General features: G+C 50.4%; 1 protein-coding gene across 4 annotated transcripts; it reads right to left on the minus strand.

Moving 5' to 3' along the window:
- Window positions 1–243: 243 nt before the first annotated feature.
- LOC115637558 (protein argonaute-1) lies at window positions 244–47,509 on the minus strand. Of its 4 annotated transcripts, XM_030538900.1 has the most exons (20): window positions 47,390–47,509; window positions 34,749–34,823; window positions 26,120–26,303; window positions 24,669–24,789; window positions 23,714–23,895; window positions 22,608–22,744; window positions 21,595–21,729; window positions 21,049–21,136; window positions 18,934–19,081; window positions 18,007–18,126; window positions 16,957–17,079; window positions 15,831–15,964; window positions 14,124–14,308; window positions 13,020–13,179; window positions 11,459–11,549; window positions 6,795–6,989; window positions 5,454–5,588; window positions 4,149–4,250; window positions 2,487–2,686; window positions 244–1,597 (listed from the first exon to the last, which is right to left on the minus strand). In XM_030538900.1, exons 1-20 carry the CDS (start codon window positions 47,412–47,414, stop codon window positions 1,489–1,491), a joined length of 2,649 nt encoding a protein of 882 aa, XP_030394760.1. In that variant the 5' UTR covers window positions 47,415–47,509; the 3' UTR covers window positions 244–1,488. The 4 variants fall into 4 exon arrangements, with proteins under 4 accessions (XP_030394760.1, XP_030394761.1, XP_030394763.1 ...); XM_030538901.1 differs by lacking the exon at window positions 34,749–34,823; XM_030538903.1 differs by lacking the exons at window positions 34,749–34,823; window positions 47,390–47,509 and adding an exon at window positions 33,067–33,083.
- Window positions 47,510–50,986: the final 3,477 nt, after the last annotated feature.

Genomic DNA, 50,986 nt, shown 5'->3' on the forward strand with positions numbered 1-50,986 from the left:
AGGGGTCGGCAACCTTTCAGAGGTGGTGTGCCGAGTCTTCATTTATTCACTCTAATTTAAGGTTTCGCGTGCCAGTAATACATTTTAATGTTTTTAGAAGGTCTCTTTCTATAAGTCTATAATACATAACTAAACTATTGTTGTATGTAAAAGTAAATAAGGTATTAAAAATGTTTAAGAAGCTTAATTTAAAATTAAATTAAAATGCAGAGCCCCCCCGACTAGTGGCCAGGGCCCGGGCAGTGTGAGTGCTGCTGAAAATCAGCTCGCGTGCCGCCTTCGGCACGTGTGCCCTAGGTTGCCGACCCCTGCACTAGAACATAACAAAGGAATACCCCACAGCTCCATGGACTGCAGTTAGTAATACACTCATTGGACAGGAAATACTATCAATCTCTGGCATGAACATACAAAGTCTCAGGAAGTGCAGTGATGTAAACTCTGACAATGTTAATGACTTGTGAATTTTGGCAACAGACTTCATATCGTATAAAAATAATGCTTAGTAAAAAAAATCCCGATGTGTCCATCATTATAGAAATTCAGGAAAAAAAAATACTAATCTGAGGATTTCTGTCCTCATGGGATGAATGCCCCCATTTGTCAGAAATGCAGTTTTAAATAACAAAGTAGTACACTGGAAACAAAAACGGGTCAGCAGCTATTCAACTTGTCCTATATGAAAGTGCACGTCTTTCAATGGAATTTAACCATTGTGAGGTTGTGATCTAATACCAACTGTAACTTTATGAATATAAAATCAACTCCTTTGGATGGAAATATGGACCACCACCAAGACAAGAGTCCTATATTTTTTCCTTACAAGATAAAAACGTTGAAATTTTGCAGCATCGTAGTAAGGCACTCACCCAAGGAAAAGTCTGTGACTGTTGCTTCAAATGGAAGCAGCTAACTAGCTTTTAACATAAGGAAGACAGATTTCATCAGTTCGGAGCTAAGTGCTAGGGTGCCTTACGTTACGTGGGGGGCAAATGTTAGTGTTAGAATTTTTCTATAAACTAGTTTTCCTTAACCCATTAAACATCTTGTATCCTAAAATATTAGTTTATAAATCTAGTCTTCTGTTTAAGGCTCTAAAAATCCCCCCACCCCACCCCCAAAATACCAACCAGCATCTGTTTGGCAATGGAGGACCAATTCCTTTGTTTTGCAGTCAGAAGTCTATAGTGTATTGCATTTTAAAATGAAAACCTGCTTCTGTTTCCGTTTTATCCCTTCTTTAAACACCTTCACTTGTTTAGTCAGGTGAAGATTTGCAAAACCAGAAAAATAATCAGTCTCTTCCCATACTACGAAGGGGTCTGGTCTCTCTCCTTCCGCATGTGGTGTTGGTCTCCTGCCTCAAGTGACGCTGCGTGCCCTGCAGTGATTCTCATTGGAACAAACAAGGTGTCTCAATGCTTCCTTTTTTGTATGGCTCCTACAAATCTGAAAGCTTTCTTGAATGAGGTAAGAAAAGTTAGGCTTTCAAGCAAAGTACATGGTACGCAAAGTGTCCTGATGAACTTGCACAGCCTTTGCCAGGGCCTGCGGGTCTCTGCCGTTGCTCTGTCCAGATATATGGCTGCCCTCTCCGCTGAAAGTGCAAAACACACAATTGGATCATTAAGCGTCAAGAGCCCGTCAAGGATCAGGGCCCAGTGCACTAGGTGCTATAGAGGGCTCAGAGTGTCAGTAAGTGACAAGAGTCAGCAGCTGTAGCGAGCGGTGGGCTGGGGAGCCCAAGGTAACTCAGGTGGCTAAGATCAGCGTCAAGCAGTGGTCACAGCTCACCAGCTGTGTGTCAATAGTTATAGAGTCCCAGATCCCCAGTCGTGCATCACCATGCAGAACTCAAGATTTCCTATCCCACAGTGGAAAGGGCTGGACTCTGTCCCTGGGGTCATGACCCAGGAACGTGCTCTTCAGCCCATTCACACTGGGTAGACAGGCCAAAGCGGCAAAGGAGCTAAAAGTTCTGGCTCCAGCTCGGGGAGGGATTCCCCTAGCACAGGCACCTGCCTTCTGAGAACCCCTCAACAAGCCCCTGTCTGTCAAGGGGTGGCCCCACCGCATGCAGGACGGAGGCCCCCAGGGCAAAGCAGGAAGGCTGACGTAACTCAAACAGGCCCCCAGGGCTGTCTAGATTCAGCTGGCAGCCACTCCATCCCTCACAGCAGCTCAGGATCAGCATGGCACAAAGGAAGACAAAGCCATTTTAGCATCCCCTGTCCCGAGGCTGAGAGCTCTGTGCCCCCTAGGTCTGCTGCAGAGCAAAACCAGTACTGCCCCAGCATACACGTGCTGAGACCCAAAAACCAGCTGGCTTCTTGTCCTAGCGCAGACCTGAACGAATGACTGACGGACTCTTCTCCGGCCTCGCGCCACACTGCCTACCCTGGAGGGCTCCTCTAGAGGCCATCTGGCAGACGGCTAAGGTGGTGCCATACAGCCTGTGAGTGTCTCTGTGCAGTGGCACCACTCACCTGTCATGCTCTTTGTCCACTAGGTGGTACCGTGCCCTGAATGCCACCAATCTGGCATAATATGCTGGTGCTGGGATGGAGACTGAGCGGGTGCAGCGCACGTAGGTGTGGCAGAGCTGGTACGTAAGGATCTGCAGCTCATCTGCTGTAAACCGGTTGTCGTCCCAGAGGACGTAGTAATGGGAAGGTCTGCTCGTACCCTGGGAAGGAGGAGAGGGGGAGGAGTTGGCGTTGCCGTCTGAGCGCGTCTTGTGATCAGAACCAGAGGTGGGCGGCTGAAAGGAAGTACACGTGCCCTCCCACCCACCTGATCTAACTGGGAACCTGGCCAAAAGTCCGAGCAGGAGAGACAGATCCAAAGGCTGCACTGAAAGATGCTTTTTGCATGGGAACAAGCTGCAGAGCTGACAAAACAGCTGGGGAAACAGATGCCCCAGTGTCAGCTCTCTCTGTACAGGCCTGGCAGAGCTCCTTTCGCAAGAAGAGAACGCGACGCAGCCTAGGTGTTAGATCAGCCAAGGGGAGTTGGGCCCCTGTGTTCTATCCCTGAGACTGCCAGTGTCTGGAACAAGGCAGCTTGGCGATCGGTGGGTGAATGACTATAATGCGAAGCACTAACTGCAGCTGGCCAGCCCACCCCCTCTCCCTACCCCAGAGCCAGTGCATCTGGGGCAAGTCGTTGCGGTGGTGCCCAGGCTGGAATAAACTCCTGACCCTTCGCATTGGAAGCTGTATCCTAGTGTATTTGGCCAGTGACTCCCTCCAGCTCCTCAGAAGCCAGAAGCCTCCTGTCCTTGGAGTGCGAGAAAGGAAGCCAAAAAGCCTCCCGCGTGGAAGCAGCTGTAAGCACCAGCGGAGTTACTGCAGCCTGCAGTGCTCTCAGCTGCCAATGCAACATCAGAATATTCATGGCCCCTTAAAACCAGCTGCAGAGCAGACTCCCTCTGCTTCAGCGGCTGCTGGGATGGCACTTTCCCTGCCCAGACTCCATGCAAGGACGGGTTTCCAGGTCCTTCCTGACAATCAGCAGCATCAGCGGGAAGTCAGAGCCAGAAAACCCAAGTGAGCCTGGGAAGCACAGAAACCCAGCTGAGGCGTTTTCAGCGGGGCTGGCACTTTGGGCTGACTGTTTCCCAGGACATCCTAGGAAGAGGAGAACTAGAAGCTGCAGGTTGCTGCAAACCAGCCTCTACACAGTATTCTGCTCCCTGGGATAAACTGAAATCCTAAAGGCCAAGAACGACAGAGCTGAGTAGTTAAGGAGAGTACCCTTTGCTGACCCGGACAGAAATATTAAGCAAGTCTCCCCTGAGATGGGCAAGGGCCTCCTCCCCTCTGCAGAAATATCCCACAGCAACTCTGCTCAGCAACTAGGGAGAGAACAGAACACCCTCACCCCATCCCTCACCCAGACACTGTATCCAGTTGAAGCCACAGGGGCAGAGACCAACAGATTTCTCCCCACTGGAATCTGGCCAGGGCCCTAGTGTTACTGGCCATTGCTGGGGAAAGGGAGGTTGGGATCTTTAATGAGGAGGATTGGACAAGGCAGGGAAACTGTAGCTGATCTGCTAAGGGTGCTGGGCAGTCAGCAAACCTCTCAGGCCCTGAGAGAAGGAAGCCCTAGATGGTGTTGCCTCGCTCAGGCTTGGGACGCGGTACCTGAATGCCTGCATGACTGCACAGGTAGAAGTCAAACTCGAACGGGTGGGTGATGTTCGTATCCACAGTTGTTCCAGCCGGGATGTTCCCGCTCTTGCCAATCTGCAGAGATTGAACCGAGACCCAAGCACTGTATCCTCTGGTTACCTGCAGCGGCACAGCCCCGGGTCTGTCCCATACACCCCGCCCCTTCCGGATCTCTCAGATTTATACTCCCCTGAGCCCCATTCACAAAGTTAAACAGCTTCATGCCTGGCAGGTTCCCAGTGTGACCACTCGTCTCAGCGAGAGCCAGGGACCATTGCTCTCCATGAGTCCACAATGGCAGGTTTCTTCCATAGCAGCTCCACCCTGTAGGGGCCCTTGGCACACTCCCATTGCCCAGTTACAAAAAAGGGCTCTGCAGTGCCCCTGACAGGTGCTTCCTGAGTCTCCCCAGGTGGGAAATGGCAGGAAATCAGGCCCTCTGCACAGAGCAGTGAGTGGTGGCTTGCTAGGGCTCTATGCACACGTGACACCAAAGGACAGTGCAAGGGGTGACGAGATGGAAGCAGAGGGGGAAAGAAGTGCCCCAGTGTTTGCAGTTTCCTACTGCAGAAATGGACTTCCAGTGGCCAAAAATTCTAGGGGCTCCGCAGAGAGCTTCAATCACCCCATCCCCAGGCGCCTCTGTCATGCACCCACACTCCTTCCTATGCCAAGGTCAACAAAAGCCTTTCCCACATCTTCCTTCAGATGGGCCACTGCCAGCTTAGGCTTGGCTCCAAATGTGGGTTTGACTTCGGAACCCTACTAGCAATTGGATTTACTCTTCCCTCTGTACCCCCCTCTCCCCTCATCGTTCAGAACCCCATCACTGCAGCCAGCACCAGGGAGCGAGAGCCAGGAAGAGAAACGGAGAAGTCCAGCTTTCTGCATCTTGCTACTTGCACACTGAGAACAGCAGGGATCAAACATGTTTTCACAGTCCCTCCATCTTAACCCTGAGCGATTTTAACCCCTCAAGTGATGAAATGCTGAAAAATATTTTCAACCGGACACTTGCTCTTTAAATATCATCCCTAGAGACTCACCTCCTAGGAACATGGAATGCAAGCGAACTGTGCCCAGCCTCTCAAGCCAGCACAAGAGGCTTTGCTACTGCAGCCAGTGTTAGGGTTGCAGGATCTCCTGTCAGGACTGCGCCACTGGTTCATGCTACACTTTCCACACAGGGTTAGGCTAGTTCTTTTCAAGAGGGCTGGTGACCAATCAATCATCCCCACCCCCAAGACGACCTCCCACCTCCAGCCTCGACAGCCTCACCCTTTCGTTCTTATCCGCACAGAAGAGGCGGGTGTGGTGCCGTTTCTGGACAACTATGTATGTGATGCCGGGCTGATAATCCTTCTCCAGTTTGATGCAGGCGTCTCGGATTGCCAGCAGCTCATAGTGAAGAATCTAGAATGAGTGAGAGAACACGGTTCTTCCCCCTCCACTGTTTGGACAGAGCCAACACAGGGACCCCCACACCTTTACGTGGCAGTGCCGGCAAGACAGCAGCTAGTTTGCCAGGGGGAAGCTCCTTTACTGTATATTATCAGCCCAGCTTCCCTGGCACTAGCCTTCTGCAACCCAAGCAGGGAGAGGGAGCTTGGCACCGTGCTGCCCTTACAGCCAACACCATTGAAATGAGTAAGGCGCTCAGCGCGTATATCCCATGCACGAGGACAGATGTTAAAAAGTCCCAGCACATATGTTGGGATCATTTCCCCTCCTCGTCAGCAAACCTGTAACTAGGACTGTTGGCAACTAGACAACTGCACGTCTCATTTTTTCAAACTACTTCTCTAGACCATAGCAGGGAAACCAGAGCTCCCTGGGTCCCCCTTCAGCAGACACAGGAGGCTGCCTCAGATCCCCAGTGCACCCAGTGATAGTTGCTGCCTTTAGACCAGTGTTTCTCAATGGCTAGTCTTTGGGCCAGCACCAGCCCCTGAGCTCTCCCTGACACAGGTTAGGGACGCAGCAAGCTGTATCAAGAAGGGGGAGAAATGCTGCTTTAGACAATAATTTGGGGGTGGGGAGAGGCGAGAGGCACACTGATCCCTGCCCTTCTGGCAGCTGTGACTCTTCAAGGAGGAGCGTGCGCTGCGGACACTGAAAAACAAGGAGGCACCATCAGTCTCTGGGCACTTCTCTATGGAGAGTAGGTGACAGCAGCCACGCACTCGAGCTCTTCACTTCTAGAGGCCCAAGTTCAAATCCAGCCTCGGGTGACAGGCCAAAGCCTATTAATACAATGACTTCATCTCAGCCTGTCTATTCTGCTCTGCAAAACCATCCCTCTGCTCTCTGTCTGAGCAGAGAGTGACAGATGTCCAGCATGCCAAGTGTCAGAGACTACTCCAGTTACGATTGTGGAGAGCTGGCAGAGGTGTCCATGCAGACCGTGCCCAGTTCTAGCCAGCGCATTCATTCTGCCCTTCCACACAGACAAAAAGAATGTTGCGCACGTAACAAAAAACTAACCCTGGGCTGTGAAATCTGAATGAGGCACGTATGGAGCTCCTCCTCCGGGTGAGCACCAGCAAATCCACAGGGGAGTGTGTGCAAGGCACCTCAGTTTAACTGCAGCGCAAGCAGCCCCGCCAACGGGTTCCTTACCTGCGGGAGCTGCCCCTCTGGAACCCCGTCCCGGTAGAAGATGATCCTGGTGGGTTTGAAGCGGGTGGACTTGTAGAACTGAATGAGCAGCTCCCTCACCATGTAGGACAGGTCCTCAATGATCTCCTGCCGAGGGCGCTGGACTCGTACCGTGGCACAGTAACGGCTTGGGTGGGCATCCATGCTGCCCACAACCTGCAGTGACAAAGCAGATGGGCCACGGCAAGCCATTACAAAGAAAAGGGAGAGGGGGAAAGACATGCCTGGCTTGTCATGCTGCCTTAATGGGAACGCCCATGACCAAGTCCCCTTGGTCAGAGCACCATCCCCCACTCCTGGAACTCAGAGATAGGAGTGTACAGAGAACCTATATCCAAAAGGAACCACTTCCAACAACCAACAGCCATGAATCCACGATGCTGGTCCACATGTCAGTACTGGGATCTTAGATCACTGCTGCTTCCCTCCTTCCCACCATGAAGCCAAGGCTGCAAAGTGTTCTTCAGAGACACATCAAGGCCGGCTGGACTGAACATGGGACTGGGAGACAAGATAGCAAGCCACATAGCAAGTAGAACATGCCACTCCCAGGAAAAGAAGTTCACAGATCCTTGCTAGGCACGTGCACCTGACAGCTCTGTGGAGGGTTTGCTCGTTGCATTAATATAAATAAGGGAGAGAAGCAGCATGGACTGTGTGTTCCACATTGCCCTCCACAAGTGAATTTACTGTATTCACCCTCTTATTCCCTGTTTAAATCAACGCAACAAAAAAACCTTCCGCAGAACCACAAGACCTGCAGATGCCTAGTCTGAGAAACTCGGGATCTTCCCGCAGTAACCATCATCTCTCCCCTGGGTAGCCTTCCTCACCCTCCCTTACTGGGCCAAGCGTAAAGGGACATGTGCTGAGTTGGGTAGAGTTGCCCATTTCCATGCCTTTAAGTGCTGTAACAAAACTGTCCCCCTCTGAACGGAGGTAAGGACATTTACCCATTTTTGCAAAGTGCTTTGAAACCCCGAGAGAAGCAGCTGCACAATGCTACATATCATATTGTCGGGCCAGGGGACAATGATTTCCAGAGAGACAGACCCAGGCTCTCTATTGAAATGCTGCTGCTGCAGCAACAGGTTACATTCAGATCCGTTTAATGACCATCTGAGAGCTAGTTTCTTATCCCATGCCCATCATCATGGTATCTGAGCATCCTGGCAGCATTCTGAGCTGTCCAGGAATGATCAAAGGAAGCATTTCTGCCCAATACCCAACTCTTAGCTGGATAAACATTTTTAAAAGGCATCTGCAGGCCCTTGGACTCTGCTAACCCTCGGTGGACGGTCCTTGAATGCACCCACTCAAGCTCGGAACTACAGAGCATCTCAGAGAGCCAGCAAAATCTGCCTCCGCTGCTTGCTGCTCTTCTGGTTCCTAAGGAAGTGACGTGGGTCTGAGTCACCCATCACTTCTCCCAGTTGCTAGGCAGCAGTCCTGGCCTGGGTTCCTGCGGGACTGGCAGGGGATTCAGCAAGAACATGCTCTGAAAAGGAGACCTTGAAAATGTCAGGGGCAGGAAGGCCAAGAGCAGCCACACTCGACTGTGACACAGCCCTGAGGACGGCGTGAGTCACTGGAGAGGCGTTTGTAACTAGAGAACAAAGCTGCCCTGGAGTCCAGGAAAGGGACGAGGCGGAGGCTGCCACACCACGGATGCTGGAACGATTCTCTCCCCCTATCACGAGGGAGCAACTTCCAAGTCAAGACTTCTCGCCCGAAGAGCTACTGACCCTCTTTCCAAAGGCTCTGAGGCTGCAGCACTTGGGCAGGGTTCAGCAGCATCAATCAGCTGGAGCTGGAGGTGCAATGTCCTGCTGGAGAAGACGCACCCACGCTAGCTCTGATCAACCTAGTGGACTACAAGATGCGCGGCCATGGAAGCATGAAGAACCGCCCGAGTACGTACCGATGCTTGCAGACAGGATCCTACTCAGAGTGACTAGCCCCCATCCTGGCACTTCCCCCTTCGTGGCTCTGCTGCTCTTTTTGACGTTAGCCCCATCAGAGCAAACGTGGGTATGTCGACCTGACCTGGAAATTACACTTCCAGCCTCCAGCTCAGATAGACCCTAAGGTAGCCAGTGCCAAGAGGCCACTACTGGAGATAGATGTTCATTGCTATACTATAGCGTGTTTTGGGATTCATGCCCCCAACCCACCGTATCCAGCTGAAACAGACTGAATCCAATTCAGGAGTCATATCGCCTGCTGTCCCCTAGGCTGGGAGGGAACTGCACGCGCCGGAGGAGGGAATTATTTGATGGGAAAGGAGCTTGGAGGCAGGATGTGTTTTTCAGTTAAGTCAAGGGTGTCTACACCATATGGATTGGCACCATTCTATACACTGAATATATCCAGTGCCTCCTCTAGCAGTCAGGAACAGGAGCCGAGGAGTGTCAGGACTTGGGGAATCTACTCTCAGCTCTCCTATCATCTCTTTGGTGGCATCAGACAAATTTCAACCTCTCTGGACCACATGTACTTCCTCTGGAAACCTGGATACCAAGACACTCAGGTACCCTACACATGGAACACACCTGATTCTATCCAAGAGAAATCTTTAAAATGGGCATAATAATCTACCGTGCCAGGGTATCTGAAGCAAGATGCTAGGGAGGCATAAACTACTATTACTATAAACCTAGCAAAAGTGACTAGATACCATGGGCTTGTAGGATAAGGTAAGACAGTTAGAAACAACTGGACTGACTGCCATGCCCTACATCCAGAGTGATTTCTTATATTTCTTTTCTACTCTTCCAGGTCCTGCCTACAAGTGCGAAGAAAGGCCAAAAGCACTTGTTGTCCTGCCTCCTCCTAATTAAGAAGGAAGGAAGGCTCCCCAAGATGATTTCACATGCCAAGGAAAACCTGAGCTCTGAATCCTGGAGGGCAAAGGGTTTATGAAGAACACCCAGACGTGCTCCGTTATAAAGAACGCTGCGCGAACCCCACAGCTTCCTCGGTTGGAACAGACACTGGGTGGGCATTATGTTATAATCCTGAGAAAGGGGCAAGCTGTTGCACTGTCAAATTGTTTCATTTTCCCTTCGTACCATGCCAGCCCTGGCTGCCTCGGCCCACCAGGGGTGACTAGTGTGGCAGGGACGGCGCCTTCCTTCAGGTCTTGTTCAAGGTCAAGCCACACTCCTGGCACTTGATTAAGTACCGCTGACTTCTCAGCAGGTGGCAGAAAAGAGGGCTCTGCTCCCCTGGCATAGGCCATATCTTCCTGGCTTGCTGTGACTGAAATTCACGGCTCCAGCCAGAGAAGTTAAGCCCTGCTTGTACTCGAGTGCAAGATCTGCAAGGCAAGCCCAGGGGCAAAATGAAGTGGGGCTGGTGATTTGGTAGAAGGGCGGCTCTTCTCTTTGTTAGCACAGTTAATGCACTGGGCCCTTCGTGGACAAGCTCAGTCAATGGGACAAGCTCCCCATCCTGAAGAGCTGATACACGGAGCTTCTCTGCCCCACTGACATTCTGCATGGGAGAGTGGGATGGGTGACTGCTCTGAAAATGGATGGACTCGAGTTACCCAGGACGAAAAGCCCTTTTCAGACATCCCCAGAGAGCTAGTGCCGCAAGCGAGCAGGTCTCAGGAAGATCAGATCGATTCTTCCAGCCCAACTCTGGAGGGAACTGCAGAGACCAGACTGATGTGTCACAGGGTCAGCAGGATGCACGGATCTTTAGTTCACACTCAGCTCAAGGTGGTACCGAGCCCAAACTGTTAACCAGCTGGTTACCTGTGAAATGACCCAAGGAGGTCTGGGGCCAAGGCCAGGGCCTGAGTCCCAAAACCACCCCGAGCAGCACTCGCCCACCCCTTCCTCGTTGGCAGAAGGCCAAGCACTGGCCAGGGATGGTGGGACTGTGCTCCCCATTAGCACCTAGCAGCAGCCCTACTCCAAATCAGCATGTGGGTGAAGCATCTTCCTTGGGGCTGTCAGTTCAGCACTGCTCACCCCACCAGTACTCAGCACACAGGCCCCAGCTGCTGGTGGCCATCAGAGCTCATTCGCCTCTCCCCCAGGCTGGGAGCTCAGTCAGACGCCGAGCAGGAAGCTGGGATTCCCCTGCAGTTCAGGCAGCAAGAACCAGAGGCCCAGGGGCAGGAATGCTAGAACAATGTTGACAGTGGCGGGGCAGGGAGAGGGCTGAAGCCCACTGAACCAAACTGTAATGCTTTTGGTTGCTATTGTCACTTCTACCCAGAGGTGCTGTCACACACCCAGCACCCCTAGTTCGAGCCCCTGAGCAGCCCCATGTGCAGCATAGCAACAGCCTAGAGAATCCCACGGCCAGGTACCAAACCTTGGGTTCATCCCCATGGGGCCGGGCGTGGCCAGTCTCTTGCTCAGGAATTCCACACAGATCCCCCCCAGGACTCACATTTCAACACCGCCAACATCAAACCCATGACATTCACAGGGCTCAGAGACAAGCCTGGCCTCTGCCTACATGCCTAAAGGATTCTAGGCAAGACTGCTCTAGCTGGACAGGCCGAAGGGTCCAGACGAAATGCACAGCCTCGGCTTCGTGCTGATGCCAACCCTCCCCCAAGGCCACCAGAGCAGCAGCTCCAGATGCAGCGCGACTTTGCAACTTACAGCTGTTATGGAAGGCTTCTTCCCATCTCCCGCTGGTGGGTGGGTGACATCGGCACCCAGAAAGATCACTGGCTGCTGAAAGACGGCCGAGCTGATTGGAGAGAAGAGACAGTGGAAATGTTTGCAGCTATTCCAGTCAGAGTCACAGACTGCGTGGGGTTAGTCACATTTGCAGCCACAGAGTTATAGGGAGAGGGCAGACTGCAGCAAGGAAACCCCTCTCTGGACTCCAGCCTAGGTAGGACGAACTAGTCTGAAAACGTCTCAGCCGCTGCCTTTTCCTGTGGTTTGCCCTGATCTTTGCTCATGGCATTGCAGACTCACTCTACCCTGGCTTGGTGCATCAGCCCCCCCGAAGTGTCACAACTCAGCCATATCTCTAAGCTGTTTGGGTTTAGAGGCATCTTCACACCAGACCTCAGTGGTGAGTGTGGCCAAACTAACAGGAAATACCGTGACAAACCCAAACCAAACATTTAGGCCCCAATCCTGCAAACACTTAGGCATGTGGTCGGCTTGACACACTGGGTAAAGTTAAGCATGTGTTTCACATGTATGAAGTGACATATCTGCTTATGTCTTTGCATAACTGGGGCCCTAGTCTGAGTCATTAATCTTCGTGATGAAGAGGAAAATACAGACCCAGGATCTGACGGGGGAAGGGATTCCTTTTCAGAACAGAGCCTGTACTAACTTTCTTCACCAGCTGCACAAGCTGCCTCTACTGCAGGGTGGGAACTCTTTATTCACATGGAACACAGCTTCAAATTTCTCTCCTTTTGACTCTTACGAAATTAGACTGGTGGCCACAGCCTAGCTAGTGGCATATGCAGCAGCACGGAGCTCAGGTGTTTTGCAGGGGAGGACTGGTGGCAGAGCACTCTCAGGGAGGGGCTTCCCGCTTTGCAATTCATTTCCTTGCCTTGATTTGGAGCCTAGATTCAGTGACCTTCAGGATACACTGCAAGACTCGTCTTTTCCCTCAGGGATAGGAAGGGAGGAGTTCGCTCTGGGGCGAGAAAGGTTTATTTTGAGGCCTGATCTGTTCCAGTGCCCTTTTGACATGGTTCGATCAGTGCTGGTAACATGCCTAGTGACTCTAGCAATGGGGGACGGGGAGTCTTCATGGCCATTTCTGCAGCTGACTCAGTTTCCAGGTTCATGTACAAGGCAGCACCTGGGCTGTATTTCATCTCCCCCAATCCCAGAGTCAGGACAGGGGATTTGAACAGCCACTTGCCAAGCTCTCCTACTGGTAAGGCCAGAGAGAGGCCAGCACAGCAGACTCTGCTGGGGACCCTGGTTTGGCCCCTTGATCCCAGCCCCACAGGAGCAGAGCAGAAGCAGCGTGCTGGGAAAGAGGAGGGAGGAAAGCCCTGAGTTACTCTCCAGCAGCAGCTCCCCTCCTGGCCTCTTCACCAGGGCAGAGAGGCTGCAATAAGGTCCTCTAAGAGGGAAAGAGCCCACAGGGATAAAGGGGAAGGGAGGCTGTGGAGGACATGGGGGGCAAGCCCACCCCACTGTGGCTGGGGCCCAAGGCGGGCAGGGGACTCGTACATACCGCTGGTGAGGCACGAGGATGTTGTTGATCCCACCCAGTTTGACGTTGATTTTGAGGCAGAGGTTGGAGAGGGTTTGCGGGGAAGTTTTTACCACATTCTTGACCTGAACGCACTGCGTGGCCATCCCCAGGAGCGTGTCTCCAACACGCTTCACCTCCGCTGCCAGCAGAGAGGCAGAGTGTTAATCCCACTGCTCCGAAAGAAGGCCCCAAAAGTACATGTGTTTACAGGGATAGCAGGGGCCACGAGTCAGAACTCCTGGGTTCCACTCCCAGCTCAAACAGACACCTCGGGCAACTCACTTCACCACTGCCCATCAGTGCACCCATCTGCAGAGCAGGGATAACTCTGCCCTACCGCAGCGTTAAGCTGAGAGACTTAATGACTGTACAGCACCGACACTCAGACCCTTTAAGCGTTACTGCCACACGCTCTATGTGGCAGGCTTTGCACACGGAGGCAAATCACTGAGTGGGAAGACAAGACATAGATTCAAGGCTGTTCTAAGAACAGCTCTCTTTACCCATGTTCCCAGGTGGCTCTTAACAATCCCAGATGCTTTGCACCATTTCATCTCCGCGTGCAGTTCAGCTGTTACAGCACTCCTGAATGCCATGCTTATTCAGAGTCTAAGGCCAGAAGGGCCCATTATGAACCTCTGGTCTGACCTCCCGCATGGCACAGGCCAGAGATCCCCACCCAGCGATTTCTGCGCTGAGCCCATAACTTCTGGTGGACTACTGCCCCTTGTTTAGAAAGACATTAATCTGGGATGTAAGGACGTCAAATGAGGGAGAAGCCGCATGCTCCTACGTCAGTCATCCCAATGGCTAACACGCAGACACAGCTGGGATACAAATGCTCCTGAGGGGATGTCCCAATCCCACAAGAAGCTGCTTTCATCGGAATCCTTCTCTTTTTAGCACGAAACATTTCTAGCCAACACTGGCATGGATCTCCCCTCATTCTGGCTCCAGAGCACGAGATGGGAATCAGCAGCCTGCAAGATCGGTTCTCAAATCGGGAGCGGATGGTTTCTGGGTGGAGCAGCTGACACAAGAGACTAAAGAATTTCTAGGATAGCCCTCCCCACATGGATGTACCATACACAGGTGTTTTCCCTGGCAGGATGACGATGATGAGCTGGAGCCCAGAGTAGGTGTTTTTAAGGTGTCGGAACATCGGCTCCACGCTGTCCGCACCCTGTGCATATTTGCAGAAACATGGCTGGCCTTGGATGGGCATCCCTGCATCCTTCGAAATCTTGCGCAGCTGGTCTGTGAAGTTCCTATGCCGGGAGGGAAAGAGAAGTCAGTCCTAAACTCCTAAACACCGAATACTGAGCAGCCAGCAGCTGGCGTGTGCAGCATGGAACAGGAAAGGCTTCATTCCATTCCCCCCACATAGCAGGATACTGTGACACCACAGCCTGACTGATCCCAAGAGGAATGGAAAAGGGGAGTCACCCCCAGCCCTAAATCAATATGCCTTTTGGCCAAGTGCAGAACGACTGACATGTGTAACAGCTGAGCGGATCCAGCCTGGGAAAGATCTCCTTGCCCACGCCGCGAGGAATTTATTTTGACGGTGAACAAGTTACAAGCAGCTTTTATTCATATGACAGGAAAGTGGGGGCGAGCAGATTTGCCTTGCAGGCTGGTAGGTTTCCATAGTTTTGGAAGCGCTGATGTGACTCATTCATGTGTTGCCAAACTCGGGAGAAGTTAGCGTTCTGCATGTGATCAGCTCATCCAGCGGCTTTACACGTTTTCAGTTTGAAGCAGGCGCACCCGAAAGCCTGCCAGCTCAGGATGGCTACTCTTCACCTGCTCTTCAGAGAGGTCACAAAAGACAGAGCTTCTCTTCGACTAGCTGCAACTCAAGTAGCCAAGAGTCCCCATTAAACCTAATCAGAAATATCCCAATTGTCCCACCCAGTAGCTGTGTCTCATTTATGGCTAAACAGTGCAAGGAGTTTAAGTGCAAGTGAGGCCAGAGGCAAATATGCAGGGGGAATGGGAAGAACACCACCCAGAAGCGGATGTGATTCACCTGTGGGTTTGCTGGGAGTTTAAGATCCGAAGTCAGACACCAAGCAGCCTCTCCCACACTTCAGCTCCTCTCCATTGTTTAACAGAGGACAGAACCCAAGTTCAAGTTGAAAAGCCTTTCCCAAGGACAAGAGTTAAGTTACTGTCGGTCAATGGAGAGGCTGTTCGAGCCATCCAACTGCTCCGTAATACATCAGCGGTGCTGGGGGACAGCACATTGCCAGAGAGAGACACTTCCAAGAAGCACCATCAAAGGGTTAAAACACCCTTCAGAGCAGTAGAGAAAGTTCTCTGCCTTTTAAATTTAAGTTTGCTTCTCCCATTTGAAGAGAAAGCCAGAAGCTGCCACCTTAGCCTCTTACTCTGCAGGGCACAGAGCAGACAAACCATGTTTAGTGTCATGCGTGGCTGGAGACAGCAGAGGGAGCTCATGGGAACCAGAATCAGAGTCTGAGATGTGGGAGGTGCAGATCTAATAAAGGAAACCAAGACTCTATATTAAATTCCAGCGTCAATCTGAAACGGGGGAAATAAACTCATGCTTGCCAGACAGAGGGTGACAAATACGTAGTACATTTCCGGGCCTCTGAGGGGTGTCAGTGGAGAAGAACATTACATTTAAAAGAGCTTCCAGCTCTTTACACAAAGCTGCAGTTTAAAAAAGCCAAGCAGATGTTTCAGTAGGGACACTCACACTCCAGATGCACCTCAGCCCCTGCTCCTCCCCCAGCTCCTATCACAGGCTGCCCAGCTCCTTACTTCAGCACCTCCTCTCGACACTGCTTCTGGGGGGCAAAGCAGGCGATAGCCCAGACTTTGATCTCAATCCCGTTGTAGAACTGTTTTCCCCGCATGTCCCACACGCCCTGATTGGGAGTGGCAATCGCCCGGTTCTGCAAGGCAAGCAATTGGATAGAGGTCACCCGCAAAGTCCAACCCGCCCGGCAACTTCCTTGCTAAAAACCCCTTTTTACATGGGAGATCACACTGGAGAAGAGCAAGGTCATCTGGAGAGTAATGGAAGGGGCTCCCAGATACCCCAGCTGTGAGGGCCAGGAACGTACCTGGACAAAATGATCCATGCAATCATATTGCAAGAGTCATTTTCTCCCCCCCTCTCCCCCCCCCCACATTCCTTGGATGCAGGACAACAATCTAACTGCAGAAATCCCTCAGACCCCGACTTCTTCACAGGCCTTGGGGTTTAAATGTGCTGCTCAGGAGCTTGGTCTTGAGATACAGAATCTTCACTCTTCAGATGACTGGTTCTAACCCAACCTGGGCTGGTCGTGATCCAACGCTGTTCCCATCTGACTGCTGAGTGGCCCCATGTGATACAGATTTGATGGTCTCTGTATTGGTTCCAGTGGCCCACATGAAATGGGTTTGGGAGACCCACAGGGCAAAAAATAAATGTCAGATTTGAACCAAGATCTGCAGAGGTGAAAGGCCAAAGAATCCACCTGCTGGGCCACCCAGCCCCATGTGCCCCTCCCTCGGCTCCACTCAGCCCTGATTAAAGCAGCATTAATGCCCAGTTAAGGAAATACTCTATTCCAAAGGAAGTTAATAGAAAAGAAAACTGCAGACTCAATCTGCACCTCTTAAATATCCCAGATGCAAGAAATTCTCTGTCCCCCCTTAAACAGGGGCCCTCTTTTTAGATGATGTAGGCTGGGACTATCAAAAGGATTTATTACTTAACCCTCCAAGACTCCTGTGGAAATCCCAGCCTTCAGGCACAAACTGAACACTCAGTTCTGTTCTGTTTTGGGCAGAGAACCACAGGCTGTTGAACTTCCTAAGCCCCAGATTGCAACGTAATGACTTCCCTTCTGGCATGAAAACAGACAGGTGTCCAAGCGACGACACAACTCCGGCTTACCCTGCCTCCGTACTGTAAGATTGGTGCTGGAAGGACCCTCCCCGTCACTTCCGTCATGTCGTCCTTCACCTTTATCCCAAACTCCTGTATGTACGGATCCAGGTTGTAACTGGCATTCTTCATCTGGGGGAAAGATACCACTTCAGTTCCTTATAGCGCTCAGTAAATGGTCTCTTTGGCCAGCGTATGGGCACAGCAGTGGTGGCATTAAATCTTTGAGCAGTAGCTCAGAGCTGGTTTGCAGCCCTGGACAAAGACCAAACTGACCCATTAAGAGCAGAATGGGCAAAGCTGAGGCTGCTAGTCAGACACCTTCACTGTCAGATGCAGGAAGGTGACGACTGCGATCTGGATCTGGGACAGGCTGAAGGGATCAGGTGCCATACCAATTCTCTGTGGTCATCGACATGGCAGGGATTTTAAAACTAAGGGCCAAACTGATTTTCCCAAAGAGCCGCCCCAGGCAGCTGCAGAGCATTAGGGCAGCCAGATAAGTGCCATGGGTAGCATGTCCCCTGAAGCGCTGGCGAGAAGTTTTCCTAGTGGTAGAAAATCCTTCTGGATCTTACTAATGATCTCAGCCCCATGGGCTCTCAGGGGTCAGGTTTATTTCTCTAGTCTTTTATTCTGCTTTTCGCTCTAGCTCTTTTGGGTCGGGATTCCACCAATAACAAGGTTCCTGCACTGTGCATGTCGAGTTTGCATGGCCACAGAGGGAGCTGACTTTATTTGTGAGAGTTTCTATTTGTATATAAATACACAGGCTTCTGAAAGGGGACTTCTAGTACAGTATGGCAATAGACTAATCAGATCATTACCCCACTACGCTCTCCTGAATGGCTCATAGCTACTCCCCAGTAACAGCAGAATGGCCTATTGCATGTGCCATTCACCGTTCACTTGCTCGCCTCACTACAGCCGTTCTGCCACTCATGCACTACGTGACAGTCAGCTTCCATGCAGCTCAGAGTCCCACAAGGTTTTTGCGGAGGATGCTCCTCTTTCCTCCCCAAACCCTCCTCCCAGAGGACAGGGACAAGTGCCACATACCAGTCGGCTGATTTCCTCTTGTCTATCTGGGGCGGATCTTGCTGTTGCTTTTATCATGGTTGAAGTCTGATTGTCTGTTAGCTTCTTGATGCACCGCTGGCCTGCCACGATGTTACACACCTGCAAGGCAGGGCAGAGGGCGGGAGACAGCAGCCAGAAGAATGTCAGAAGACCCATATGGTTAGCTGTCCTGAGCGCTTGTAACCTACACCCGTTCTGTGTGCTGCTCTGGCCCCCTCTAGTGGTGCCTGGGCCACAGACAACAGTTGATGAGCCAGTCACAGCCCTATATGGAACAGAGCCACCGAGATCAGAGGAGCTGGGTTCAAACCTTACTGCCAACAGGGGTGGTCAGAGTTCCTGCACCAGGAGACTCTGCTGGGAGGAGCAGTATCAGGAACACTGCTCTGCTGAGGTACTTTGCTGTCCTTGCTTCCTGGAAGCAGCTCTCTTTAGATCCAGTCAGGGGGGCTCCCCTTAGCCTCGGCCCCTCCCTGCGGCGCCCGGCATTTTACTGTCCTGAGGGCGGTAATGCTGTGGTCTAATGCTGGTGGTTGGGTTTGGCGTGCGGATGCTGGGGGAGGGGGGAGGAGAGGGAGGTCAGACTAAATCTGTGGTCTTCTTTGGCTGCACACTCTAGGACACGGGCCAGGTTCTCTCTCTTCTTTGTGGTGCAAAACATTCACTCCCTACTCATTGTGCATCTCTGCAAGCCAGCCAGTGCACCGAGGGGTTGGTAACTTCGCTTCCAGGTTACCAGTTCGAGTCCAGCTCAGGTTGGACTAAGGGGGAAGGATGGCAGATTGACGAGCACATGGCAGTCTCCCCACCCCTCCCGACCGACAGTCACCCGGGATTGGTCTCCCTGCGGCCCTGGAGAACACTTTAGGCCTTGGCAGCCTCATTTAGCAGCAACTTGGCACTCACCTCCAAGGGCAAATACGTGTGCTTCTGTTCCTGGCCAACCTGCAGACATGGCAGGTGGGGGTATTTCAGCTGCAGGTTGTATTTCTGCTTGAAGTACTGAGCCACTGTACACTCCACCGTCTGCCCACTTTCCAGCTGCAAGGGGAACCTGGCAGATGAGGGGGATGCTCAGGATGCATCTACTTCAACAAGAAATCCTACCCACTTCCCACGCCAGAGCACTCTCCCTTCTGCCTGGGGCGAAGGTAACTGAGAGCAGTGGTGAAGCACCAGAGCATGCGGGGCAAACTTACCCCAATAACAAATGAGGGAGAGAGAAAGCAAAGAGGTGAACGTACGGCAAGCCTGCACCAGAATATCCTGACCCTCAGGTTGCTCTGAGGTCCACAAATCAAGCACAGATTTCAGGAGCTAATCGGGGAAAATCCTTTTCTTACAGGAGACGTTGCACATAATATTGCTGGGTACACAAATCGATGGTTACAAGGATTTATATTTGCTCATTTGCCCTCTGCAATAGCACAGCTGGGCTCAAGAGGAAAGTCCCCAGTGTATCCCTTCTTGCCACAGGACAGTGGCTCTTGAAGGGTCAAAGGGGTATGGGGAGATGTGACACTTTCGAACCAGTGGAGAATTAACTCGTGCTGCTAAGCTGCACAGAATTAAATGATGCTGCCTAACCAATGGCAGGAATCTGGGACACACAAACTCCACCTGCACCAGTCGTCTCCCAGCTCCATAAAGAGTTTCTGGAAAACCTGGAGTCACCCCGATATTCTTAATGGGACATAATTAGAAAGCCGAACAAGCTACAAACGCCCCTGAGGAGACATCACATTATTTCAGTACTGACTGCCCAAGACTTCCTCGGTCAACATTTCAAGTTAAAGTCCGTGGAAGGGATCTTGAAATTAAGGATTCTAAAGGAATAGGGGGAGGCAGCAGGGAGCACTCGGTGCTGGGGAAGTAAAGTGCTCTGCAACGGGTGCAGAAGGAACACATGCAGCAATGCTTGGCCCAGGAGGCAAGTGTCCAGAAAGGGATTCCTTGAGCTAAAAGGTAGACACAGGGGAGATCTCCCGGAGAACAAACTCCAATCTCTCCATGGAGCCACTGCCTGCACTCGGATCAGTTCTTCCCACATATTTACCTTTGATATTTCCAATTTACTGGGGAACCCAACAAGTTTCAGAAGCAGCCCCATGGCATCAGAACTATAACAAGGGCTGGCCAAAATGCACTAATTATTTTCAGAGGCAATTGTGAAATAAGTTTTTTTCCCACCAATGTTTTCAATATATTTTAAGTTTTGGTTTACGAAAAATCATTCTGGTGAGCAGATTTCAGTTTTCAAAAACCACAAAGATCTACCCAACTAAATCAGTTTATGTTTTCATCACAAAATGCTTAAACAAAAATCTTTTGAGCAGCTCTAGCTACAGTGCAGGGGACACCCCAGAGAAAGTGGCAACCAAAAAAGGCTGGTACAATTCCCATTTAATACATCACACATGGGGACCTGGACCAACCACAGCTCATTCACTGCCAGTTCCCAATGTACAGCTCTGACCCTGAAGATCTGTAGCAATAGTGGACTTCTGCAAGTGTCTCCTGGTGCATTTTACAGGTTACTGGGGAAATGTAGCTGGGCTAGGGAGTCCTAGAAAAGCTCTTTGAGGAAGGAACTGTCTCTACTTGTGTGCATGCTTATGGGCACACGCAAATAATTTGAGGGATTAATTTACCTCCTGATTAAACCTTCTGTTCTCCAGTGTCTATTTTTGACCAAGTACAGAGCCACATTCAAAGAGATGCAAACTGGGCAGATTGACAGCGAGTTAACTCATGCCCTCTACTGCGTACCTCCTAATAGTGTAAGAGCCTCTCTCAGCTCCCACTCCTCCTCTGCACCCGGCTCCCATCATTCAAACCTGCTACATGCAGCCACGCAGGTCCCTCTGGGCAGCACATCTGCAGAGAACTGAACCCCAGAGCTCCCTTTACTGTCACATGCTAGTTTGCCTTTTGTATCTCACTAATGCTACCAGCAGCTGCTAAATAACTAAGAGAAGGGCTCAGATTTTTCCAAAGGCATTTCCCCAATCCCCGACTTACGTCTGGTGACTGGCTGGTCGCCTGGTAACGTTACACACTCGGTATTTCCTCTTCATCTGCCCACAGTGGGTCACCTCTACTTTCAAACCTAATGCGAGACAGACAGACAGCAAATCTCTGATCAATGAGCTCACCAAGCATTTCACTGACCAGCAATCTGTCTACTCCACATGTGGTTTAAATCGTTAACCCTTTGGAGACCTGGCTTATCGATAAACATGCCCTCTGAAGCACGTTTGCCTGCCAGTGAAGATGCCAGGGTGCTAATAGTTAAAGAGTGCATCTGCACAACGTTCATCATCCTCCCTGTTTTACAGATGGGGGGCGAGGGGGCTGGGAGGGGAGATGAAGCAGTTTCCCCAGGTTTGCAAAGAGATTGAGGCAGAGCCGGAGTTAGAACCCAGGTCTCCCGAGTCCCAGGTCAGTGTCTCCACCATGGTAGGCAGAAAGTTGCTCTGTATCCTGGGATCTCACCCCTCTCCCATCCACTCACAGGACAAGAGCTGCTGCATGCGCCCTTGCCAACGGAGTGCCCCACCTCTTTACCTTTGATCTCCTTGGTGAAGCGCACCCTCTGCGAGTCTGTTAGGGGCTTTGGCTGCTCGTCGATGTTTCGGATATCCAGCACTTCGCACATGAACTCGATCACGGGCTGGGCTTTGTAGAAGGCTGTCGCCGACACTGCAGGGAAGGAGTGTGCGAGACATGGAGATCTTTCCTCTCTCTTTCAAGAGTACTAGACACTCCTTAACTGCAGGCGACTTCTTGGGTCCTGCCCTAAACCAACACTGGGTCATCACAACCTAGCAAGCATTCCCCCCAGGCTGCTGTGGTCAGTCTAGCTTGTGAGAAGGGCAGCGCCAGTCAGGAGTGGGGCCCCACTGTGCGAGGCAGTGTCTGACCATGCACAAATCTTCCCCTTGGCCCAAAGGGACAGTCAAAAGGTTTGGCCTCGTCTAGTGCAGATCCTCGGCACTGGCCAAGGGTCGAGCACTGCTGGCTGCAGTAGAAAGCGCCTGACCAGAAGCTGCATTTAGCACCTTACTGGCCCTCCCTTAGCTCTGCCCCTATTGAAGTCCTCTGGGACGCTCCCACCAATTCAGGGGGTGCAGTTAGGCCAGCACTGAGCCCCTCTGAAATGCCCACCCTCACTGCCCACCCTCACAGCACAATCCTCCCCACTGCAGTCAGCAAATACGACACTCCTGTAACTAGTGCCTTGGGATACACGTCTGGGTCTGCAGCCCGCAGACTTGGGTTCGCACTACAGCCCTAAAACCCGCTGTGCAGATGCTGCAGCTCGGCTTGGAGCTTGAGCTCTGAACCCAACCCTGCACCCCAAGCTGCAACGCCTGCACGGCTGATTTCAGTGCCACAGCACAAGCCCCCAAGCCCAGGCTCAGACTTGTTGATGCACCCAAAAATCAATCCCTCTTCTGCCCAGCACAGCCTTTCGGCAGGCGAGCACCACTGACACATCTGAGGGGGACACATCAGAGAGAGAGAGGGTGCAAGTTAGTGGGTGAAGTGAGAGTCTGCCAGCACTGAAGGGGAGTTACCATCAATGTTGAGCATCATCTTCCACATGGCAGGCCTGACCGACTGGTGGAACCCAAACCAAACTTCTCTGCCCCCTCCCAGAGGGTGGTAGTAACCTTCAGGAGGGGAGAAGAAGGAACGACCCACAGGAGTGTACCTGTAAACCAGGGAAACAAGGCTCATGTTATTCAAAGCAATGTCAGCAATCCACTATGCGGGAACAGGGATTGCAAGTCAGCCTGCATGCCCTTGGGAATGGCTTAAAAACTTTTAATAACTTAGTCACCTACATCCATGTGGAGGCGCCAAAATAGAGTCCCATTACTTGTATCGTGGAAGTACATAGGAGTCCCAGTTGTGGACCAGGGCCCCACTGCACTAGGCGCTGTACAAAGAGAACAAAAAGGATGGTCCCTGTCCCATAGAGATTACAATCTCCTAAAACACCGAGATTGGGAGCACTCAGCCCCTCAGAGGACAAGTCAAGCCAGGAAGACCGCTGAGAAACGCTAGGCACTCAAGTTTGGAAATTCCATCCTCCTCAAACTTCCCTGCCTCCTCACAGGGCTACAGGGAGAGCTAGCTAATCGCCGTGCTAGGCCTAGAGAACAAGCACTGCGATGCTGAGCCGAAGCATCCTCCCCCTCACTCAGCAGGGGGGAAGCATAAAGATGCAAAGCAGTAGACGGTTATCTCAGAAACAGACCCACCAGACTCCTCCATCCCCCGGGTGCAAGGGCTGTGCTTGCAGCACTGCAGGCAGAGTGACAGCACAGACCACCAATCCCACATGCTAACCCCAACAACCACAGTGAGACCCAAGTATCCCAGCCCACAGGAGACCAGGCTGTGCTGTGCCCCAGGCAAAAAACAGGAGAGACTGGTGCCTGGGGAACTGCATTCATCGCTACCACACACACAAGTCATTTGCTTGCTTTGCAAGGCAGTCAACCTGTAACTGTTACACGTGACCTGACCTGTGAGATCTCAGCCCCCCTTGGCAACACCCCCAATGTCTCTCCAGCACACACAGTTCCACCCCGATGAACGCCAGCTCTCCTCTGGACTCTGCTGCTCCTGCCCTGGACGCATCACCCCATCCCAAGCGCCCAGGGGAGCAGATTACCTCATTGATGCCAGATGTCTCATGGCAACATCTAGCGCCTGGACAGATTCCAGCGGGACGGGGATCTGCCCGCTCACCAAGGCCTCATGGAGCATCCGCCAGCTCACAATCGCCATCCACTTGATGGAGACCTTAAATATCCGGTCTTTGCCTTCCCCTGGGATTGTTACCTCAAAGTCAACCTGAGGCAGGAGGGGACGTGGGAAGGGAGAGAGGGGGAGAAGTCATTAGAACACTACTAGCCAGACTGCAGCAAGGTCTTCTCCCTCCAGCTGCAGCACTCCTTTATACCCACACCCACCTCTTCCCCTTCAGGGCATATGACTTTCTACCTTGAAAAAAAAAACATAGCTAGGAAAAGCAGCATGGTCCAGCAGACACAGCAGGGTCCCAGAGTCCTGGGTCCTCGTTCCAGCTCTAGCACTGACCGGATGAATGACCTCGGGCAGTTGCTCTTTGCCTACGATTTCCCCTCCCAGCCTTTGTGGGTCATCTATTTAGACTATAATCTCTACAGGGCAGGGATCACCTCCTGTACACAGCCTGACGCAGCAGGGCCCCTGAATTGGCTGGTACCTCTAGCCACTAGTCTAGGCAATCTCTAGGCAGCACGCTTGGTTGACACTGCTAGGCAGTAACACAATACAAACCACCACCTCTGCACCTCAGTTGCCTCATCAGCAAAATGACACCGTGACACTTCCCTTATATCATGGGCAGCCAGTTGCAAAGACGTGGTCTGAGCTCACCCACTCGCACCAGGAGCACCTGTGGGATTAATTTCTTGACCACAAGCTTGGGGAACAGGACCTCTCTTCCCATCCCCCAGATCCTTTCGTTTTCTTTTCTAGAGCCTGAATCATGCTCCCATTCAATCTTTATGCATAGGTGCTTCCTGGGAGCACCAAGTACCCTGGCTGGGCCACCCCCAGGAATTTCTGGTCCCCACTCTCACCCGTTCATTTCCGATGGGCAGGGCAGTGACGGTGTAGATATTCTTTTTCCCGTCGTAGACCGGCTTCCGATCTCCAAAGATCTGAGGTTTGAAGTGCTGCACCATGTATTCCACAACCTCCCTACAGAGAACAGGGGAGCAAGAGAAAGGAAGAAGGAGAGAAAAGCAAAGCTAACTGGATCATTTATTTGGCTGGTTGATTCCCAGTTTAGCCTCTTGGGACAGAACAGGTCATATAAAAATTACTGTAATGTGGGCCATCTCAAGGTCTAATAGGAGCACCTCAGGTAGGTCAGAAATAATCAGACAACCCTTCAGCCCCCAGATGAACGGGTGTGCGTCTTGCCTGATACCTTGACAAATCAGAGACGGTGTAATAGGGTTACAAGGCACGCGGGAATGTGCATCTGTGCACTCGGAGCGGGCGGCAGCCCCGAGGAGTGTATCACAAGGGCAGGGGAAAGCGACAAGTGTCTACACATACACAAGCTGCCAAATGGCCAGGGAACAACAGCGCCATCTGCTCCCTGGTCTCCCAAGCTCTGAATTAAATAAGCTGCTGGGGGCAGGGGGAGTAGGGGATCAAGAACTTACACTGGCCCAAGGTCTGGGGCTTGCTATTTTTAAGTCTGCATCCGTTGCCAAAATAGCCCAGCTGCTTTGAGGGACCAGGGACAGTATTACAGTCCAGGATCTCCTGAACCATCAGGGCCAGAAACAAACGCTGAGCAGCACAGGAAAGCTGGGACTGTACAGGGTTACGTGCCAGCTTGTGGGTCAGCCATCTGCGTAGCTGGGGGAATGCCCACATCATTCAGCACAGGAAGGCTTGGAGCACACTGGACTGAGAGCGTACTAGCTACATCCAAGAAGAAATACAGCGGTAGCTTGTATGTTCTCAGTGTCTAGAGTGAACATGGATGCCATTAGACAGACATGCTAGTAGAATTCACTCTGCTGCCCCAGCCAGGTGCAGCACCGCTCAGGAACAAAGCAATCCGTGTGTCACAAGCCATACTGCAATTAGAGGCGAATAAAATAATCACTGTGCAATCTGGAGCATGTTGCATCTTGTTGCACATTCAAACCTGACCCTGTTTTTACACTGAAGGGGACAGTGTTTGAAAAATTGGTTCTGCTGGGGAAAGGCGACGTTTCGTGTTCTCACAGCCAGATCACATTATCCACTGAACTTCAAAAACCAACAAAAAACTACAGGAGATTTTGCCAAGAGCTCACATGGTCTTGGGCACAGGTAGTAACTGCAGAAACTTCTGCACATTCTGTTCCACATCCCAGAGTGCAGAGAGACCAGAGATCACAGACGCTTCACTCTGGTGCTTCCCTCACACCGCACTCCTTCTGGGAAGGGAACAGCATTCACAACCACTGCTTCTGTAGAAAGGAGCTGAGTCGGGAAAGAGTGCTGAACCCTTGAATACTTGCCTTACCTGTTGACTCTACGTGGACACTTATCAGGCTTGATATCCACTTCATAGTGATACACGTCGATCTTGGGAATGTCCACTTCAAAATAGTTGGCCAAGAGCTTGATAGGCTTCCCTACGGTTCCTATCCCAGGCCGACGTGGTGCTTGAAATACCTGCTGCAAGGGTGGCAGGTAAGTGCCTGCGGCTAGGGAACAAGAGACATTCGGAAGGTCAGGAGATCTGGGGAGGCCACAATAAATAAGCAGCCAGGGACTGTGAAGCTGGCATTCCATAGTGAGCTTTTGGGGCCAGAGCCAGAGGAGCAGCACTCAACAGAGCTTCTTATCATCAGATATCAGAGGGGTAGCTGTGTTAGTCTGGATCTGTAAAAGCAGCAAAGAATCCTGTGGCACCTTATAGACTAACAGACGTTTTGGAGCATGAGCTTTCGTGGGTGAATACCCACTTCTTGCATCTGAAGAAGTGGGTATTCACCCACGAAAGCTCATGCTCCAAAACATCTGTTAGTCTATAAGGTGCCACAGGATTCTTTGCTGCTTCGTTATCAGATGACATTTGTTTTCTCTAATATGTTATTTCTTCTTTGTTTCAGTCTCTCTGAAATCCTGATGCGGGGAGGAAATGTGATTGCAAGTTAATTTTTTACAGATGTTTACTAGGTTACAGCATTGCAAGAGGTGGTTACAACTTCAAAACTAGGATCAGAGAAGCTAGAGATGGAAGAGGCTTCACCGGTCACTGGGTCCCTGTTCTCTACAAGTGCCAAGCCCAGCCAATGCATCATATTGTAACACTGACTGCTTCCCTTCTGTGGTGCCTTTCACCCATGCAGCTGGAGCACCTTCCACACAGTACACTGCCCACACAGGAGGCAAATATCCCCATTTTGAAGATGGGAAAACTGAGGAACCAAGGGGTACCAACTTGTCCAGGATCACACAAGATGGTGACAGAACTGAGGGTGGAATCCTGGCTCCCAGTCACGTGCCCTGACCACAAGTACACTTGAAACATGAACTGCTGCTCAGACGTACAGAGTGGGAACCCAGGGTAGCACTCAGTTATCTCAGGTGCCAGGGGCCCGGTTATGCCCAATGCCTATTTTAAAAGGAGCCTGAAAGCAGCCAGTAATTTTCCCAAGCTGCATACTGATCTTTTCTATGCTGCACAGAAGAACTCACTGTACACAAGTAGCCAGCACTAGTAACAAAAAGCCCTCCTGGCACTACTTCTGGAAGATGAAACACTCTTTGGTGGTTGGAAGGTCAAGTGCAACCCTGCATTTCTGCCAAGAACCATCTTTTTCCACAAGCCATGGCACTGATGACAAGCTAACTGAGCATTTGAGGCAGATGGGCACGTGGGATTATGGACACCTGACATTTAGATACATTACAAAACTGGAAAGGCTGATACTTCACCACCCACCCCATCCTAATTCCCAGCAGGAAATTCTCCCCTTGGAATCTTTCCCTGAACCTCTCCGGTGATTCCAGTCCATCGGATGGCACTCGCCGACAGAGAAATGTAGAGAAGGGCAAACACTGGCCTGCCTCTAGAGCACGTCTGCTCAGCTGCAAGGAAGTGATGGTAAAGTTAAACATGATCCATGCTGGGCTATCACAAATGGAATGCTTTGTTATAAGGACAGCCCTATAAATAGACTCTGGTCCTGTCAACTCCCAAGCCAGGCACTGCAGCACAGAGGCAGAAGCCTTGATGGTTCTCAGAATGAGATGGAGGGAGACATTGTTTAGCAAACCCTCCAGAAGTGGGCCCCATAAATAAATCCATCTTTGGCATCAGTATAAAGCTAGCAAGGGGCCTGCCTCTGGCAATGACAGAGGCCTGCTAGAGGAGCCACATGCAAGCTTCAGGCTTTGCATCTGAAAGTTGTGTGATCTCATAAGCAATCAAGTGGGTGGATTAACTAAAAACAATCCCAAGAGCTTTCAAGCCGGCCATCTGCACCCTGTTTCACAGCAGGAGGGCTTCACTGCAAGGGTCGAGGGACCACTGTGACTTCTGCACAGAACAAAGACCCTCTCCCACAGCCTGAAAGCAAACAGAGCTTTTATCAGTCGGCCTCAGCACTGAATGCCAGTGCCCCAGAGGAGTCTTTATACATTGTTCACACAAAGAGCAACAGATTTCAGCACTCTGCCACAGCAGAGAGACTGCTCCAAGCTACGTACGGAGATGGAAGGCATGGCAGGAACAGGACCTTCAGAAAAGCCTGAAAACAGAAAGCCAGCCACCACTCACTCCCCACTCCCAGCAGCCCAAACCCTAGTTTGCTTTGCCATACATCTGGACTATCAAAGGTATTTGGCTTGTGGGGACGCAGCAAAGGGCTAAGCATATTGCTAGCGAGGTGCACCATTATGACAGCCCTCTTCACGGAGCAGGCACAGGCCACGGATGCACAAGGTCCCCTATTACATCCCCCAGCAGCATGCCTGAGTCAGGCTAGAGGAACCCTCTGTAGCGGGGGAAGATGGTCCGTTCTCCCCCTTAGCTTCGCCGCTGACATGGCCTCTGAGAGGGGTCTATCAGCAACAGGTGCGGTGGGGAATGTGTGTAACGTAGACACTGGCCACACGGGAAACAGATGGGGACAGGAGCTCAGAGGCCCCTGAATAGATTTATACTTAAACATTAGCAAAGCCTCTCCTTTCCCCAGCTCCCATGTGGCTGGATCCAAGTCAGTAAGCTCTGCAGGCCAGGGGCTGTCTCTTCACGTGTGTTTGTACAGCACCTAGCACAATGGGGATCTTTGGGCACTGCTATAACAAACACTATTAGCAGTAGTAAGTAACAGACTGAGACGAGACCATCCTCTCGCCTGACCTCCTGCACATCGCAGGCCACAGAATCTTGCCCACCCACTCCTGTAATAGACTCGGAACCTGTGGCTGAGCGACTGAAGTCCTCCAATCATGATTTAATAATACCAATAACGAGTGATAAATACCAGTAATTCCCGACAATTGTTCTTCAGATTTTGAATGGTCAAGAGACAAGGATGCAGGAGGATTAAGGGCAAATACCCAGAGGCAAACTCCTTACCCAGACAAGGAGGGGAAAAGAGCAGCAGCAGCGGGAATGCACAATAGTCACATTCATTGCTTTGATCCACTCCCACCCCTCACCCAGTAGCCCCAGGTGGAAGATAGAGGATATTTTATAGCAAAAGCAAAGGAGATTGTGTGTCTCCATGTCACATGTCGGGGTTTCAGAGCACAGGACATTTGCAACATTTTACAGGTGAAGAGAGAAAAACTAAAGGTGTTTTAGTCCAGACACGTTCCTCTCTTTAGGTTTTCAAATTGCCAGGCTGAATATTTACTTGGGATCAAATATGTGAACCGAGTTTGGGGGTTGATTCCCAGCCAGGTCACAGAGAGTTCAGCCTCAGAGTCACAGTGGAGAAGGCCCCACTGGCAATCCCCAGGATAGCTCCCCACAGCACAACCAACTATTGTCCCCACCGAGCAGAGAGGAATCCGACTAGCCCCAATCTCCCAGAACCCTGTCCCCAGCCTGATTTACAAGCAAGAAGCAAACACAATGGGGCAGGAACCCCGCTCTGGCGGACAGACATAGGAAGGCCTGTGCTCCGAGGAACAGAAATGAGGCTCATTCTGGGAACTATTATTTTAATAGCATCTAACGGTGTGCTGGACACTTAGGACTCACAGACAGACTCCAACGAGCTCACAGTCTCAAAAGCAACCCCCCTTTCCATGCTTTTCATGTATTTGCTCAGCACGACCAGGTCTAACAATAAAGGCTAAGCAATTATTCCACAGCCCTTCCCACACCCATGAGATACTGTGTCTGTCATCTCTAGCATACCAACTTCCTGCCTCAGACACAGAACTTAACCCACCTTGCCTAAGGCTTCCCAAAGGATTAGAACCCAGACAATCCCAATTTCAATTCTTGGGACTTGGCTGCACTTGCAGGTGTGCAGTGCTGGAAGTTACAGCTGTCTTCATACAGCTGTGTAGGGAAAGCGCTGGAGTGTGGCCACGCTGACAGCTACCAGCGCAGCAGTGTGGCTACATTTGCAGCAGTCTTGGGAGTGGTGCATTATGGGCAGCTATCCCACAGAGCACCTCATCCCATTTTGGCGCCGTGGGTTGTGGGAAGGGGGCGGAGGTGGCGGGTCATTCTGCTTCCTGTCCCAACGCCCCGTGATGCGTCGCTTCACATCCCAGCAATCCCTGTTTTTCCGTCCACGTTTGGCGCCATCTTGACTCTCAATGATTTCTGTGCAGCGCGATTTCTGTGGGAAATGGAGCCCGAACTGCTGAGGAGTATGCTGACGAGCCTCGCCAGCACATCAGGTTTGGCAGTTGATCTATTCCTTAAGATCCAAAGTGATGAGGGGTCCAACGATGATAGCAAGTCGCCTGACGTGTCAGACACGAAACTGCATCTGGCACTCACGGAAATGCTCAGCACCGTGGAAAGCCACTTTTGGGCTCAGGAAACAAGCACTGAGTGGTGGGATCACATCGTCATGGAAGTCTGGGATGACGAGCAGTGGCTGCAGAACTTTCGGATGAGAAAAGCCACTTTCATGGGACTGTGTGCTAAGCTCGCCCCCACCCTGCAGCACAAGGACACGAGATTGAGAGCTGCCTTGGTGGTCGAGAAGCGGGTGGCTATTGCAATCTGGAAGCTGGCAACTCCAGACAGCTACCGATCGGTCAGGAACCAGTTTGGAGTGGGAAAGTCGACCATTGGAATCGTTTTGATGCAAGTTTGCAGGGCCATTAATCGCATCTTGCTAAGAAGAACCGTGACTCTGCGGAACGTGCAGGACATTGTGGATAGCTTTGCACAAATGGGTTTCCCTAACTGTGGAGGGGCAATAGATGGGACGCATATTCCTATTCTGGCACCACCCCACCTAGCATCTGAGTACATTAATCGGAAGGGGTATTTCTCTATGGTTCACCAGGCACTTGTGGATCACCGTGGCTGTTTCATTGACATTAACACAGGCTGGCCTGGAAAGGTGCATGATGCACGCATCTTTTGGAACACTGGCCTGTTCAGGAAGCTGCAGGCATGGACCTTTTCCCCAGACCGGAAGATCACAGTAGGGGACATTGAAATGCCCATTGTGATCCCTGGAGACCCCGCTTACCCGTTAATGCCTTGGCTCATGAAACCGTATACAGGGAAGCTTGACAGGAGCAAGGACCGGTTCAACTACAGGCTGAGCCGGTGCCGAATGACTGTGGAGTGTGCTTTTGGCCGTTTAAAAGGGCGCTGTCGATCTCTGAATGGGAAGCTAGACTTGGGGGAAAGCAGCATCCCTGCAGTTATATCCGCGTGCTGTACCCTCCATAATATTTGTGAAGGGAAGGGTGAAACATTCAGTCAGGCATGGACCTCCGAGGTTCAACACCTGGAGGCTGAATTTGCACAGCCAGAGAGCAGGGCTACTAGAGAGGCCCAGCACAGGGCTTCAAGGATTAGGGATGCCTTGAGGGAAGAATTTGAGGCTGAAAACCAACAGTAATGTTTGGTGCCTTGCACGGGAGTGAAGTGCAGTGGTTACAACGTTAGTAGGAATCTGTTTTTCCTAAGCTGATTTGCAGTGCCTGTTTCTTTCTTGGGCTATGGTATCTTTGACTTTCTGCAATAATAAAGACTGTTTTCAAAGCCAAGAATTCATGTATTGAAAAGAAAATAACTTTCTTGACAGACACACAACATTTTGGGAACCTAAAAGGGCAGGGGGGTGCGGTGGGGAACTGTACAGACACAGGTTTAAAAATGTCCTGTCTGGAGTGCTGTGCAATGACTGTTGCACTTCAGGATGGCTATACTGCATGGTGATGGGGATTGAGAGCAGAAGGTAAGGGTCGTAGTTCTCAGGGCTGGTTGGTGAACATACAGGTGTTGGAGGCACCTGGTGGAGGTAAGAACCTGGATGCTGGGGAAGGGGGTTTGGAGCTGACATTGGGGCACAAGGGAAAGAGCTTTGGGACGGCGGGGGGCTGGCGCAGTAGTGCTCTGCCTGCATGGCTACGAGCGCCTGGATAGAGTCCGCTTGGCGCACCAGGATGCTTATCAGCTGCTTTGTGCTTTTCTTCCTGGCCGCTGCGTTTCTCTGGCGGATCCTGCTTTCCCTTTCCCTCCAGTCCTGCACTTTTTGATTCTCTCTGGCAGAGTGATCCATAACTGATTGCAGCAGGTCGTCTTTGCTTTTTCGCGGCTTCTTCCGGAGGTTTTGGAGTCTTTGAGCTGTTGATAACACAGGCAGCCGAGAAGTCAAGGTCACTTGTGGAAAGGCAAAAAGGCAACACTTAACATAGGCAGCATTGTTTATATCTCAGACAGTTATTCCCACACAGTGAAGGAGTTTATAATCTTCACTTTAACATAATTTTCCCATACCAAAGAGAGCACACATAACCCACAGGAGCCCCGAAATGGTGAGTAAGGGGGACTGATTGCTTTAGGGCTGTGCTGAGGTTTCTGTGCGTTGGGGAAAGCAAACAGCTGCAGGGGGCACCTACACTGAACACTCTCCCAACATTTTCCACAGGAGTTAATCCTGGAAGATATCTCGCTGCTGCGTGTCACCTGGGAAGAGCGGGAGGGTCTTCTACAGCAATGCGGATTCCGCCCTGGCCCCTGTGCAGCTTGCCTGTGTGCAGCCATGGTCCCCCCACCCCTCGCGGCACAGTGGCACGGATGCTATAGCCTGACTAGGACAAGGACCACAGTGACTTGCCCTATAAACTTGCGCGAGCGCATTGCCCCCGCTCTGGCTGAAACATTTGAAGAGATTACTGAGGTCGATTACCGCGACGTGACAGACCACATCAATGGGCTATTCCATATCTAGGCATGCATGCATGTAGCCCTAACCCCCCCATCTCTCCCGAAACATTTCCCTCCTGAAAATAAAAGCCGCTTACCGGGAACCTGCTCCTCTGCTTGTCCTTCACCAAGTACCAGCTGCTGCGACTGGCTGCCTTCTTCCTGGTTTGAGAAGAGCTCCTGGCTTCATGCCTCCTGGGACTCCGGGGTGTCTCCCCCCACCCCAGTACCCTCACTCTCGGTTTCCTCCTCCCCCTCCAGCTCTGAAGTGTCCATCGTGGTCCTCGGATTGGCGGTGGGGTCACCCCCAAGTATAGCGTCCAGCTCTTCATAAAAACGGCAGGTCATGGGAGCAGCGCCGGTTTCCCTCGTGGGCTTTGCAATAGGAACTCCGCAGCTCCTTCACTTTAACCCTGCACCGCAGCACATCCCGGTCATGGCCTCTTTCCAGCATGGCCCTTGATATCTGCCCATAGGGATCGTAATTCCTACGGCTGGAGCGTGGCTGGGACTGAACAACTTCCTCCCCCCCAAACACTGATGAGGTCCAGCAACTCGCCATTGCTCCATGCTGGGGCTCGTTTGGCGCGTGGAGGCATGGTCACCTGGGAAGATTCACTGATTGCACTCCACACCTGGCTGAGCAAACAGGAAGGGGATTTTTAAAATTCCTGGGGCATTTAAAGGGCGGGTCACCTGAGGCCAGGGCAGTAGAGTTCGAACTGATGAGCAGACTGGCTGAACAGGCATTCTGGGATACCTCCGAATACCTCTGGAGGCCAACAACAGCGCTTTTGGTGGCCACACTGGCGGAGCAGCGCTGCATCGCCAGCGCTGCAGTCGTTATTCCTCAGGCCGAGGTGGAGTACAGCTAGCGCTGCAGCCAGGGAGACACAGCGCTGGATGTGCCTTGCAAGTGTGGATGGTGAGTGAGTTGCAGCACTGTAAAGCCACCTCCAGCGCTGCAACTCTCCAGTGTAGCCAAGCCCTTGTACTCAGAACGAGGCTCTCCCCAACAGGCTGCAGCAAAGCTGTTCCTTACAGAGGTGGGAAGGACAAGCGAATGAAGGTCTCAAGTGAGGGTGCACAGAAGACAAACACTCCTTAGCAGCTAATAAGTAAGGGAGGAGGCTGTGTTAGGAGATGGTATTAGCCAGATGAGGAGCACTTCCCAGTGAAAAAAAACAAGACATGCAAGTTTACTGTATAATGGATGAAACTACTGGCATAGATTTCCTGGCTGGGATACAACATGACTAGCTAGTTCAACCTGTGCAGCTCAGGGGCTACTGTTCAGCTGACACTCTCTGATTTTGCTAGTTTTTTTTACCTTGAGGTTTATATCTTCTCCACTAGTCACTAGGTAAGAACACAGCCACATGCAGTAACTCTGCATGGTGGAAGAAATCACGTTTAGGCATATTTTTGCCACAATTACAGATTGATTTACTTGGATGCTGCCAACCTGGTAGCTAGTGGAGAAGTTTAAAGGTGGTGTGAAGGTAGAGTGCTTTGCCACACATCCTCCCAGGGGTTTCCAGTCACCCCTAGAAGGGAGCTATTTGGGAAAAGCAGGAAATCTCTTACGTAGAAAAATCATTAAAAAAGCAACAGTGGGTATAAAAAGAACCTCCTTCCTACCCCAAAGCCTCTACCAGCCAAAAAAGGAATTTAATAAAAATCTAAAAATGATGCCACTCCTCCCAAACCAAATCCCAACTCTGAGCAGCATTTTAACTTCATAGAGGGAGAAATGCTAGAGATCCCATGAAGTTCACACCTGACTTTGCTATTGCTGTTGATTTTACATCGACGGTGCCCAGATACTCCAATGATGGGGAGGCAGTATGGAACCCTAGAAGAAAAAGGTGGTTTCTAAGCTGATGGTATCCCTGAACTCTGGTATGGCTATAAAATATTACATGAAACAATGTCACGAACAGGTATCACCCACCGCCACCCCCGCAAGGGGCTGCAGCCACAGATCCTGCCCACTTGGCTAATCTTCACCCAGCAGCCTTGACCCCTGCTTCCCCATCTGTTTCCTGCAATCTGGTCAGGTTTGTAGCCACCTGGGCCAGGTGTAAGGGGCTGTGTTGCATAGGATGGTCAGAGCTCTCAATCTGCATGATCAACTGGTGTCTGTGTCAACTGGTCACAGAGAGCTGGAGCTGCCATTCCAATTCCAGATCCATAGGACATGGTGCTCTGACTTAGGTGGTGCTCTTAGATCCAGTCTCTGCTCCCTACCCCTTTGCTCATATTCACTGACAGCCAGTCTCAGGTCCTATTTAAACCCAAGTTTCAATTCAAGGCTGAAAATATCGGCAGCAGAATAAATAGGCAAAGCAATGTGAATTTCAAATGTGCAATGGAATCTAATTTTTAAATGGTATACATCTTTACAAATGGTTTGAATTAAAAAAAAACCCACATGCCAATGCAGTCCATAATTCTAACAAAGGCCCTTTACTTTCCAGGTACTCTCATACTAAATTATCATGTTAATCTTAAGGGATCACAAACGTCTTGATACTCATTTTAATATTGCACAAAAGTGCTGTAATTTTCATAAATACACATTTAACACCTTTGCAAATACTGTCCTAAATACACTTTGCATTTTCACCCAAGCAACTTTAACTTTACAAATTACGTTGCAGAAGGAAAGTATTTCCATTTTACAGGCAGAAAACTGTGGCTCAGAGAAGTCTGATGAATGAGCAGGAGAACAAGGAACAGAACCCAGGAATCCTACTCCCATATAGTAGTGCAAGTGCTGTAATAGGGTGACGTCCCTGCAATTGCTGACTTTTGCAAACAACAGTTATCTGTGGACAATGAAGCCCCACGGTCCCATCTAATCTGATTTTAAACTCACACTTCCCTGCTCTTACTTTCCACAAAGCTCTGCTAACAACTTTTGCAAAACTTCTAGGGGGGGAAGAGGATTCTCCTGCAGTTCCCTTCCAAGAAATTATTAAACTATGCTAACTAATTTCTTTAAAAAGTACATGCCATGGTTTGCAATTCCTAATATGCATCTCTGGCAATCCATCTGTACCAATGATAGTCTCTGTAGGGAAAGGACATAACTTCTACTGATTAACACTTCACCTTCCTTTGGCACTTGTCATCTGAGGATCTCAGAGCATTTTACAACCATGAATCAAGCCGCACCAACCTCTTCCCATGAGGTAGGCATTACCCTCATTTTACATGTGGGGAAACTGAGGCACAGAATGGGAAGTGACTTGCCCAATGCCACTCTGCAAGTCAATGGCAGAGCTGCAAAAAATACTCAAGAATCTTGTCTCCAAGTGTAATAGAGCAGTGGTCCACAGACCCCTGGAGGTCCACAAAATGCTATTTTCAACATGTGGTTCACAGACCCCTGAGGGTCCACCAACTATGTCTAAGATGGCCAAAGGGGTCTGTACCTCCCATTCAATATTTTTAGGGATCCACAAATGAAAGAAGGGTGAGAACCACTGTTACAGAGTGACCCCAAAGTCAATCCACTTCATGGTTCTGAGAGAGGAACTCTCTGGACTAAAGCAACTTTTGAAAGTGCAGGCCCAGAGCTAGAGATGGGCAACGTGTGCATTGCTTGGAATCCTGACAACAAACCAGTTCCTAAGGTGACGAGAGCTATTGAAAAGTCTGTCCTGCAGGAGATGAAAGAACAAAAGTAGGGCTTCACATCCACAAGGGAGCCAAAGCAAATAGCCAGACAACACATGCTATATCAGATCCCACACGGTGCTGCTGGTACAGCTCCGGTTCAGAGATTGGAAGAGCAAAATGAAATCAATACACTGCAGCTGTGAACAAGGGACAAAAGACCAAAATGTTATCTATTCCCAAGCACCACCCTTTCCAGCATCTTCCTTCTCCCCATTTCCCCACTGGCCACCTGTGATCCACTCTGCCAGTTACCCAATCTGCAGCTGCCACTGAAGTTAATGATAGCTGTTGCTTTTGTGATAAAAACAAACCTTGCACCTCTGTGGAAGAGGAGCCTTTCCAGAGCCTTCTCATTACAAAGAAAAAGCAATGCAAGAGCTAAAAATGGCTCTTAATGCTCCCATGGTGTCATGGCAATGCAAGCCTAATGCCATATAGACTGGCTAATAAATAAGACTCTGCATTTACAAAGCCTTTCATCCAAGGACCTCAAAATGCTTTATGATCACTGAGCCTCATAATTAATTAAGGTCGTGAATTAATGCCACAGATTAAGCAGTTAGTTCTAAGTGACAACAGGATTTGGCTCAAGAATTATAGCTTGAGCCACTAAGCAACGGTGATCGTGACATAATGAGGGTCGACATCGTTGCTGGAGAGATGGTATCTAAAGACTAGCACCGTGACAGTGTGTTGGAAAGGAGGAGTTCATAAGAGGAGACAGCTAGTCTATGAGACTCTTCTGGCAGATGTGAGGACGTTCAGATCCTTGGACCTGGTCTACGCTACCAACTGATGGTGGTATAACAAAGTCGCCCCGGAGTGTGGAAAGTCCATGCCCATTATACCGACCTAACCACAGGTGTAGAAAGCACGATGCCGACAGGAGGGCTTCTCCTGCCAACACAGCTACCATCCCAGGGAGATGGAGTAGTTATGACGACGGCATAAGCAGTGTCTTCACTAAGCAGTCCAGGGACACAGCTGCAGCGCTGCAAGCGTAGCGTAGAGAGCCCTCAGACTCAGTGCAGAAGCTATCTGAGCAACTCTACGAGTCAGAGAAGGCATCCATTGCCCCGGACTAGAGAGTAAGGCTCAAGCTGTTACTCAGGCTAAGCAGCTGTCCTTCAGAGAACGGACATCCCCTCCTTTGGAGACAGTGAACTCCAGCTGACTGGGAGTCTGAAAACTTAAATTCCGCTCCCAGTGCTGACTCTGAGCTGCTGTGTGACTGTTGGCAAGTCACCTCCCAGGCCTCGTTCTGCCACTTCAGCAAAACAGGGATAATTATTTTCCTTTCCAAAGTACTTTGAGATCTACAGGTGAAACGCTGCTGTCATTCATTATGTCTGTACAGTGCCCAGCATCATAACTAGTGAACTGTTATTCTACGCCATGGCAGGCAGAGTGTCAGCTGGAAATTCAGGGGGTTAAAGTGGCATATGAAGAGCAAATCGCCAGACAGCTGCTTTTATTAAACACTTGCTGGCTAGACAGGGCCCATGAGCAGGGTCTGGGGGCACCACCTGGGTAGGAATCCCAGTACCACCCAGGCTTGGGAGCAACCTCCAGCATAAACAAACCCAGGTCTAGATGAAGAGAACGCCATTAAACCAATAGCTAAGGCATCTCTGGCCAGCGACAGTATTTGGGCATGAATATTCGTGCAATTTGTGGGCCGTACCTTGGGACGTGTCGAGCATCTGCAGCCTGCACTAGCTTCATTTTCATGTGGCCTGTGTGCCATCTGCTCACAGGATTTACACTTGCTACGTTTCTTTCTCCCCCCCCCCCCCACCCTTCAGAGCCATCACTGTGCAAGGCAGCTGAACAAGATGCAAAGCCACTGCTGCCGCTCCCGCCCCCCCAGTATGAGAAACAGCAAATACAAATAAGACCAGCCATGAAGGGGGCATCTGCATGGGAATGTGTAAGTTTTGCCCTGGAAGAGAGAAGCTTGTTAGGAGTGACCGTCTGCCTAGAGACAGGGGGTTCTCTCTGCATACCTCAACTCTCCATGGTAAAACTGCATAAACTCCCATTTTGTCATGTAAATGAGAGCGCCGAGGCCCAGTGTTTTTGCTGCAGTACAATGAATTCAGTGAGCAGTATGAAATCTGCCTGCCATTATAAATTCAGCAGACTGGGAGGAATCACAGGCTAACACACAAAAGCAGTGCCCCAGAGCCATTAAGATAGAGGTGCAATGGGAGAGCTCTGATAACTTTGCACCAGAACCCCCTTGCTAGAGAGACTCACACATGAAAAAACAGCTCCTTGTGAACTAAGGAACTCTTTTAGGAAGGGTTGTGTGTGCGCAACAGGAGTCAAGGTAAAAATCCATTTGGGGTTATTAGTGCTGAAATACACTTTGTTTATATATTTAGCGTAACAGCTGGCAAACACACAACCAATTGACCAACAGCTGCCTGACGGCTGAGAACCGGTAATGTTTAGGAGGGCATGAAATTAACATGTCAATTTAAATCCTCTCCAAATGCTCTATTCAAAACCAGAAAAAAAAAAAAGAAGAAAGAAAAAGCGGGCCACTAGAATTGGACAGAGACACAAAAAGAAGTTTCTTTACAGAACAGAGTTTGTATAATAATCTCCCCACGCACACAACCTGTTCCTAAAAAATAAAGTTAGGAATCTGAGAAAATTATAAATAGGTTTTGAGGGAAAAAAACAGTTGTGTTACAAAAGCCTTGAGGGGACATATTTGGCTGTCACCAAGTGGTGTGTTAACAAGCAGAGAAAGGCCATTAATCACCGCTACCCTACGCTCACTTAAAAAACCCTGAAAGATCTTCCACCCTGAATCAGTTAAATGAAACGTCTCATAAAAAGCCAGAGAGCAAGTGGCAACACTAGATGAAGGACAATATATTCAGGCGGGGGGAGTCAACAATAGCCTGCACAGAACAAGATGGTTGTCTTAATTTTGAGGAGACAAGGGCTGTATTTCTCCTTTGCATGGAACACAGCAAAATTAAAAGAAAATATTGACCTCTATTTCTAGGACATTTCTACTAATTCAATACAGTTCTTCTTCCTGCATTACCCAAACTAAGATCTCAGAACCTGCTAGACAACCCATCCCATTAAAACATTTGCTGGGTGAGAAGGATTTGCTCAGACTTCCTTGTCAGTTTACCAGCTCACTCTCAAAAAAAGTCACAGCAGAACCACAGCTTCATCCGAAGTCCCCTCACGTTTATTCTCAAGCCTATGATCAAAATTTAACTCTGTGAGAAAATCACCAGCACCTGTTTTCTTGAGTGTCTTGTTTTCCCTAATGCAGCAAATGGACTTAAAATAGCAAAATTTAGTATCTGCTACTACTAAATAGCTAATTACAACTATGCAGTTCCATTTGCTATAAAAGGCTACACATCATGTGCAAAGAGGTTTCTGTGCTCTTAAGTTCACTTGAAGAGATTTTAATTTTAAAAGTAGAAGATAATTTTCCCCACTGTTTCTGGATTAAGGATTTTCTCTTTCCAAACTAAATAAAAGCCTGTTGCCACCACTCCTGTCTAGTCTATCCTGGTGAGTGCACATTTATAGATGCCAAGGCCAGAAGGAACCATTGTGATCATGTAGTCGGACCTCCTGTATAAAACAGGCCAAGGAACTTCCTCACAAGAATACCTAGAGCCGATCTTTTAGAAACAGATCCAACTTTGATCTGAAAATTATCGCTGATGGAGAATCCACCACAACCCTTGGTAAATTGTCGCAACAGTTACTCTTTCTCCTTGTTAAAAATGTGTGCCTTATTTCCAGTCAAACTAATTAATAGTAGGTAATACACTTCCCACCTCCATGCTAACATTTTTAAATGCACAAAGGAAGACATTACTTGATACAAGGGACAGAAGAAAAAGATATGCAGAGTATAGATTTATGAAAAAAACTTTCCTTTACCTAATCTCTGCAAATCCACAAATTTGCACTCACTGTCTAACATTAATTCTCTATCACAGAAGTTACTTTAAATGCAATTAGATTAATATTGGCTGTAGTGGCTTTTTGGTTCAACACTAAACTGAGTATAATTAGAATACGACCCCATGGCAGGCAGAGAGCTCAGACCGAAAACACTGATTCAAAGCATTAAACCTGTCAGCATGCTCCAGGGCCAGCCTTCTGGGGGAAAAACTGAATTGTCCAGCCACCCAAGTATTGCTTCTGGCCCGGGTTTCGGTAGCTGTGTCCAAGAAATGTCCGGAAATAGGCACTAATCTGTTTTACTATGGTATTTACTTCTGAAAGCAATTTAGCTCTTTGTAGACACTGCACAGAAAGCCTTAAACTGTAAAGCACTTTGTTACGCTGTGTCAGGATCTTGGCTTTTAACTGGGAAATCAGAAGTGTCTAAATTGGAACTGCCAAATTAAAAACATCACCCACCCTTTGTCTGCACAGCCCTGCCATCTTGTCTGCACTAGTGTGGTTGCAAACTTATGTGAGACACCCTAGACCCTTGCCAAGCTCTGTTCACAACTGGGAAACTCCTTGAGAGTCACTGGGTTTTGCAAATTAGCAATTCAGTGAGTGAAACGGAAAGCAAATGCACCATAAGGTGTACTTTGCTCATTTTATTTGAGTTTAGGTTTAATATTTCACAGACTACCAGAAAACATAATGCAGTGTATTTTGTACAAATCCCTTTTAGTAATATGAGACTTTATAATACAGCACCTGCTACTAAAAACCAAGCTGGGGAGATACCACCAATTTTGGGGGGTGGATTTTAAGGGGTTTAGCATGGCTCTAATGAAACTAAATCTAGTGAATGATTTTATAACACCTGCTGAGTTAGCTTAAAAAGAGAGAACGGTTTTGTGACATGACACGAGTACAAGATGCTGCAACTCCAGCCTTCTTCCCTTGTGCTCCCCATCTGTTTCTTGCATCCATCTGCCATCTCAGATCTAAAGACAGGAAACCCTTTTGGACAGAGGTCATCTTTGTGTTATGTTTGTACAGCTCCTAGCACTTGGCTGCTAAGCGCTATCACACTACCAATGAAATAATAATGATTATAAGCTTCAAGCAAAGTAACTATCCCATTCTTTGCAATCATGCAGAGGATTAATGTCTGGAACGAGTCTGGGAAAATGTCTCACTCTCTGCCTCCACTACTTTGTTCCCATCCCTCAATGCACAGCACCAGCCTTACAATTCTGCGAAAGATCCTCCAGCCTTCTGTACAGCAGCAGAAGCAGACCCCGTCTCTTGGCTCCGGAGTCTGTGCACAGCAGTCAAGTTTTTAAGATGTTTCAAAAGCACACTCTCTGGACAGCAACACACTTAACCCAACCCCAGACTATAATGCCTCACGCCACGGAGCCAAAAGCCACATTTGCTGCTAGCAACTAGGAAAAAGCTTTGCCTTGCTCCTTGAAGTATGGAAAGCCGTGAAGCATGGGAGTTCTTGGAAGCAGGGACGGTGGGAAATTTAGAGCCATGACATTTATAAAACAGAAGCCCCACCACAGTGACAGCTTTGCTGATTTCCAAGGCTGGCTCTGTTATCAGCGGAGGTGGAAACTGAATTCATTAAAGTCACTTTCACTTGTGAATTAGTCTAGGATCTGATTCCTGTACTCCACAGAGGAGAGTGTACTGCAGAATACAGGCTGATTACACTATAACAAATAGAAAATATAGGAATTGCCAGACTGAATCAGACCCGGAGTCCATCTGGTCCAGTATCCTGTCTGACTGTGACCCAGTACCAGCTGCTTCAGCGAGAAGTACAGGAAACCCTGTGGTAGGCAGTACGGGACTATATATGGAAATATGTATTTGCTCACTGTATGGAAAAGGCCAGCAGTGTTTTGGAATGCTGGCTGCTGGCAAGATTCTCACAATATCTTCAGTGTGGGTTGCTAATCCAGTCTTTTCAGCCATGGATCAGGAGTGTCAGGTCTCTGCCTTCTCAATGTCTAGAAGAGGCAAGAGATGCCCCTGCTCCTCTAGCTTGTTCCAGCAGCGTTTTACACACAGAGTCATCTAGGACATCTACACGGAGGCCACTAAGATGCAGACACATGGAACTGCAAACGTTCGGAAACTCGATTATTGTGTTCAAAGACACAGGACTAGGCAAAGAGACCCTATTTCCTCTTTTTTAAGGATTCCACTGTAGCAGCATGCAGAGGTATCAGTGGAGCAGATCCAAACACTGGGCTCAAAATGCCAATTTCCTCCATGCTAAAATGATTAAAGCGTACACACAAAGCAGTGATTTACCAAAAAGCCACCCTACAAACCAGAGCATCCTTGCAGAAAAATTTCAGTATGCTTATTTTCCTGATTTCTTTTAACATCTGCCATTTTAATCATTAGTCTCACATTTGCTTTCGTTGGTGTTGTAGCTACACAACAGAAAGCATTTAGAGATAAATCACATGTTATGTCTTGAGGCAAGATGCTTCTCTCGCCTTTGTTGCATGAAATAATCCTGTCCTAGAAACACAGTAAATACCCAGACATGAATTTGTGTTTCCTGAAGATAAAAAAATCCCTTAGAATGAAACAGCTGCAGGTTTTTGCGGAGGTTAACACACAAAGCCAACGGTTAATCTTAACGGTATTTAGGAAGTTTGTAAGGGATATAGAAGGTGCCAAACATAGGGTTTAGAATTTAAAACCACCATGCACGTGTGTTTAGTTTCCTTCTTCCCCAAAATTTCCTCTCTTAGCTGCATGCAATATAAACGCAGAAAGGGTTGCCGAGTTCCTCACTGCTGTCTTTCCACTCATTCTTATGTTCCACATGTCTTCATTAGGTTTTTCCATACACTGTACTATTGAATCAAAGATTAGGATTATGGTATTATTTGATGCAAGGTTTATCTGGATGCTTAGGCTATAGCCAAAGAGGGAGAGTGGGTGAAAGAGAGATGAACTGAGAAGGGGATGTTTAGAATTTTTTTCTGTTGATACAGGTTACATTGAAATTGTTTATTTTGTGCATGCACCTAGAAGTTCAATGTACTTTATTACAAATATACAAATAATTTTTAATACAGATATTTTCCTCCATCTCCTTTGCTGTGTTGTTTGCTCAAACGCTCATGATGAGCCTAATTGGATTAATGGAAAGCAAAACAGTTCTTCTCCGTGTCATTACACAAGATTTTCAGGGATGGACACGGTGGCCTTTGCGTACAGAACCCAGTCATGGAATTCAGATCCATTCTATGAGTGAAGAGTAGCAGATTTTACAAGTAGAAACAATGGGAAGTAGTCAAGAGAGCCTCTTAGTGGACATGTTAGATTTATGGGATAGACACAGACACTCTCACACTAGACACTGACTATTATCCCACACTGGGCTTGGAGAGAAATGGACCTTTTCCATCACTGGCTTCTCAGCTTGGCACCGTCAGTGATGCACAGTCATAGCTGCTCTACCTGGGCCGTGTCCAGAGCCTAGACCAGTAACGCATACCCAACAGTGCACTGTTCTAGCCCACAGCTTCTGGACTGGGGGAAACTGTAGCAAGTTCATGCATGTTGGGTGTGATCCTGGTTAGGTGCCGAGTGGATTTAATTCCTATTGGTTTCTAGAGTGGCTGAGGTCACTAAGAACCACGTTGACTCTCAGACACCCTTTTTGCTCCAATAGCAGCAGCAGTAACAACACCTGCCAATTAAGTTTTTCACAAGCATGTGGTGGAAAGGAAAACTAAAAGCCACCACCGTAAAGCAGCAGCATGCTGTAATTTATGCTGAGTTCTCACAGCCTCCTGCCATAACTGATGAGTAACTGACCAAAACCAGTAAGGTGCTGCATTCCCACGATCCAGCCATTCACGGCAGGGTCTTTAACTGTGGAGTCTAGTCCACAAACACAGTTCCCCCACTCAGAGGACTCGAACCCGATACAGCAGAGTCCCAGGCATGCCAAGATGAACAATATAATGCAATTCTAATCTGATGCATACTTTTCCATCTGAGGATCTCAAAGCACTAAAAATTATTTAAGACTCACTGTGCGAGGGAAGAGGGCATATTATCCTTATTTTATACATAAGAAATTAGAGGCACAGGGAGATTAAGTGTTCACCCTAGGTCACACAACACAGTACTGGTAAAATAAGGACCAGAACCCAAGAGTCCTGGTTCCCAGCTTCCTACTTTAACCATGAGGTCACACTAGTCAGAATGCTAATAAGTCAGTGTTAAGTATCTTCTAGTTATCAATGTACAGATGAGCTATTTCGCCGTGACACTGAAAACACCCACATTATAATTTAGGCTTATATGTGTGCAAGTTAAATTAGTTTACTTCAGAATTAAGCCATCAACTTAGTTTCAAGAGCTTACAGAAGCCAACGATCTAGCATCATTGCTGATTTTCTTCTCTTCACCCACCACCCTTTATTTTAGGTTGTAATATTCTGTAGGAAATTAAAATTGCACATTTGAGATCAAATAAAGACATCCATGGAACCCACATTAACAAGAATTAAATGATCTGCTGCTACGAAAGCAGCGGTTTAAATGATGTTTGGGGGAGTTTCGCAGGGGAGGGCCAGGCAGTTTGAAAATCAAGCAATCAAAGAAAGGACAGTATCAGAATCCTTGTTGGCCACTCGCATTGCTTCTCCCCGGTACACCCAGTTAAACAACGTTGAGGGCACTAGAATGAATCTCTTTAGCAACAGTCGCTGCCTCCCCTCTCCAGCTGTCAGGCAGGCAAAGGAATCCCAGACTTTGCGCATGCCCAAGCACAGAGACAGAAACCACTTCATTCTGTCACAAGAAAACAGCCGCAACTGGCCCTTGTGTCCAAATAAGAGAGCACCAGCACTCCTGCTCCAAGGCCAAGCACTGTCTGCTGCCTATCACCCTAAGTCTCTCCTGCATGCATCTGTGGGGGAGGAGGATAGGTAGAAATTGGGGATTCTTCCTCCCCTCCCTATCATGAAAAAATAAGTCATTTTCCGGGGTTTGAGATATAAAAGGAGTCTTTGGCAGTCCAAGACCTTAGCAGCAGGATTAATCTATACACATCAGGCTCTGCAGGGACATGAACCTGCTGCTCAACTCAACAGCGCCTTATCCTGCCCCCTGCAGTGCCTCAGTCCCCCAGGCTCCCTCCCCACAGTCAGCCTCTTGCAGGAGCTTGCTGCCTCCCACCACCATCCTGATGGGGCTTGCGGCTCCTTTACCCAGCAGTCTCCTTCCTCTGCAACCAGCCCCTTGCACAACCCTGGTCCACTTGCCCGGCCACCCACCCCCAGAAGCCCTCTCTGCTCCGTGCAGCACCCACTCCATCTTCTTTGCTAGGGGGCAGCCCAATAAATCTCCCTCTTTCCATGCTTCCTCTCCCTGCAGCTGGTGGGTATTCTCATTTATTTAAAGGGTCTTCTCCTTTCCACCACCCCCATCCCCGCTACCCCCTCAACAACCCATCACACACACACCCATACAATACTCAGCCCCCTTAGGTCCCTCCCTTACAACACCTCCCATTCCCCATCCTTCCTTGACATCCCCAGGTAGCAGCTCTGTCCTCCCCCTTCCCACCACCAAGCCCCCATTTTACAATACAAAGCACTGAACAACCGCCAACGCAGAGCCTTCCTGGCCCCAACATCACAGGACCCCACACACACACTCCCAAATCACATGGCCCTCAACACAGGAGCCTCCCTACATCTCCAAGGCCCCAGCAGCCAGTGCCTTTCCACTGCACAGCCTTCCCGGACCCCACACTGCATTAACCGCTCCTCCGTCCCTTTGCACAGCCTCTCCCCCACTGCAACCCCCTAACTACACATTGGACCAACTCCACATCTCTTTTCACATCCTCACTGTACAGCTCCCTCTCCCATAAAACAAAGTCCGGCCTGTCCTCCATGCACAGCTCCCCCGCTTCCTCCTCTCCACTGCAGCCCCATAACCCCACATTGCACAAACTCCCCTTCTGCTTTTGTAACCCCACTGCACCGTCTTCCTTGGCAGCACACCACATACCCCTTCCCCATATTGCACCAATTTCCCTCTCCCATTTTGTGCAGTCCCTCCCCCACTACAGAACACCTATGCCTCTTCTCCCACTGCACCACATCCCCAATTCCTCCCCCATTGCAGCTCCCACACATTGTACTAGCTCCCCTACCCAGCACCCCGACTGCACAGCCTCCACCCCCCGCACCAGCTCCCCTGCCCCCAGCACCTCCTGCCCCCAGCACTCCCCCAGAAACTCCCCGCCCCAGCACCCTCACTGCACAGCCCCCACCCCTCAGCACCAACTACCCTGCCCCATTGCAGCCCCCACCGCAGCTCCCCCCACCGCCCTGCCCCAGCTCCCCTGCCCCCAGAAACTCCCCGCCCCAGCACCCTCACTGCACAGCCCCCACCCCTCAGCACCAACTACCCTGCCCCTTTGCAGCCCCCACCGCAGCTCCCCCCACCGCCCTGCCCCAGCTCCCCTGCCCCCAGCTCCCCATTGCAACCCCCACCCCAGCTCCCCCCACCGCCCTGCCCCAGCTCCCCTGCCCCCAGCACCTCCTGCCCCCAGCACTCCCCCACAAACTCCCCGCCCCAGCACCCTCACTGCACAGCCCCCACCCCTCAGCACCAACTACCCTGCCCCTTTGCAGCCCCCACCGCAGCTCCCCCCACCGCCCTGCCCCACCTCCCCTGCCCCCAGCTCCCCACCGCAGCCCCCCGTCCCCCCACTCCCTGCAGGGCCGGCTCCGGTACCTGCTCCCGAGGGTCCTGCTTCCATCCCATCCACGCGGCACGGCTCCGAGCTGGGCTCACCGCGGGCGGGGGGGGGGGTGCTGCTCCCTCCGCCTCCCGCTGCTGCTGCGGCCGCCGCAGCCTCTGGGCAGCCGCCTCCTCCTCCCCGCCTGGGCCCCAGTGCGCAGGCGCGACCGTCCGGCCAACCAGCGCCGCCGCGAGCTGCCCGGCCCCAGCGCCAACAAAGGCGGTGAAGATGGGGCAGCGCCCCCTAGCGGGGCGGCGCGGCGCGGCAGCCCCCTGCAGGCCCATAGCCGCGGATACACGGCGCCGCCATCTTGGATCCATAACGAGACTGGGCAGCTTCCTAGCAGCTGCTGTAGGGGGATTCTGGCTGTGCAGTGCGGGGGAGCTGAGTGTGTAGGGGCTGGGGGGAGGAGTGCTGGCTGTGCAGTGCGGGGGCTGAGTGTGCAGTGAGGGGCTGGGGGGAGGAGTGCTGGCTGTGCAGTGCGGGGGCTGAGTGTGCAGTGAGGGGCTGGGGGGAGGAGTGCTGGCTGTGCAGTGCGGGGGAGCTGAGTGTGCAGTGAGGGGCTGGGGGGAGGAGTGCTGGCTGTGCAGTGCGGGGGCTGAGTGTGCAGTGAGGGGCTGGGGGGAGGAGTGCTGGCTGTGCAGTGTGGGGGGCTGAGTGTGCAGTGAGGGGCTGGGGGGAGGAGTGCTGGCTGTGCAGTGTGGGGGGCTGAGTGTGCAGTGAGGGGCTGGGGGGAGGAGTGCTGGCTGTGCAGTGTGGGGGGCTGAGTGTGCAGTGAGGGGCTGGGGGGAGGAGTGCTGGCTGTGCAGTGCGGGGGGCTGAGTGTGCAGTGTTGGGCTGGGGGGAGGAGTGCTGGCTGTGCAGTGCGGGGGAGCTGAGTGTGTAGGGGCTGGGGAGGGAGTGCTGGCTGTGCAGTGGGGGGGCTGGGGGAGGGGGCTGGGTGTGCAGTGGGGGGCTAAGGGAGTGGTGCTGGGTGTGCAGTGGTTGGGCTAGGGGAGGGAGTGCTGGGTGTGCAGGGGGGCTGGGGGAGGAGGGCTGGGTGTGCAGTGGGGGGGCTAGAGGAAGGAGTGCTGAGTGTGCTGGGGGAGGGGGGCTGGGTGTGCCGGGGGGCTAGGGGAGGGAGTGCTGGGTGTGTAGGGGCTGGGGAGGGAGTGCTGGCTGTGCAGTGCGGGGGAGCTGAGTGTGCAGTGTGGGGCTGGGGAAGGAGTGCTGGCTGTGCAGTGGTGGGTGCAGTGGTTGAGGCTGGGGGAGGGAGTGCTGGGTGTGCAGCGGGGCTGGGGGAGGCGGGCTGGGTGTGCAGTGGGGGGGCTAGGGGAAGGAGTGCTGAGTGTGCAGGAAGGCTGGGGGAGGGGGGCTGGGTGTGCCGGGGGGTAGGGGAGGGAGTGCTGGGTGTGTAGGGGCTGGGGAGGGAGTGCTGGCTGTGCAGTGGGGACAAGGGGAGGGAGTGCTGGCTCAGCAGTGAGGGGCTAGGGGAGGTATGTGCAGTTGTGTGGGGAAGCACTGCTCAGTATATAATGGCAAAGGAGAGGAGAGTGGGCCCTCAGGAGAGAGTGCTGGCTGCATTAGTGTCGGGGAGCAGTGCAGTGCGCTGGTGGCCCTGAGGAGGGAGAATTGTGGAAGGAGAAGAGGTGGACAGTAGTGGGTGCCTGCTGTTAGAGGGGAGAGAAAGATGCAGTCCTTCCCTGCAATGCAAGTATGTCCCAGGGGAAAGGATGGAGACCTGCCTTGGTAGGAGGAGGAACTGAAACCCTGCAATGTGGGAGAGGAGCTTGGAGATGAAGAGAACAGAGTGGCAACAGTATGGGCATTGGTGGTGGAAGTGGCAGTAGTGCAGGTTGGTTTGTTTGCATCCTAGGAAGTTGAGAACATTGAGTAAGCACGGCAGGGCTGACATAGTGCCAACTCTACTCATGCAGTTTATACATACACCGGCAATCAAGAATATATCCAACGCTACAACAATGAAGCTGAACAATTCCTTTGAAGTATAAAAATGCCTTTTTCCAAATTGAATCTAACAATTTAAATTTGGCCCATAACTTAGATTTGGGTAAAAAAAGTTTTTATAAAACCCAAGATCAATAAAGATGTTTCCACAATTCTGTTTTAATGCCAGTAAAATAGTTGTTTAAAATAAATAGGCCTTCTGTAGTAGGATGGGTTCGTTTATTTGATATCAGGGGTGTTCATTAGTGCTGTGTTAGAAGCACCCCCTTGTGGTTATGTGCAATGTGTAAGGATAACTACAAAGAAAAGATCCACAGGGCTACAAAGCCATGGAAGGAAAATGGGATCTGAGAATGTAGGGGTTAGTGAAAGTGTTCAGTTTACCTGCACACTCTAGAGCTCCCACCTTTATCTCGTTCCTAGAGCTCAGGGCGTAACCTTCTGCAGGTTTGCAGGGTCTTTTACTAGTGAAAGAGCCTTACACATATATCTTTAACCTCTATTAACAATCACCAAAACAGAATGCACACACTAAGCATACAATACTCACCACTCCCAATAAGGCAGACAAACTTTTCCTGGTGGACAGTCAGGATCAGGTCATCCAGGGACTCCAGCTTCTGCACAATATAGTTGGCAGGGTGTTGAAATCTGGCAGCTCTGATCTTGGGCTGTGTCCTGGAGTTGGTTCCAATTAACTTCCTTTTGGACCCCAGTTTATATAGTGAAACATGAGTCCTGCTTAGCTCTACCTTAACCAATTATTTTACTAAAATATTACAGAGTAATTCTTTGACCAATCCTAACATATTGTGAAACAATTCTTTACCCACTAATACCCCACCACCTTAGTTGATTTAAATCTTGCAAAATTAGTTATGCAGACAAAGAACCAGACAGAAACCAGACAGGTAAACAATAGAGAAGTAAGGACCATAAAGGTCAGAAGCTAGGAATGGATGGCAGGGAATGGCTCACTTGATGATTCCCTGTTCAGTTCATTCCCTCTGAGGCACCTAGCATTGGCCACTGTTGGAAGACAGGATACTGGGCTAGATGGACCTTTGGTCTGACCCAATATGGCCATTCTTATGTAAGGCAAAACTATAAAGTAGAGATTTCACAACCACAACTGTTGGTAAGTGATTCCTTGCCAGACAGAATGCTATCAAACAAAGTTTTCTTTAAACATCTTTAGATCTTTTTATCTGGTGGTGGGTACTATTAGAATAAGAGCGGGTTCTTTACTGTGTGTTATTTCATTGTTTGAATGTAGTTTAGATGGAATGTGAGGATGTGACTTTCTGCTTCTAGGCTCATGGTTGCTGCTGTCCTAATATGGTTGCAGAAAAAGGCCTTAGACCTTACAGTCACAATCAGCATAGCAGGGGGTTACAACGGTAACTCCTGAGCCCATTGATGGGAGCACCTCACATCCATAGGAGAAAGTCACGGTACCCTTGGATTTCTGAGGCAGAACTGGATGCTGAATGCTCCTTGGCCCCTGGAGGTTGAATGTAGCAGAGAGCAAACTGAAGCCTGTAGCGTTTAGTTGTTTGATAACAGCAGTTTCTAAATGGTCTGCCTTGGGGGTCAGGTGCATTTGTCAGTTGCCTCATGCTCAGGCATTTCCTGCCCTCTCG

Source organism: Gopherus evgoodei, chromosome 20 (genome assembly GCF_007399415.2).
Source record: "Gopherus evgoodei ecotype Sinaloan lineage chromosome 20, rGopEvg1_v1.p, whole genome shotgun sequence".
In the NCBI taxonomy this organism is placed as follows: Eukaryota; Metazoa; Chordata; order Testudines; family Testudinidae; genus Gopherus; species Gopherus evgoodei.

What these genes read in the sequence shown, in the direction of transcription:
- LOC115637558 (XM_030538900.1), bottom strand. Translation starts at nt 47,414, where the DNA reads ATGGAAGCAGGACCCTCGGGAGCAG. An exon ending in CGACCAGCCAGTCACCAGAC is followed by an intron (nt 19,082 to 21,048) that starts GTAAGTCGGGGA and finishes CTCATCTGCCAG; the next exon opens with GTTCCCCTTGCAGCTGGAAA. An exon ending in GCAGTCATGCAGGCATTCAG is followed by an intron (nt 2,687 to 4,148) that starts GTACCGCGTCCC and finishes CCTCCTTCCCAG; the next exon opens with GGTACGAGCAGACCTTCCCA.